At 44.6% G+C, this 72,089-nt stretch overlaps 2 protein-coding genes across 2 annotated transcripts; one reads left to right on the top strand and one right to left on the bottom strand.

The window, feature by feature from the left end:
* Positions 1-41,680: 41,680 nt before the first annotated feature.
* MUC16 (mucin 16, cell surface associated) lies at positions 41,681-64,999 on the top strand (the record flags this gene model as incomplete). Its single annotated transcript, XM_082836420.1, has 14 exons — positions 41,681-41,788; positions 41,882-41,949; positions 45,412-45,584; positions 47,710-47,745; positions 50,465-50,500; positions 52,748-52,878; positions 53,234-53,301; positions 54,127-54,275; positions 55,813-55,973; positions 56,886-56,953; positions 61,272-61,438; positions 63,187-63,228; positions 63,432-63,547; positions 64,877-64,999. 14 exons carry the CDS (start codon positions 41,681-41,683, stop codon positions 64,979-64,981), a joined length of 1,428 nt encoding a protein of 475 aa, XP_082692546.1. The 3' UTR covers positions 64,982-64,999.
* A 1,736-nt stretch (positions 65,000-66,735) lies between these two features.
* MBD3L1 (methyl-CpG binding domain protein 3 like 1) lies at positions 66,736-67,281 on the bottom strand (the record flags this gene model as incomplete). The annotated part of the gene is given in 4 exon segments (XM_082836419.1): positions 66,736-66,823; positions 66,825-67,193; positions 67,195-67,248; positions 67,250-67,281. Coding segments are annotated over 4 exon segments (543 nt in total).
* Between the last annotated feature and the right edge of the window lie 4,808 nt (positions 67,282-72,089).

Here is a 72,089-nt window from a genome sequence, read left to right as displayed (position 1 = left end):
CCGAACGAAGAGGTACTCCTGGCAGCAACCAGCAGTGGGATGGGGAGTCCAAAAAACATAGACCCAGTCATCAGCGTTGCCCTTCATTAGCTACATTACCTTGGAAAGTGTTGCCACTCTGTGCCTCAGTTTGTCCATCTGTAAAATGGAAATAATTTCACTGACTAACAAAGAAGGCATATGGAAAGCACCCAGTGCAGGCCTGTGACCCTCTGGAGCCATTCAGAACCAGTGACTAAAGATAATAACACAAGGAAGCCCCAGGAGACAATAAATTCTGGACCTGCAGGTCGCTGCATCCCTATTGTACTTTCCTTGTATTAATTTTCAAGTGCTAGTTTGCATGTTTGAGTGCTTAGCTCAGTGGGACCTGATAGCAGATGAGTGCTACCTGCATCTTAGAGGTCCCCTCCCCTCTACTGAGCTTTAAGGGCAGAAAGCACCCTAACCTGGACGCTGAGAAAGAAGCAGCCTGCTTAGGATAGGACAGAAGGCCCCAGAGAAGTCGGGTCACAACAGAACTGGATGTGGACCCTCACTCAGAGCCCTTGCCGCTACGGAGCTGAATCCCTGCTCACCCTTGAGGCAAGAGGAGGAGGCAACTTCTTGCTTCTTCTAGTTGAAGTCCCCAAAGGATTCAGACTGTGCATAAGGCCACCTCTCTTTAGGATATGTGCCTTCTTATTAGGGGTTCAGCCAGTCAGTATGAAGGGGGCTGGGATGGCCCTATCTTATATCACAGACTCTTCTCCTCCCTTGGGTTCTAGGAAGCTGGCTCCTTCCAACCCAGAAGCTTATAGGGTGGAAATAATGATAATGAATTATTATATTATGTGGATAACTTAGTTCCATTCAGCAGGGGTGTGTGTGTGTATGCTGGGGTTCTTGGCATTGGTGGCTGTGTGTCCTTGGGAGTAATGTCCCCAATGTTCTCCTTCCATTTGCTTATCTCTCTCAGGGCTTCTGGGAGCATTTACACAGAAATCAATCCAACTCAATCATGGTGTATTATTCTGCCATTTGCAGCAACGTGGGTGGGCCTAGAGAATATTATGCTTAGTGAAATAAGACAGAGAAAGACAAATACTGTATGATATCACTTATATGTGAAATCATATCACTTATATGTGAAATCTAAACAAATATATAAATGAATGTATATGCGAAAGAGAAACACACTTAACGATATGGAAAACAAAAGAGTGGTGACCAAAGGTGAGAGGGAAGGGGGGAGGGGCAGGTTAGGAGTAGGGGGTTAAGAGATACAAACCACTGTGTATTGGGTTGGCCAAAAAGTTCGTTCGGTTAATGAATACGTTCAATAAAGTTCTTGGTGAAACTGAAATGTGTCTTATTTTTGCTTAAAACCAAACGAACTTTTTGGCCAACCCAATATAAAATAGATAAGCAACAAGGATATATTGTATAGCACAGGGAAGTATAGCTGTTATCTTGTAATAATTTTTTTTTTTTTTTTTTTTTTTGCGGTACACGGGCCTCTCACTGTTGTGGCCTCTCCCGTTGCGGAGCACAGGCTCCGGACGCGCAGGCTCAGCGGCCATGGCTCACGGATCTTCCGGGACCGGGGCACGAACCCGCGTTCCCTGCATCAGTAGGCAGACTCTCAACCATGTTGCCACCAGGGAAGCCCTCTTGTAATATTTTTAATGGAGTATATATAAGCTGTAGAAATGCTGAATCACTAGGCTATACATCTGAAACTGATATAATACTGTAAATCAACTATACATCAATTTTAAAAGTCATCTCATTAACATGACAAAAGGCATCTTTATTGCTCTCATCGTGCAGGAAATTCCAAGGGTATTAGGAGCTCTTTGCCAGAAATGGGGACAAAGACCAAATACATATTTCTTATTATAAATTACAATATCACAGCTTTAAAGAACACTTTCCAGAGGAGGAGATACTTGAACTGTGTGGGTTTTTTTTTCATTTATTGAGGTAACATTGGTTTATAACATTATATAAGTTTCATGTGTACAACATTATATTTCGACTTCTATATACACTACAGCATGCTCACCACCAAAAGCTTAGTTTCCTCCATCACCACAGAGTTGATCTTCTTAACCCATTTCATCCTCCACCCATTCCATTTCCCTTCTGGTAACCTGTACTATGTTCTCTGTACCTATGTGTTTGTTTTTGCTTGGTTTGGTTTGTTCACTTATTTTTTTTAATTCGGTTTTATTTATGCAGTATTTTATTTATATGTTTGTTTTTTATATTCCACAACTAAGTGAGATCATATGGTATTTGACTTTCTCTGTCTGACTTATTCCATTTAGCATAATACCCTCTAGATCCACCCATGTTGTCACAAATAGCAAGATTTCATATTTTTTATGACTGAGTAGTAGTCCAGTGTGTGTGTGTGTCACACACATTCTTTATCCTTTCATTCATTGATGGGCATTTAGGTTGTTTCAATATCTTGGCTATTGTAAATAATGCTGCAATCAACAGAGGGGTGCATATATTTTTTTCAGATTAGTGTTTTGATATTCTCTGGATAAATGCTCAGAAGTGAAATAGCTGAATCATACGGTAGTTCTATTATTAATTTTTTGAGGAATCTTTAGACTGTTTTTCATAGTGACTGCACCAATTTACCTGAACACCAACAGTTTACGAGTGTTCAGTGCAATCCCTATCAAAATTCCAATGACATTTTTCACAGAAATAGAATTTTAAAATCCTAAAATTTATATGGAACCACAAAATACCCCGAATAGCCACAGCAGTCAGAGAGGAAAAAGAAATAAAAGGAATCCAAATCGGAAAAGAAGAAGTGAAATTGTCACTGTTTGCAGATGACATGATACTATACATAGAGAATCCTAAAGATGCTACCAGAAAACTATTAGAGTAACCAATGAATTTGGTAAAGTAGCAGGATACAAAATTAGAGCACAGAAATCTCTTGCATTCCTAGACACTAATGATGAAAAATTAGAAAGAGAAATTAAGGAAACACTACCATTTACGATTGCAACAGAAAGAATAAAATACCTAGGAATAAACCTACCTAGGGAGACAAAAGACCTGTAGGTAGGAAACTATAAGACACTGATGAAAGAAATTAAAGATGATCCAAACAGATGGAGAGATATACCATGCTCTTGGATTGGAAGAATCAACATTGTGAAAATGACTATACTACTCAAAGCAATATACAGATTCAATGCAATCTGTATCAAGCTACCAATGCCATTTTTCACAGAACTAGAAATAAGAATTTCACAATTGGTATGGAAACACAAAAGACCCCGAATAGCCAAAGCAATCTTGAGAAAGAAAAATGGAGCTGGAGGAATCATGCTCCCAGACTTCAGACTATACTACAAACCTACAGTCATCAAGATAGTATGGTACTGGCACAAAAACAGAAATATAGATCAATAGAACAGGATAAAAATCCCAGAGATAAACCCACACACACATGGTCACATTGTCTTTGATAAAGGGGGCAAGAATATACAATTGAGAAAAGACAGCCTCTTCAATAAGTGGTGCTGTGAAAACTGGACAGCTACATGTAAAAGAATGAAATTAGAACACTCCCTAACACCATACACAAAAATGAACTCAAAATGGATTAAAGAACTAAATGTAAGGCCAGACACTATAAAACTCTTAGAAAAAAACATAGGCTGAACACTCTATGACATAAATCACAGCAAGATCCTTTTTGAACCACCTCCTAGAGAAATGGAAATAAAAACAAAAATAAACAAATGGGACCTAATGAAACTTAAAAGCTTTTGCACAGCAAAGGAAACCATAACCAAGACAAAAAGATAACCCTCAGAATGGGAGAAAATATTTGCAAACGAAGCAACTGACAAAGGATTAATCTCCAAAATATACAAGCAGTTCATGCAGCTCAATATCAAAAAAACAAACAACCTGGAGATTGGTTCAAGATGGCATAGTAGAAGGACGTGCTCTCACTCCCTCTTGCAAGAGCACTAGAATCACAACTAACTGTTGAACAATCATCGACAGGAAGACACTGGAACTCACCAAAAAAGATACCCCATATCCAAAGACAAAGGAGAAGCCACAATGAGACGGTAGGAGGGGTGCAATCACAATAAAATCAAATTCCATAACTGCTGGGTGGGTGACTCACAAACTGGAGAACACTTATACCACAGAAGACCACCCACTGGAGTGAAGGTTCTGAGCCGCATGTCAGGCTTCCCAACCTGGGGGTCCAGCAACAGGAGGAGGAATTCCTAGAGAATCAGACCTTGAAGCCTAGCTGGATTTGATTGCAGGACTTCGACAGGACTGGGGGAAACACAGACTCCATGTTTGGAGGACACACACAAATTAGTGTGCAGATTGGGACCCAGGGGCAGGAGCAGTGACCCCATGGGAGACTGAACCAGACCTACCTGCTAGTGCTGGAGGGTCTCCTGCAGAGGCAGGGGATGGCTGTGGCTCACTGTGGGGACAAGGACACTGGCAGCAGAGGTTCTGGGACGTACTCCTTGGTGTGAGCCCTCCCAGAGTCTGCCATTAGCCCCACCAAAGAGCTGGGTAAGCTCCAGTGCAGGGTCGCCTCAGACCAAACAACCAACAAGGAGGGAACCCAGCCCCACCCATCAGCCGACAAGTGAATTAAAGTTTTACTGATCTCTGCCCACCAGAGCAACACCCAGCTCTACCCACCAGCAGTTGCTCCCATCAGGAAGCTTGCACAAGCCTATCAGATAGCCTCATCCACCAGAGGGAATAGAGCAGAACCAAGAAGAACTACAATTCTGCAAGCTGTGGAAGAAAAAACACATTCACAGAAAGACAGACACAATGAAAAGGCAGAGGACTTTGTACCAGATGAAGGAAAAAGATAAAACCCCAGAAAAACAACTAAATGAAACGGAGATAGGCAACCTTCCAGAAAAAGAATTCAGAATAATGATAGTGACGATGATCGAGGACCTCGGAAAAAGAATGGAGGCAAAGATTGAGAAGATGCAAGAAATGTTTAACAAAGACCTAGAAGAATTAAAGAGCAAACACCTAGAAGAATTCAAGAGCAAAGAAACAGAGTTGAACAATACAATAACTGAAATGAAAAATACACCAGAAAGACTCAATAGCAGAAAAACTGAGGCAGAAGAACGGATAAGTGACCTGGAAGACAGAATGGTGGAATTTACTGCCACGGAACAGAATAAAGAAAAAAGAATGAAAAGAAATGAAGACAGCCTAAGAGACCTCTGGGACAACATTAAAAGCACCAATATTCGCATTATAGCGGTCCCAGAAGGAGAAGAGAGAGAAAGGACCCGAGAAAATATTTGGAGATTATAGTCGAAAATTTCCCTAACATGGGAAAGGAAATACCCACCCAAGTCCAGGAGGCGCAGAGAGTCCCAGGCAGGATAAACCCAAGGAGAAACATGCTGAGACACATAGTAATCAAACTGACAAAAGTTAAAGAGAAAGAAAAATTACTGAAAGCAACAAGGGAAAAATGACAAATAACATACAAGGGAACTCCCATAAAGTTAACAGCTGATTTCTCAGAGAAACTCTAAAAGCCAGAAGAGATTGGCATGATATATTTAAAGTAATGAAAGGGAAGAACCTACAACCAAGATTACTCTACCTGGCAAGGATCTTACTCAGATTTCATGGAGAAATCAAAAGCTTTACAGACAAGCAAAAGCTAACAGAATTCAGCACCACCAAACCAGCTCTACAACAAATGCTAAAGGAACTTCTTTAGGTGGGAAACACAAGAGAAGAACAGCACCTACAAAAACAAACCCATAAGAATTAAGAAAATGGTAATAGGAACATACATATCGATAACTACCTTAAACGTGAATGGATTAAATGCTCCAACCAAAAGCCACAGGCTTGCTGAATAGATACAAAAACAAGACCCATATATATGCTGTCTACAAGACACCCACTTCAGCCCTATGGACACATACAGACTGAAACTGAGGGGATGGAAAAAGATATTCCATGCAAATGGAAATCAAAAGAAAGCTGGAGTAGCAATACTTATATCAGATAAACTGGACTTTGAAATAAAGAATGTTACAAGAGACAAGGAAGGACACTACATAATGATCAAGGGATCAATCCAAGAAGAAGATATAACTATTATAAATATATATGCACCCAACATAGGAGTACCTCAATACATAAGGCAAATGCTAACAGCTATAAAAGAGGAAATCGACAGTAACACAATAACAGTGGGGGACTTTAACACCTCACTTACACCAGTGGACAGATCACCCAGACAGAAAATTAATAAGGAAACACAGGTTTAAATGACACAATAGAACAGATAGATTTAATTGATATTTATAGGACATGCCATCCAAAAACAGCAGATTACACTTTCTTCTCAACTGCACATGGAACATTCTCCAGGATAGACCACATCTTGGGTCACAAATCAAGCCTCGGTAAATTTAAGAAAATTGAAATCATATCAAGCATCTTCTCCGACCACAATGCTATGAGATTAGAAATCAATTACAGGGAAAACAACGTAAAAAACACAAACACATGGAGGCTAAATAATACATCACTAAATAACCAAGAGATCACTGAAGAAATCAAAGAGGAAATCAAAAAATACCTAGAGACAAATTACAAGGAAAACACGACAATCCAAAACCGATGGGATGCAGCAAAAGAAGTTCTAAGAGGGAAATTTATAGCAATACAAGCCTACCTCAAGAAACAAGAAAAATCTCAAATAAACAATCTAACCTTACACCTATAGGAACTAGAGAAAGAAGAACAAACAAAACCCAAAGTTAGTAGAAGGAAAGAAATCATAAAGATCAGAGCAGAAATAAATGAAATAGAAACAAAGAAAACAATAGCAAAGATCAATAAAACTAAAAACTGGTTCTTTGAGAAGATCAACAAAATTGATAAACCTTTAGCTGGACTCATCAAGAAAAAGAGGGAGAGGACTCAAATCAATAAAATTAGAGGGCTTCCCTGGTGGCGCAGTAGTTGAGAGTCTGCCTGCCAATGCAGGGAACGTGGGTTCGTGCCCTGGTCACGGAAGATCCCACAGGACGTGGAGTGGCTGGGCCCGTGAACCATGGCCACTGAGCCCGCGCGTCCGGAGCCTGTGCTCTGCAACGGGAGAGGCCACAACAGTGACAGGCCTGCATACTGCAAAAATAAATAAATAAATAAAATAAAATAAAATTAGAAATGAAAAAGGAGAAGTTTCAACATACCACAGAAATACAAAGCATCACAAGAGACTACTACAAGCAAGTCTATGCCCCAAAAATGGACAACCTGGAAGAAATGAACAAATTATTAGCAAGGTATAACCTTCCAAGACTGAACCAGGAAGCAAGAGAAAATATGAACACACCAATCACAAGTAATGAAATTGAAACTGTGATTTAAAATTGTCCAACAAACAAAAGTCTAGGACCAGATGGCTTCACAGGTGAACTCTATCAAACCTTTAGAGAAGAGCTAACACCCATCCTTCTCAAACTCTTCCAACAAATTGCAGAGGAAGGAAAACTCCCAAACTCATTCTATGAGGCCATCATCACCCTGATACCAAAACCAGACAAAGATACTACAAAAAATGAAAATTATAGACCAATATCACTGATGAATATAGATGCAAAAATCCTCAACAAAATACTAGCAAACAGAATCCAACAGCACATTAAAAGGATCATACACCATGATCAAGTGGAATTTATCCCAGGGATGCAAGTATTCCTCAATATACGCAAATCAATCAATGTGATACACCGTATTAACAAATTGAAGAATAAAAGGCATATGATCATCTCAATAGATGCAGAAAAAGCTTTTGACAAAATTCAACACCTATTTATGATAAAAACTCTCCAGAAAGTGGGCAGAGAGGGAACATACCTCAACATAATAAAGGCCATATATGACAAACCCACAGTAAACATCATTCTCAATGGTGAAAAACTGAAAGCATTTCCACTAAGATCAGGAACAAGACAAGGATGTTCACTCTTGCCACTATTATTCAACATAGTTTTGGAAGTCCTAGCCATGGCAATCAGAGATGAAAAAGAAATAAAAGGAATACAAATTGGAAAAGAAGAAGTAAAACTGTCTCTGTTTGCAGAAGATATGATTGTATACATAGAGAACCCTAAAGATGCCACCAGAAAACTGCTAGAGCTAATCAATGAATTTGGTAGAGTTGCAGAATACAAAATTAATGCACAGAAATCTCTTGCATTCCTATACACTAACAACGAAAAATCAGAAATAGAAATTAAAGAAATAATCCCATTCACCATTGCAACAAAAAGAATAAAATACCTAGAAATAAACCTACCTAAGAAGGTAAAAGAAATGTATGCAGAAAACTATAAGACACTGATGAAAGAAATCAAAGATGACACAAACAGATGGAGAGGTATACCACGTTCTTGGATTGGAAGAATCAATATTGTGAAAATGACTATACTACCCATAGCAATCTACAGATTCAATGCAATCCCTATCAAATTACCAATGGCATTTTTTACAGAACTATAACAAAAAATCTTAAAATTTGTATGGAGACACAAAAGACCCCGATTAGCCAAAGCAGTGTTGAGGGGGAAAAAATAGAGCTGGAGGAATTAGACTCCCTGACTTCAGACTATACTACAAAGCTACAGTCATCAAGACAATATGGTACTGGCACAAAACCAGAAATACAGATGAATGGAACAGGATGAAAATCCCAGTCATACACCCACGCACCTATGGTCAACTAATCTATGACAAAGGAGGCAAGGATATACAATAGAGAAAAGACAGCCTCTTCAGTAAGTGGTGCTGGGAAAACTGGACAGCTACCTGTAAAAGAATGAAATTAGAACATTCCCTAACACCATACACAAAAATGAACTCAAAATGGATTAGAGACCTAAATGTAAGACTGAACACTATAAAACTCTTAGAGGACAACATAGGAAGAACACTCTTTGACATAAATCACAACAAGATCTTTTTTTTTTTTTTTTTTTATGGTATGCCGGCCTCTCACTGTTGTGGCCTCTCCTGTTGCAGAGCACAGGCTCCAGATGCGCAGGCTCAGCAGCCATGGCTCATGGGCCCAGCTGCTCCACAGCATATGGGATCTTCCCGGACCAGGGCACGAACCTGTGTCCCCTGCATCGGCAGGCGGACTCTCAACCACTGCGCCACCAGGGAAGTCCAACAAGATCTTTTTTGATCCACCTCCTAAAGTAATGGAAATAAAAACAAAAAAAAAACAAATGGGACCTAATGAAACTTAAAAGCTTTTGCAAAGCAAAGAAAACTACAAACAAGACAAAAAGACAACCCTCAGAATGGCAGAAAATATTTGCAAATGAATCAACGGACAAAGGATTAAACTCCAAAATATATAAACAGCTCATGCAGCTCAATATCAAAAACACAAAACAATCCAATCCAAAAATGAGAAGAAGACCTAAATAGTCATTTCTCCAAAGAAGACACACAGATGGCCAAGAAGCGCATGAAAAAAAAGGCCGCTCAACATCACTAATTATTAGAGAAATGCAAATCAAAACTACAATGAGGTATCACCTCACACCAGTTAGGATAGGCATCATCAGAAAATCTACAAACAACAAATGCTGGAGCGGGTGTGGAGAAAAGGGAACCCTTTTGTGCTGTTGGTGGGAATGTAAATTGATACAGCCACTATGGAGTACAGTATGGAGGCTGCTTTAAAATATTAAAAATAGAACTACCATATGACCCAGCAATCCTACTACAGGGCATATACCCTGAGAAAACCATAAATCAAAAAGACACATGCACCCCAATGTTCGTTGCAGCACTGTTTACAATAGCCAGGTCATGGAAGCAACCTAAATGCCCATCGACAGACAAATGGATAAAGATGTGGTACATATATACAATGGATACAATGGAATATTACTCAGCTATAAAAAGGAATGAAATTGGGTCACTTGTAGAGACATGGATGGACCTAGAGACTGTCATACAGAGTGAAGTAAGTCAGAAAGACAAGAACAAATATTGTATATTAACGCATATATGTGGAACTTAGAAAAATGGTACAGATGAACTGGTTTGAAGGGCAGAAATAGAGACAGAGATGTAGAGAACAAACATATGGACACCAAGGGGGGAAAGTGGCGGGGGTGGGGGGGGTGGCGGTGTGATTAATTGGGAGATTGGGATTGACATATATACACTAGTATGTATAAAAGAGATAACTAATAAGAACCTGCTGTATAAAATATAAATTAAATTAAATTAAAAACAAAAAACCAAACAACCCAATCCAAAAATGGGCAGAAGACCTAAATAGACATTTCTCCAAAGAAGATAAACAGATTGCCAACAGATGAAAGGATGCTCAATATCACTAATCATTAGAGAAATGCAAATCAAAACTACAATGAGGTATCACCTCACACACATCAGAATGGCCATCATAAAAAAATCTACAAGGGCTTCCCTGGTGGTGCAGTGGTTGAGAGTCCACCTGCCGATGCAGGGGACATGGGTTCGTGCTCCGGTCCGGGAAGATCCCACATGCTGCGGAGCGGCTGGGCCCGTGAGCCATGGTTGCTGAGCCTGCACGTTTGGAGCCTGTGCTCCGCAATGGGAGAGGCCACAACAGTGAAAGGACTGCGTATCGAAGAAAAAAAAAAAAAAAACTTACAAACAATAAATGCTGGAGAGGGTGTGGTGAAAAGGGAACTCTCTTGCACTGTTGGTGGGAATGTAAAGTGATACAGCCACTATGGAGAACAGTATGGAGGTTCCTTAAAAAACTACAAATAGAACTACCATACAACCCAGCAATCCCACTACTGGACCTGTACCCTGAGAAAACCATAATTCAAAAAGAGTCACGTACCACAACGTTCATTGCAGCTCTATTTACAATAGCCAGGACATAGAAGCAACTAAGTGTCCATCGGCAGATGAATGGATAAAGATGTGGCACGTATATACAATGGAATATTACTCAGCCATTAAAAGAAAGGAAATTGAATTATTTGTAGTGAGATGGATGGACCTAGAGACTGTCATACAGAGTGAAGTAAGTCAGAAAGAGAAAAACAAATACCGTATGCTAACGCATATATATGGAATCTAAAAAAAAAAAAAGGTACTGATGAACCTAGTTGCAGTGCAGGAATAAAGAGGTAGACATAGAAAACGGACATGAAGCTGGGAAGGCAAAGCTAGGGCGAAGTGAGAGTAGCATTGACATATATACACCACCGAATGTAAAATAGTTGGCTGGTGGGAAGCAGCAGCATAGCACAGGGAGATCGGCTTGGTGCTTTTCGATGACCTAGAGGGGTGGGATAGGGAGGATGGGAGGGAGGCTCAAGAGGGAGGGGATATGGGGACATGCATATGCATATGGCTGATTTGCTTCGTTGTACAACAGAAATTAACACAGTATTGTGAAGCAATTATATTCCGATAAAGATCTATTAAAAATAGTAATAAATAGAGAGACCTAGGAATGAAGGCTCCTGGTCTAGGAATGCATAAGAGTATGGCTGGTCAAGAGGGACCCAAGTCCTCGACTGCAACTGTCTAGAGCAACTTCAGTGTATTGGCTGTGCACAAAGTCTGGTGTGGGGAGGACAGATTTCCTATTTGAAGTTAATATCCTTGAGGTAATTGCCTATGGTTGGGCCTGAAAAATCACACACAGCTTTTTACCTAGGAGCCAGACTCCTCAATAACTACAATAATTTTGCTGGATTTAACTCATGTTATATATGAATATTTCAAAATGAATAAAGGTATAATAGAGTGATGAAGACCCTACTTGTTCTAAGGAGACAGATAGTTTTAAAAATTTATATGTTGAGACCAATCAGATCAGAAGTCCCCACAATTAACAAAAAGCTTTCCATCCCTTATGACCATCTTGAGGGTTTGATTTAATGTAAAAAAGACAGTTACTCTTTAAATGCCTTCTCAGAGACAAATGAGGGCATTGCTAAGCCAGTATCTAGTGAGAATGTTCCTTATAGGTCCGTATTCTTAGGGAATGCAAAGGTAACACCTCTATCTTTTACTTCAGGCCCTGATGAGTCTGTGGCAAGCACCAGCAGGGAGCTGAGTCAAGGAGAATATGGAGGTACCACTTCGCCAACCAGTAACCCCTCATCTCTTACGACTATGATCAATGTGGGTAAGTAAGAGCATCATCTCTATTTTCTTCAAGTCTAAGAGGACCCATCTGGGTCCTCTCTCTTCATCCCTGGGGTCAAAAATTGGATTGTTTAAGGAAGTAAAATGACTAGGTTTGAAATCGATTTCTTTGGCTTCCTGTCACTCTAAAGATGTTGGTTATTTTTTTCCTAGAGATTGTATTAACGGAACACTGTTATTGCTTCACCTTAGTAATTTATATGATTAGTAGCCAATCAATTCAGCAGGAGAAAATGCCACAAGGTCAGTTCCCTCCACACTTTCTCTTGCACCAGGGTGAAGGATCTTTCTAAATCGGAGATTCTCACTGGAATTTTGTGTTGACAGGGAGGACACAGACAGACTTGAGGTGATACAGTTTTCTTTTGTTACAGTAGAGGAAGGGATCATGGTCCTTGGCTATGCCAAGCTGGTGAGGATAATGTAAAAAAGAGTGCTCTTAGGTCGAGCTTTCCTTATCCCTGTGGCAGTTACATGCCCTTTACCTCAACGATAGGAAAAGGGTTCAGAGAGGAAGATGAATTTGAAAGAGGATGAAGGTAAAGGAAAAGAATTTTATCACCCTTCTATTCTGTTGCTTCTCAAATATAAATCCTTAAGTGGCTTTTCAGTGAACTAAGATTTGGGGCATCTAGCGGAGGCTGGAAGTTATAAGCTGAAACTGGTTCCGCAAGGGCAGGCTCCAAGGAGAAAAGTAAAATAGGGTAGGGGAAGCCTCGTGCATGGGTAGAGTCCAGGTTCATCACATCCTTCCTTGTACAAAGAGCCCTTCTTTGTAGGGTATGTAGTACACTGAGTTCCAGGTAACAATTTCTTCTGAGTAAACAAGAGGGTCAAAGCCCTCACCCCACTAACCCTAACACTTTGATCCATCTTTGGGGATGGTCAGTATGTTCCCTGGTGTCCAGAGTCTTGAAATGTGGTATGAGAGGGTTAACATTTTCTTTTCTGGAGAAATAGGAAATAGTTTGAGTTGAAATCACAGGAAGGAACAAATGATACTGTCAATCAGGACTCCTGTACCTTTTGCATATCTCCTACCAATTCACTTTCCAATCACAGGTATGTCCACAAGAAGCCCAGAAATGGCTACAGCCTTCAAAATCATAAGCTCCAAGGAGCCCAGCACCAGCCCAGAAATGAAGTACACTCTGGGAAATTCTTGGAATACTTCAACAGCAACTGTCCCTATGAAGACCACAGTGGAACCAGTCACACTTCAGTCCACAGCCATAGAGAGTAGCGGCATCAGCCTCTCTCACCTGCCCACAGGATTCATGACACCAGCCAAGTCACCAACAAAAGGGACAGCAACTACAGAATGGGTCTCACTCTCCCAATCTGAGGTTGGGACCAACCCCCATCTTGGGACTCCAGAAGGGACCAAAAAGTCATTGGGCACAGTGTCCTCTGTCTCCCGGGAGTCAAATCCTAAAGGCAACATAGGGACTGGTCCACAAACAAGCCCAAATCTGATTCCAAGGACAACTGGAATGAATTTATCCATGTGGCTTGGCTCCACTGGAGGAACCACCGTGGACACACATGTCTCTCTGAACACATCTTCCACTGGTCCTGAAGACTCTGTGGCCATCCCGGACTCTGGGACAACCCAGATGGTAACCATGAGCTCAGTGACAGATAAATCTGAATTTATAACCAAGACAAGGGTCAACATCACAGTCATTCCTTCCACTGTTCTGAGTAAAGATACAATGACAGATGAACAACAGGCAAGTGTATCTGTGAGTGAGGCTTATTCATCTGCTAGCCCATGGTCAGAGCAGACAACTGGGAGTAACCTGATTCTTGATAAATCCCCTGAGGCCAAAGACACATTGCATAAAACCTCCGTAAAACAAACCACATTAGCATCTCTGACCTCTGAAAGCCAAGACATTACCAGCATCACCAATGCCTCAGGAGGAAAAATGAGCTCTTCACCATCTGTCACATTCCCCTCTGTGGGGTCTACGACACTGGCAACCATCACAAGTGTAGTAAATAGTGATGTTGCCTCTACTCTTGGGCAACTATCACAGACCTCATATCCTGCAGGAGTGAGCAACATGGAGGTAACCATAGCTCCCACTCCACTTGTCACCACCACGATCACCACTATGGAAACCAATTCAGTCCTGACTACCATGCCCGGCCCAAAAGGAAGTGTGAGTACCATGGACAGCACCCTGGCTACAGAGACCAGCACATCTGCCCTACAGCACCCACCCACCTGGTCATCCACAGCTGCTCCTGCCCCAACATCAGGCCCCAGGACTATCACAGACATGGCTTCAATCTTGGAAGTCACAGGTTCTCCTAAAGCAATTTCTGCAATGAGCACAACTTCATCCATAGCGTCAAGCACTGAATCAGGCTCTGTGTCTACCCCCCATGGCCTTGTGACTGTCAATGGAACCAGCCTAGCCATCCCATCCTCCTTTGCTTCAGCTGAAAAGACAGAGGCCAGCACAAGTGTAAGGACATTGAGTCCTTTAGACACAATTGCATCTATGCCCATCTCAACTTCTGGTGTCGAGAGGATGAGCACCTCAGTTCCTGACATTTTAAGCACAAGTTGGACTCCCAGTAGAAGAGAAACAGAAGGCTTGCATGTTTCAATGGCTTCTATGGACCATCCAAAGACAAAGACTATCCCAAAGATCCTCCCATCCACTCCTCTGCCTGATTCTCTGTCCACTCTTGACTGGGCCACTGGGAGTTCTGTGTCATCACCCATAACCTCTACCTCAGTTCTTCAGGAGGTTACAACTCCTTCAGAACTCCCTTTGGAGAAAATGATCAGCCCAACTACCTCACAGCTGCCCTCCTCCACAGAGGACATTACAAGTGAGGTCACACCTGTTACAACGGTAAATAGCTCTAAAGTCACTTTATCAGGGAGGCCAGATCTTGCCAGCAAAGAAGTAGAGCAGAGTTCTACCCAGCTTCACATCACAGCTTCTGCAGATCCAGGGTATATGTCTAGACCAGAAACAACAACTCTGGACTTAATCCCATATACAGTAAGAACTCCATATCCAACTCCCCGGGTGAATGGGATAAGGACTCCTACAACAGAGGCAAGAGCTACATCTCATTCCTGGATGAGGGAAGAAGAATCAAGCTCAAGCACATCTCTGAACACTGAGGTGATAAATGTCTCTTCTGTCTCAGAAGGGACCATCAAGGAGGTTACTGACTCCCCAGGCTTATTAAAGACCACAGATATACTGGGCATAAGCTTGGAATCTGGGACAACTTCATCTCCAAATTGGAAAAATGGCACATATGAGAGAATAGCCACTTCTGAACCTACCACAGACAAAGAGACAATTTACCCATCTACAAACACAGTAGATACAACAGTATGGCCCTCAAATTCTGAACATGATCTTCATTCCACTGTCCCAGCCCACTCAGAGTCATCCATGGGCACATATCCAATGAATACTACCTCCATCATGCTGAATACCATTGTTTCCACATCAGCAACTACCTGGCCAGAATCCACAAGGGCTGGAAGAGAGCTTGATTACCCCCTGACCACTGAACTGAGGGAGTCCAGTATTTACATGGATACCAACTCAACCGCAGAGATAAGCAGTGTCCATTCCCTAAGTTCTTTTGCTATTACTAGGGTGTCCGGGACAGAAGTCACTACCTCTGACAGAATTTCCAGCCCAGATCTGGCTCAGTCCAAAAGGTCATCAGACATCACCAGGCCCTCTACCTTCCCTGACATAACAGACTCTGAAAGAATGACCATCACCATGCAAACAGGTCCTTCTGGGACTACATTGCTGGGTGCACCTACCATGGACACATTAGCCACAGCCTCCTTGTCAGGGACTTACTTGGCTGTGACTCAGGGATTTCCACAGTCAAAGATAACCACTCAAACGAGCAAAGGTCCTGAAGGTGTGTCATGGACAAACCCTCCCTCTCTGGGAGAAACCACCTCTTCCTCTTCCCTAGCACCTATCCCCGACACAACCTCATCTTCTCATGTTTTGTTGACATCACAAGGGCAAAGTACCTCCTCTACTCTACCTGTGACCTCAGGTCTCTTGCCTGAGAACTTCGGCTTGGGGAAGACCAGAGACATGTTGAGGACGAGTTTGGAAACTGATACCAGTTTACCCCCAAATTTGAGGGGTAGCTCAGATGAGATGTTTGTCACCACAGATATAGAAGCAATTCATCCTTCCACAAACACAGCAATGACACGTGTAGAGACTACCAGTTGTGAACATGAATCACATTCTCCTGTCCTGGCCCCCACACAGCCACCCAAAGCTAAATCTTCAGTGGTTACCTCCTCCACCATGTGGGACACTACTGCCCCCACATCAATGTCTGGCTCATCTGAGACTATAAAGATTGAGAGAGAGTCAGTATCCTCTCTGAATACTGGACTTAGGGAGACAAGTACCTACCAGGAGACCAGCTCTGCTACAGAGACAAGCACTGTCATTTCCAATGTGTCCACAAATGATGCTACTACTAAGGTCACCAGGACACAAGTTACCTCCTCCAGCAGGAAATCTATCCCAAGCCTTGCTCACTTCAAAACTTCTCCAAACACACTTACAGAAAGCAGAACCAGCCCCTCTATATCCATGTTCATGACAGAATCTTCGGGAATGACCATCACCACCCAAACAGGTCCCCCAGGGGTTACATCACAGGACACACTTACCTTGGACATATTGACCAAGGTCTCTGGGGCAGGGACTCATTCGACTGTGACTCAGAGTTCTACACACTCAGAGATGACCACTCTCAGCAGCAGAGGTCCCGAGGATGTGTCTTGGCCAAGCCCTGCCTCTGTGAAAGAAACTGGCTCTCCAACCTCCCCAGTAATTGTACCTGCCATGACAACACCCTCCCCTGAGCCATCCACATTACCAGGGAGGAGCCCCTCCTCTCCTACACCTGTGACCTCACTGCTCACTCGTGGTCTGGGGAAGACCAAAGACACATTGGGTACAAGTGTGGAACCTGTGTCCAGTTCACCTTCAGGTGAGATGAGCACCACCATTGAGATACTGTCCACCTCTGAAGCCTCCACAGGTACAGATGCAATTCAGCCCTCCAAAAACACAGCTGGGACCCACCGGGCCAACACAATTTCTGGACATGAAGCACATTCCTCTGCCCCAGCTGAATCACAGCCATCGAATGTCACGTCCCCAATGGTTACTCCTTCCCCCTCTAGGGACACCAGTGTTTCTACATCAATGCCTCACTCTTTAGAAACTACAATGTTTGAGATACACTCCACATCCTCTCTGACTCCTCCACTGAGACAGCCCAGCACCGTCCAGCAGAACAGCACAGCCACAGAGAAAATCGCCGTCCCTTCCAAAGTACCCACTGATACGACTATTGAAAACTCTAGGACCGAACCGATCTCCCCTAGCAGCACGTCCATCGCTGGCCCTGTTCAGTACACGTTGTCGCCAGACATTCCTGCAGGCATCATCACCAGGCCCTCTGCCTCTCCTGTGCCAACAGAATCTGCAGAAGTGACCATGACCACCCAAACAGGTCCCATTGAGCCGACATCACAGGACCCACTTACCTTGGACACTACAACCAACACCTCAGGGGCAGAGATCCACTCGACTGTGACTCAGAGTTTTACGCACCCAGAGATGTCCACTCTCAGCAGCAGAGGTCCCGAGGATGTGTCTTGGCCAAGCCCTGCCTCTGTGATAGAGACTGGCTCTCCATCTTCCCCAGTGATTGTACCTGCCATGACAACACCCTCCCCTGAGCCACCCAAATTACTAAGGAGAAGCCCCTCCTCTCCTACTCCTGTGACCTCACTTCTCACCCGTGGTCTGCGGAAAACCAGAGACACATTGGGTACAAGTGTGGAACCTGTGCCCAGTTCACCTTCAACTGAGATGAGCACCACCATTGAGATACTGTCCACCTCTGAAGCCTCCACAGGTACAGATGCAATTCAGCCCTCCAAAAACACAGCTGGGATCAATGGGGCCAACGAAAGCTCTGGACATGAAACACATTCGTCTGCCCCAGCTGACTCGGAGCCATCCAATGTCACGTTTCCAATGCTTATTCCTTCCAACTCTAGGGACACCCGTGTTAGCACATCAGTGCCTAACTCTTTAGAAACTACAGTGTTTGAGCTAGACTCCATATCCTCTCTGACTCCTGAACTGAGGAACACAAGCACCGTCCAGCAGACCAGCTCAGCCGCAGAGAAAATTGGCGTCCTTTCCAAAGTACCCACTGATATGACTACTGAGATCTCTAGGACCGAACCCAACTCCTCTAGCAGCACGTCCATCGCTGGCCCTGTTCAGTCCACGATGTCGCCAGACATCCCTGAAGGCCTGATCACCAGGCCCTCTGCCTCTCCTGTGACGACAGAATCTGCAAAAGTGACCATGACCATCCAAACAGGTCCCATTGAGGCTACTTCACACGACCCACTTACCTTGGGCGCTACAACTAATACCACAGGGGCGGACATTCACTCGACTGTGACTCAGAGTTTTATGCAACCAGAGATGACCACTCTCAGCAGCAGAGGTCCCGAGGATGTGTCTTGGCCAAGCCCTGCCACTGTGATAGAGACTGGCTCTCCATCTTCCCCAGTGACTGTACCTACCAGGACAACACCCTCCCCTGAGCCATCCACATTACCAGGGAGAAGCCCCTCCTCTCCTACTCCTGTGACCTCACTTCTCACCCATGGTCTGCGGAAAACCAGAGACACATTGGGTACAAGTGTGGAACCTGTGTCCAGTTCACCTTCAAGTGAGATGAGCACCACCATCGAGATACTGTCCACCTCTGAAGCCTCCACAGGTACAGATGCAATTCAGCCCTCCAAAAACACAGCTGGGACCCACCGGGCCAACACAATTTCTGGACATGAAGCACATTCCTCTGCCCCAGCTGAATCACAGCCATCGAATGTCAAGTCCCCAATGGTTACTCCTCCCCCCTCTAGGGACACCAGTGTTTCTACATCTATGCCTCACGCTTTAGAAACTACAATGTTTGAGATACACTCCACATCCTCTCTGACTCCTCCACTGAGGAAGCCCAGCACCGTCCAGCAGAACAGCACAGCCACAGAGAAAATCGCTGTCCCTTCCAAAGTACCCACTGATACGACTATTGAGAACTCTAGGACCGAACCGATCTCCCCTAGCAGCACGTCCATCGCTGGCCCTGTTCAGTACACGTTGTCGCCAGACATTCCTGCAGGCATCATCACCGGGCCCTCTGCCTCTCCTGTGCCAACAGAATCTGCAGAAGTGACCATGACCACCCAAACAGGTCCCATTGAGCCGACATCACAGGACCCACTTACCTTGGACACTACAACCAACACCTCAGGGGCAGAGATCCACTCGACTGTGACTCAGAGTTTTACGCACCCAGAGATGTCCACTCTCAGCAGCAGAGGTCCCGAGGATGTGTCTTGGCCAAGCCCTGCCTCTGTGATAGAGACTGGCTCTCCATCTTCCCCAGTGACTGTACCTACCAGGACAACACCCTCCCCTGAGCCATCCACATTACCAGGGAGAAGCCCCTCCTCTCCTACTCCTGTGACCTCACTTCTCACCCGTGGTCTGCGGAAAACCAGAGACACATTGGGTACAAGTGTGGAACCTGTGTCCAGTTCACCTTCAAGTGAGATGAGCACCACCATCGAGATACTGTCCACCTCTGAAGCCTCCACAGGTACAGATGCAATTCAGCCCTCCAAAAACACAGCTGGAACCCACCGGGCCAACACAATTTCTGGACATGAAGCACATTCCTCTGCCCCAGCTGAATCACAGCCATCGAATGTCACGTCCCCAATGGTTACTCCTTCCCCCTCTAGGGACACCAGTGTTTCTACATCAATGCCTCACGCTTTAGAAACTACAATGTTTGAGATACACTCCACATCCTCTCTGACTCCTCCACTGAGACAGCCCAGCACCGTCCAGCAGAACAGCACAGCCACAGAGAAAATCGCCGTCCCTTCCAAAGTACCCACTGATACGACTATTGAGAACTCTAGGACTGAACCGATCTCCCCTAGCAGCACGTCCATCGCTGGTCCTGTTCAGTACACGTTGTCGCCAGACATTCCTGCAGGCATCATCACCGGGCCCTCTGCCTCTCCTGTGCCAACAGAATCTGCAGAAGTGACCATGACCACCCAAACAGGTCCCATTGAGCCGACATCACAGGACTCACTTACCTTGGACACTACAACCAACACCTCAGGGGCAGAGATCCACTCGACTGTGACTCAGAGTTTCACGCACACAGAGATGTCCACTCTCAGCAGCAGAGGTCCCGAGGATGTGTCTTGGCCAAGCCCTGCCTCTGTGATAGAGACTGGCTCTCCATCTTCCCCAGTGATTTTACCTGCCATGACAAAACCCTCCCCTGAGCCATCCACATTAGCAGGGAGGAGCCCCTCCGCTCCTACCCCTGAAAACTCACTTCTCACTCGTGGTCTGGGGAAGACCAAAGACACATTGGTTACAAGTGTGGAACCTGTGTCCAGTTCACCTTCAAGTGAGAGTAGCACCACCATTGAGATACTGTCCACCTCTGAAGCCTCCACAGGTACAGATGCAATTCAGTCCTCCAAAAACACAGCTGGGATCAATGGGGCCAACAAAAGCTCTGGACATGAAACACATTCGTCTGCCCCAGCTGACTCGAAGCCATCTAATGTCACGTTTCCAATGCTTATTCCTTCCAACTCTAGGGACACCCGTGTTAGCACATCAGTGCCTCACGCTTTAGAAACTACAGTGTTTGAGCTGGACTCCATATCCTCTCTGACTCCTGAACTGAGGAACACAAGCACCGTCCAGCAGGACCGCTCAGCCACAGAGAAAATCGGCGTCCTTTCCAAAGTACCCACTGATACGACTACTGAGATCTCTAGGAGAGAACTGATCTCCCCTAGCAGCACGTCCATCTCTGGCCCTGTTCAGTCCACGATGTCGCCAGACATCCCTGCAGGCCTGATCACCAGGCCCTCTGCCTCTCCTAACACGACAGAATCTGCAGAAGTGACCATGACCACCCAAACAGGTCCCATTGAGGCTACTTCACACGACCCACTTACCTTGGGCGCTACAACTAATACCACAGGGGCGGACATTCACTCGACTGTGACTCAGAGTTTTATGCAACCAGAGAGGACCACTCTCAGCAGCAGAGGTCCCGAGGATGTGTCTTGGCCAAGCCCTGCCTCTGTGATAGAGACTGGCTCTCCATCTTCCCCAGTGACTGTACCTACCAGGACAACACCCTCCCCTGAGCCATCCAAATTACCAGGGAGAACCCCCTCCTCTCCTACTCCTGTGATCTCACTTCTCACCCGTGGTCTGCGGAAAACCAGAGACACATTGGGTACAAGTGTGGAACCTGTGTCCAGTTCACCTTCAGGTGAGATGAGCCCCAGGATTGAGATACTGTTCACCTCTGAAGCCACCACAGGTACAGATGCAATTCAGCCCTCCAAAAACACAGCTGGGACCCACCGGGCCAACACAATTTCTGGACATGAAGCACATTCCTCTGCCCCAGCTGAATCACAGCCATCGAATGTCACGTCCCCAATGGTTACTCCTTCCCCCTCTAGGGACACCAGTGTTTCTACATCTATGCCTCACGCTTTAGAAACTACAATGTTTGAGATACACTCCACATCCTCTCTGACTCCTCCACTGAGGAAGCCCAGCACCGTCCAGCAGAACAGCACAGCCACAGAGAAAATCGCCGTCCCTTCCAAAGTACCCACTGATACGACTATTGAGAACTCTAGGACCGAACCGATCTCCCCTAGCAGCACATCCATCGCTGGCCCTGTTCAGTACACGTTGTCGCCAGACATTCCTGCAGGCATCATCACCGGGCCCTCTGCCTCTCCTGTGCCAACAGAATCTGCAGAAGTGACCATGACCACCCAAACAGGTCCCATTGAGCCGACATCACAGGACCCACTTACCTTGGACACTACAACCAACACCTCAGGGGCAGAGATCCACTCGACTGTGACTCAGAGTTTTACGCACCCAGAGATGTCCACTCTCAGCAGCAGAGGTCCCAAGGATGTGTCTTGGCCAAGCCCTGCCTCTGTGATAGAGACTGGCTCTCCATCTTCCCCAGTGATGGTACCTGCCATGACAACACCCTCCCCTGAGCCACCCAAATTACTAAGGAGAAGCCCCTCCTCTCCTACTCCTGTGACCTCACTTCTCACCCGTGGTCTGCGGAAAACCAGAGACACATTGGGTACAAGTGTGGAACCTGTGCCCAGTTCACCTTCAACTGAGATGAGCACCACCATTGAGATACTGTCCACCTCTGAAGCCTCCACAGGTACAGATGCAATTCAGCCCTCCAAAAACACAGCTGGGATCAATGGGGCCAACGAAAGCTCTGGACATGAAACACATTCGTCTGCCCCAGCTGACTCGGAGCCATCCAATGTCACGTTTCCAATGCTTATTCCTTCCAACTCTAGGGACACCCGTGTTAGCACATCAGTGCCTAACTCTTTAGAAACTACAGTGTTTGAGCTAGACTCCATATCCTCTCTGACTCCTGAACTGAGGAACACAAGCACCATCCAGCAGACCAGCTCAGCCGCAGAGAAAATCGGCGTCCTTTCCAAAGTACCCACTGATATGACTACTGAGATCTCTAGGACCGAACCCAACTCCTCTAGCAGCTCGTCCATCGCTGGCCCTGTTCAGTCCACGATGTCGCCAGACATCCCTGAAGGCCTGATCACCAGGCCCTCTGCCTCTCCTGTGATGACAGAATCTGCAGAAGTGACCATGACCACCCAAACAGGTCCCATTGAGGCTACTTCACACGACCCACTTACCTTGGGTGCTACAACTAATACCACAGGGGCGGACATTCACTCGACTGTGACTCAGAGTTTCATGCAACCAGAGAGGACCACTCTCAGCAGCAGAGGTCCCGAGGATGTGTCTTGGCCAATCCCTGCCACTGTGATAGAGACTGGCTCTCCATCTTCCCCAGTGACTGTACCTACCAGGACAACACCCTCCCCTGAGCCATCCACATTACCAGGGAGAAGCCCCTCCTCTCCTACTCCTGTGACCTCACTTCTCACCCGTGGTCTGCGGAAAACCAGAGACACATTGGGTACAAGTGTGGAACCTGTGTCCAGTTCACCTTCAAGTGAGATGAGCACCACCATCGAGATACTGTCCACCTCTGAAGCCTTCACAGGTACAGATGCAATTCAGCCCTCCAAAAACACAGCTGGGATCAATGGGGCCAACGAAAGCTCTGGACATGAAACACATTCGTCTGCCCCAGCTGACTCGGAGCCATCCAATGTCACGTTTCCAATGCTTATTCCTTCCAACTCTAGGGACACCCGTGTTAGCACATCAGTGCCTAACTCTTTAGAAACTACAGTGTTTGAGCTAGACTCCATATCCTCTCTGACTCCTGAACTGAGGAACACAAGCACCGTCCAGCAGAACAGCTCAGCCGCAGAGAAAATTGGCGTCCCTTCCAAAGTACCCACTGATATGACTACTGAGATCTCTAGGACCGAACCCAACTCCTCTAGCAGCACGTCCATCGCTGGCCCTGTTCAGTCCACGATGTCGCCAGACATCCTTGAAGGCCTGATCACCAGGCCCTCTGCCTCTCCTGTGACGACAGAATCTGCAGAAGTGACCATGACCACCCAAACAGGTCCCATTGAGGCTACTTCACACGACCCACTTACCTTGGGCGCTACAACTAATACCACAGGGGCGGAGATTCACTCGACTGTGACTCAGAGTTTCATGCAACCAGAGAGGACCACTCTCAGCAGCAGAGGTCCCGAGGATGTGTCTTGGCCAAGCCCTGCCACTGTGATAGAGACTGGCTCTCCATCTTCCCCAGTGACTGTACCTACCAGGACAACACCCTCCCCTGAGCCATCCACATTACCAGGGAGAAGCCCCTCCTCTCCTACTCCTGTGACCTCACTTCTCACCCGTGGTCTGCGGAAAACCAGAGACACATTGGGTACAAGTGTGGAACCTGTGTCCAGTTCACCTTCAAGTGAGATGAGCACCACCATCGAGATACTGTCCACCTCTGAAGCCTCCACAGGTACAGATGCAATTCAGTCCTCCAAAAACACAGCTGGGATCAATGGGGCCAACAAAAGCTCTGGACATGAAACACATTCGTCTGCCCCAGCTGACTCGAAGCCATCTAATGTCACGTTTCCAATGCTTATTCCTTCCAACTCTAGGGACACCCGTGTTAGCACATCAGTGCCTCACGCTTTAGAAACTACAGTGTTTGAGCTAGACTCCATATCCTCTCTGACTCCTGAACTGAGGAACACAAGCACCATCCAGCAGGACCGCTCAGCCACAGAGAAAATCGGCGTCCTTTCCAAAGTACCCACTGATACGACTACTGAGATCTCTAGGAGAGAACTGATCTCCCCTAGCAGCACGTCCATCTCTGGCCCTGTTCAGTCCACGATGTCGCCAGACATCCCTGCAGGCCTGATCACCAGGCCCTCTGCCTCTCCTAACACGACAGAATCTGCAGAAGTGACCATGACCACCCAAACAGGTCCCATTGAGGCTACTTCACACGACCCACTTACCTTGGGCGCTACAACTAATACCACAGGGGCGGAGATTCACTCGACTGTGACTCAGAGTTTCATGCAACCAGAGAGGACCACTCTCAGCAGCAGAGGTCCCGAGGATGTGTCTTGGCCAAGCCCTGCCACTGTGATAGAGACTGGCTCTCCATCTTCCCCAGTGACTGTACCTACCAGGACAACACCCTCCCCTGAGCCATCCACATTACCAGGGAGAAGCCCCTCCTCTCCTACTCCTGTGACCTCACTTCTCACCCGTGGTCTGTGGAAAACCAGAGACACATTGGGTACAAGTGTGGAACCTGTGTCCAGTTCACCTTCAAGTGAGATGAGCACCACCATCGAGATACTGTCCACCTCTGAAGCCTCCACAGGTACAGATGCAATTCAGCCCTCCAAAGACACAGCTGGGACCCACCGGGCCAACACAATTTCTGGACATGAAGCACATTCCTCTGCCCCAGCTGAATCACAGCCATCGAATGTCACGTCCCCAATGGTTACTCCTTCCCCCTCTAGGGACACCAGTGTTTCTACATCTATGCCTCACGCTTTAGAAACTACAATGTTTGAGATACACTCCACATCCTCTCTGACTCCTCCACTGAGGAAGCCCAGCACCGTCCAGCAGAACAGCTCAGCCACAGAGAAAATCGCCGTACTTTCCAAAGTACCCACTGATACGACTATTGAGAACTCTAGGACTGAACCGATCTCCCCTAGCAGCACGTCCATCGCTGGCCCTGTTCAGTACACGATGTCACCAGACATCCCTGAAGGCCTGATCACCAGGCCCTCTGCCTCCCCTGTGACGACAGAATCTGCAGAAGTGACCATGACCACCGAAACAGGTCCCATTGAGGCTACTTCACAGGACCCACTTACCTTGGGCGCTACAACTAATACCACAGGGGCAGAGCCTCACTCGACTCTGACTCAGAGTTTTATGCACCCAGAGATGACCACTCTCAGCAGCAGAGGTCCCGAGGATGTGTCTTGGCCAAGCCCTGCCTCTGTGAAAGAAACTGGCTCTCCAACCTCCCCAGTAATTGTACCTGCCAGGACAAAACCCTCCCCTGAGCCATCCACATTAGCAGGGAGGAGCCCCTCCTCTCCTACCCCTGAGACCTCACTTCTCACTCGTGGTCTGGGGAAGACCAAAGACACATTGGGTACAAGTGTGGAACCTGTGTCCAGTTCACCTTCAAGTGAGATCAGCACGACCAAGGAGATACTGTCCACATCTGAAGCCTCCACAGGTACAGATGCAATTCAGCCCTCCAAAAACAAAGCTGGGACCTACGGGGCCAATATAAATTCTGGGCATGAAGCACATTCCTCTGCCCCAGCTGACTCAGAGCCATCCAATGTCACGTCTCCAATGCTTACTCCTTCCACCCGTACGGAGACCAGTGTTTCCACATCAATGCCTCACTCTTTAGAAACTACAATGTTTGAGCTAGACTCCTCATCCTCTCTGACTCCTGAACTGAGGAACACCAGCACTGTCCAGCAGAACAGCTCAGCCACAGAGAAAATCGCCGTACTTTCCAAAGTACCCACTGATATGACTACTGAGATCTCTAGGAGAGAACTGATCTCCCCTAGCAGCACGTCCATCGCTGGCCCTGTTCAGTCCACGATGTCGCCAGACCTCCTTGAAGGCCTGATCACCAGGCCCTCTGCCTCTCCTGTGACGACAGAATCTGCAGAAGTGACCATGACCACCGAAACAGGTCCCATTGAGGCTACTTCACAGGACCCACTTACCTTGGGCGCTACAACTAATACCACAGGGGCAGAGACTCACTCGACTGTGACTCAGAGTTTTATGCACCCAGAGATGACCACTCTCAGCAGCAGAGGTCCCGAGGATGTGTCTTGGCCAAGCCCTGCCTCTGTGATAGAAACTGGCTCTCCATCTTCCACAGTGATTGTACCTACCATGAGAACACCCTCCCCTGAGCCATCCACATTATCAGGGAGGAGCCCCTCCTCTCCTACACCTGTGACCTCAGTTCTCACCCGTGGTCTGGGGAAGACCGAAGACAGATTGGGTACAACCTTGGTAGCAGTGACCACGTTACCTCCAACTTTGAGTAGTCCCACAGTTGAGATAATTTCCACCTCTGAATTCTCCATAGATACAGCGAAAATTCTTCCTCCCCTATACACAATAATGAGTACTGTGGGTTCCAGCAGTTCTGGACACGAACTAAGTTCCTCTGTCCCAATTTTTCCTGAGTCCTCCAGCACCACATATCCTATGGGTACTGCTTCCTCCGTGTATGAGACCACTCCTTCCTCATCAATGCGTTCCTCCTTTGAGACGAAGACACTTTCCCATCTGACTCCTAGACTGCAGGAGACAAGAATAGCCTTGGATTCCAGCTCAAGCACACTCACAAACACACCTTCATCGCCTCTGTCCACTCATGGTTTGAAGGGTCCCAGGACTGATGCTACATCTTCTGTGAAAGTATCAGCACCAGATCAGCCTCTGTCTACACAGTATACTGACATTCCAGTGGAAACAGTCACACGCTTTTACACTTCTCTCTCCATTACAAGGTCTGCTGGCGTAACTGTCCCAGAATCCAATCTTTCTATGCCTGTATCAGAAAATACACGTTACCTAAGCACAGATATGCTGTCTTCAGCTGAGACCATTTTTGCTAATAACACACTAACACCTTCTTTGTCAGAGGCCATGGCTTCCTTTGCTACATCTGGAGTTCCAGGTGCCATTTCAGTCAGTCCATTTTCTAGAACAGAATCAGGCCCTGGGGATGCTACTATGCCCACCACTGCAGAGAGTCTACCTTCTTCAGCTTCAATACCATTCCCCTCTTTGACCTTCCGTACCACTGATTCTTCAACCAGCCCACTCCCCCATTGGATTACTTCCTCACCAGCTACCCCAAGAATAGTAGACACCAACCTTGAGGCAGAGAGCCAAAGCACTGCTGCATTACCCTTGGTTACAGCCAGTACTTTGCAGACTTGGACGCAGCCAGTCGGGACATCTTTACCACCCATTACGGACACCAGAATGACAGAGAGTGTTGGTTTGGGAACAGTGACAAGTTCTTCTCAAGTTCTTCCACACTCAACCCAGTTGACAAGTAAGGACCCACTGCTCCTACACTCTCATTATTTGGGGCTCATAGAAAATGGCTTCTTTTCCGACAGGTAAAAAGGAGTTAATTAGGAGTTTATTACTGCACCAGAAATTCCTTTAGCAAACGTATATGTTGATCTATTTTCATGTTCAGGCATTGAAATAAGCACTGGGGGAACAAAGCTAAATGAGAAAGTAGTTGAATAATTATAGTACCATGATGGATGTTGTGACATTACAGCTAATGTTGATGATGACAATGATGACAACAAACGTTTACAGAGCACTTATTCCGTGTCAAATGCTGTTCTATTAAATTCCTCATTGGAACACAGTTTGAGAAGGGACTATTATAAGCCCATTCTACAAATGAGTCAACTGATACAGAGAGAGGTTGAGTAATTTGATCAAGACCATTAAAGCTGGTAAGTGATAAGAACTCAGATTATATGGCACTAGGAACCCATGTTCTTAGCCATTAGGCTAGGCAGGAGTGGTCCAAGAGATAGGAGGAAAAGCAAGAGATTCTGGCCTCACAGAAGCCAGAGGAAGAGAGAGTTTTAGGAAGGAGGGATGGTCAGTTCCATCAAATGCTACAGAATAGCCAAATTGAAATGAGGTGAGAAGTTCTCTGACAACATGTGGGTCCTCAGGGATTCTAATGAAGGGAGCATCAACGAGTTTTAGAGGACTGAAACAACAGATAAAACAATACATAGATAAAAGGAGAGATTCCTCCTTTAAACTGAGCATGTTTCTATATTGAGAAGAGAGTCAGCAAGGAGAAGGGAAAGAAAAAGGTGAGTGAATGAAAATCGAGGGAACAAAGTACCTATGGATGTGGGAAGTACTTAGGACCTAGGAGGAGAAACACCACCTCCAAAAGAACAGTAGATGAGGTAGGGAACTTCTTGGGAGGATTCCATTCCTTGGATAAGTTGAATTTGACGCCAGATTTTGTTCTGGACACAAATCCAACAAGGCCCTCCAACTACTCCAGCACCTGTTCACTAGACAATATGTACAGAAGGGTGATTTGATTATTTCCCAAACCAGTTTTAACAATTCACAATCAGGTTAGACACATTGATGGCTATTGACCCATGTCTTAAAACGTGGCTTGATAGTTCAGTGATGGGTGTTCAGTAAGCAAGTGATGAGTGGAATGGAAAGAAGGTAGGACTGTGGTTGGATGGGAGGAAGGAAGAAAGGAAGAATGGAGTGATAGATAAATGAAAGAAGAAAAGATGGATGTATAGAAGAAAGGATGAATGTATAGAGGGAAGGGTGAAAATAAGGAAGATGGATGGAAGAAAGGATTGAAGGAAATAAAGATTGAAGGAAATACTGTAGGGATGAAAAGTTGCAAAGAAAGGAGAGAGGAAATATGAAAGGAAAGATGCATGGTAGGAAGAAAGGATAAAAGGAAGGATGGATGGAATGGGTAGATATAAGGGTAGATGGACAGAAAGATGGATGAATCTCTGTGTGAATGGATGAACACAGCCCTGGTTCCAATCCATACAGATGGTTGAGAAGAAATGCATTGTGTAGTCAAATTAAGTGGATCTATTTAGACCATGTTATCCTTCTGGATGAGATGAGTTACTCTAGGTCTCTTCCCTACCCTCTCCTGCAGGGACTGACGGCATTGTGGAGCATATCACAAAGATACCCAATGAAGCAGCACATGGAGACACCACCGTCCATGTCCCCCTGGCATCCACGTCTGCTAGTCTTAGAGGTAGGTTCAACTTTGCTTACTTCCGAGTAATCCGACTTATGCCTTTATTTCCTGTTCCAGAGGGATGAAATGTTTGTTTCTTTAGAGAAAGAACTATGTGGAGTTGCCATGGGTTTCCCTGTCTCAACTGAATCTTTGTCAAGTTGTTACCAGGTAGATGTTACTTTTCATTCCCTCATAACATGCTGAGTGAGTTTAGTTCAAGGTTGGATATGTCAGCTTCACAAATCCGACCCAGTTTAACTTAACTCTGAAAGTGCTTATTAATAATTTACTGTGTGTTAGAAACTATGACATAAACTAAGGATGCACAGATGAAAATAGATCGGGATTGCATCCATGGAGCTCTCAGTCCAGTACAGGAGACAGCAAAGGAAAAAAATAATTATGATGCAAGTTTTAAAAAAATTTTTATTGGAGTATAGTTGACTTACAATGTTGTGTTAGTTTCAGGTGTACAGAAAAGTGAATCAGTTACACACATATACATATATCCACTCTTTTTTAGATTCTTTTCCCATACAGGCCTTTACAGAGTATTGAGTAGAGTTCCCTGTGCTATAAAGTAGGTCCTTATTAGTTATATGATGCAACTTTAAAGTACTTGAATGGTAGAAGGAAGGCTTCATGGAGGAGGTAACATTTGAGCCGGGTTTGAAACGATGAAGAGGAATTTAGCAGGAAGACAAGGAGAACTGATGAAGACATTCTGGACAGAAGGGAGAGTTGCATGCAAAGGCACAGGGAAGGGTAAAATCTGGACATATTTGGGAGGTACCAATAATTCACCTTTGCTAAACTATGAAATATACAGATGAGATTGTGAGAGATGAGACTGTAGACGGGCAGAAAACAACATTCAGAAAACCTTTTAAGCCCTTGTAATGCTTGGAGGCCCTTTAACAAAAGGACAAAAAGTTTGTGGCCAAAAAAGTCTGACAAACATGTTGCTCCTGGAAATTCCCTGGCGGTCCAATGGTTAGGACTCTGTGCTTCCATTGCAGGGGGCACGGGTTCAATCCCTGGTCAAGGAACTAAGATTCCACAAGCCGCATGGTGTGCCAAACAAACAAACAACAAAAAAAAACATTGCTCCTTCCTAGAGGGTAATAACATGCATAAGCATGTTAAAGGCTCTGAGATATCCTGCTGTAAAGAAACTTGTTTAGCCTTATTCAACACAGGGTTTTACATAATTATTTGACTGTATAATTTTTTTTGCTGAAAAGCACCTACTAACATGTTACAGTATTATTGGTCTGCATGAGTGTTTAAGAGGTGCATGGTGAGGAGAGGGGTTCTCCTCACCACATGGCTAAAAGGTAAAGTTCCCCATACCCATTAAGTTTCTTCCAACATTTTTTAAAATTTTATTTATTTATTTATCTGTTTATTTATTTATTTATTTTTGGCTGCGTTGGGTCTTCGTTGCTGCACGCAGGCTTTCTCTAGTTGCGTCCAGCAGGGGCTACTCTTCATTACGATGTGTGGGCTTCTCATTACAGTGGCTTCTCTTGTTGCAGAGCATGGGCTCTAGGCATGCAGGTTTCAGTAGTTGTGGCACGTGGTCTCAGTAGTTGTGGCTCGGGGGCTCTAGAGTGCAGGCTCAGTAGTTGTGGTGCACAGGCTTAGTTGCTCCACGGCATGTGGGATCTTCACGGACCAGGGGTCGAACCCGTGTCCCCTGCATTGGCAGACAGATCCTTAACCACTGCGCCACCAGGGATGTCCCATTTTCCAACATTTTTAGAGACCAGACTATTTTACCAGTACATTTTGGAAGCTTTTGCCAGATCCAGGCTTTGGACAGAGTCACTACCAGTCAGGTTATTAGTCTTATCCTGTGACCCAGGTATCTTTGGTTGGCTCCCCGCAGAAGCAGACATGAGTTAAGGATGTGGGTAAGTAGTTTATTTTAGGTGGGGGTTGGTCCCAGGAAGCGCTGGAGAAGAGAAGGAAAGGAAGTCAATGCAAGGTGCTTTCCTGAGCAGGTCACAGCTGTGGGCAAAAGAGTGTCAGTTCCACTCGGGACCTCTAGGAGACAGCATAGAACACCTCACCTAGCCAAGTGGCTGGAGTGTTTATCATCCAACTTCCTTCCATTGCTGGCCATGGGCTGCTTGGTCCTGGAGGTAACCCTCAGCACTTCCAGCCTGCCGGACACACAGGCTAAGTGAAAGCCCTTAGGTGCAGAGCTACAGGGGCTGCATTAGGATCCCGTTGTGATTACGTACTACAGCAGTGAGTGCTTGTGGGATATGAGTGAGGCATTGCCAGCTGGCTACACCAGATCACTTGGAAATGGATCACTGAGCTTCAGGTGATAACCAATATTTAGATGGCAAAGTTTATGAGGTATAGCTAACCATATTCATTGGTTTCTTTCAATATAGAGCGGGATTTCTCAACCTCAGTACTATCGATATTTTGGGCAGATAACTACTTGTTGTAGGGGGCTGTAGGATGTTCAACAGCATCCCTGGCCTCTGCTCACAGGATGCCAGTAGCACCCTCCATATACACACAGCTGTGACAACCAAAAATGCCTCCTGACATTGCCAAGTGTCTCCTGGGAGCAAAACTGCCCCAGGCTGAGACCACTAAATTAGAGAATCCTTGAGGACCCCACCCCCATGGTCATTTTCTCCTTACATCCTTCCTTTCCATCCTGGCCCCCACAAGATCCTGAAACTCGGTTAGGGAATTAATAACCTGCAGTGGTTGAGAGCATAGGTCTAGGATTCAGAGAGGACTATGTTCAAATTTCCACACTATCAGTCAGTAGCTGTGTGATCTTGGCAAATGATGATCTCTGAGTTTCTGTCTTTTCCCTGGTCTGTACAATGACAAGAATAATAGGATATACACTCAGTGTTCTTGTGAGGCTCAAAAATACAAGGCATGTTAGGCAATTTGCTCATCATCATCTTCATCATCAAATACATATTAAACACATTAGGATGTGTACTCTTGGAGATGTTTTTTAGGGCATACCCAGCAACACAAGGACATTGTTCCACCATCAGAGTCCAAATCCTCCTCCTTTTGTCCCTCTCCCTGCAGCAACCTCCAGTAGGCTTTGTGGTCTTTATAGAGAAGCCTCCCTGTAGTTCTTCCTCCTTCCTGGGGACCTTTTTCTGAAGGCCTGGTGAGTAGCTGCTGTCTCAGCCAATATCACTCTACTCTTCCTCAGAGACTGAATTCCAGTCACCTTGGCCAGCTAGCATGGTTCCTGGCAAATTCAATTCAGTAAACATTTATTGTATATTAGAAGTCCAAAGAGCAGGAGTAGTAATAATGTGTGGTTGTAGCTACTAACAGTAGCAATAACTCTAGCAATAGTAGGTAATAGCAGGCAGCAGCAGCAGTAGTAGCGATAACAGTAGTAATAGGTGGTAATAGTAGTAGTAGCAGCAGTAATGGTTGGTAGCAGCAGTGGTAGCATTAACAGTATTAATAACAGCAGAAATGGTAGGTAGAGGCAGTGATAGTAGTAACAGTAGTAATAACTCTAGCAGTAGTAGATAATAGTAGACAGTAGTAGTGGTGGTGGTAGTAACAGTAGTAATAGGTGGTAATAGTAGTAGTAACAGCAATAACAGTAGTAATAGGTGATAACAGTAGTAGTAACAGCAGTAATGTTAGGTAGTGGCAGTGGTAGTAGTAACAGTAGTAATAACAGCAGAAATAGTAGGTAGAGGCAGTGAGAGTACTAAGAGTAGTAGTAGTAGGTAGTAGCAAGAGTAGTAATAACAGTGGTAATAGTAGATAAATAGTAGTGGTAGCAGTGGTAACATCTTATTACAAAACAGGAGGCATTGTGCTTGGTGCATTTTTATCAAGACTCTGAGATGACCACTGTACTTATTCCTACTTTATAGATAAGAAAATGGAGGTCTAGCAAGATCTGACAACTTAAAGAGCCACACATCTGTTTAGTGGAGGAGCCAGAACACTAATGTGGCGTAAGAGCCCAAGCTCTTAAGCACAAAGATGCATGATCTCTCTCAAGTCAGAGGAGACCTGCTAATGTGCATATTCATCCATGTATTTGTTCATTCATTCAACAAATATTTGTTGAGCGCCTACAATATGCCAAGCAGTCAGACATTAGTAGATATTACCAGGCAGACTGGGAGGGGTGGTACAGTGCAGGTTCAGACAGTATGATGAGGAAACATTGAGAAGGGACAGATGGATTCCTACATGGATTTGTAAAGGTAGATTTGAGCTAGGGTTTGAAGAAGGGCAGAACATAAAACCTGTGAGAGATGGGCATGGCAGGTAGAGAAAACAGCTTGAACAAAGGCTCAGAGGGAGAGTACAGAGAACATCTGGAAACAGGGGGTGGTCAAGAATTCATGGAGGAGTTTCCACATCTACTTCTCTGACTGATATGCATTGAGGAGACAATAAATATATCAGAGAAATTTATAGAAAGTGACTAGAACTTTGAGGATTTCGTTTTATAAATACAAAAAAAAAACAACCTGAAACCTATTTTCAAAAATCCATTTGTGGGCTTCCCTGGTGGCGCAGTGGTTGAGAGCCCGCCTGCCGATGCAGGGGACACGGGTTCATGCCCTGGTCTGAGAGGATCCCACATGCCGTGGAGCGGCTGGGCCCGTGAGCCATGGCCATTGAGCCTGCGTGTCTGGAGCCTGTGCTCTGCAACGGGAGAGGCCGCAACAGTGAGAGGCCCGCGTACTGCAAAAAAAAAAAAAAAAAAAAAAATCCATTTGTGTGGGACTTCCCTGGTGGCACAGTGGTTAAGAATCCACCTGCTAATGCAGGGGACACGGGTTCAAGCCCTGGTTCAGGAAGATCCCACATGCCGCGGGGCAACTAAGCTCACGCGCCACAACTACTGAGCCCACATGCCGCAACTACTGAAGCCTGCGCACCCTAGGGCCCATGCTCTGCAACGACATGCCACCACAATGAGAAGCCCGCGCACCGCAACGAAGAGTAGCCCCCACTCGCCGCAACTAGAGAAAGTCTGAGCGCAGCAACGAAGACCTAACGCAGCCAAAAAAAATTTTTTTAATCCATTTGTAACCTCATTCCCTAGCGAATGGCAACGTTAACCACAGTCTTGTGGGTTATCCGTGCTTGGCCAAACTTCCCAGGATCTCCTTCTCACTTCCTGAATAGTTTATCGAAAAAGGTAAAGTTCTTAGACTTACATGAACTACAGTTTAAATCCTGGTCTAGACACTCTAGATGTAATTAAATATCAAAAATCTCTGCGGGGGCTTCCCTGGTGGCGCAGTGGTTAAGAATCTGCCTGCCAATGCAGGGGACACGGGTTCGAGCCCCGGTCTGGGAAGATCCCACATGCCGCGGAGCAACTAAGCCCGTGAGATACAACTACTGAGCCTGCGCGCCGGGAGAGGCCGTGACAGTGAGAGGCCCGCGCACGGCGATAAAGAGTGGCCCCCGCTCGCCGCAACTGGAGAAAGCCCTCGCACAGAAACGAAGACCTAACACAGCCAAAAAAAAAATTAATTAATTAAAAAAAAAAATCCCCACGGGGCTTCCCTGGTGGCACAGTGGTTGAGAGTCCGCCTGCCGATGCAGGGGACATGGGTTCGTGCCCCTGTCCAGGAAGATCCCACATGCCGCGGAGCGGCTGGGCCTGCTGAGCCTGCGCGTCCGGAGCCTGTGCTCCGCAATGGGAGAGGCCACAGCAGTGAGAGGCCCGCATACCGCAAAAAAAAAAAAAAAAAAATCTCTGCGTACTGGTTCCAGTAGCTACTTACTTGATGATCTTGGATATATTGCTTAAGCTCCTATCTGTAAAGTGTGGGGAGAAATATCTACATCAAAATAGGTATTGGGTGCATTAAATAAAGTCAAGTCTTCGGATGTACTATCTAAAAATTTTAACCTCCCTGAGGATCGGCTCTTTCATCCATAGAATAAAAGTGATTACTATGTAATCATAATTTTAAAGGTTTAAAATGACAATTAATATAGGATACTTAACAAATGAGAGGTCTCCAGTTATGATATTATTATTTGTAACTGAAAGTGGGGCCCAACTGCTTACCGCTCAAAAGCCAATAAAGAGGCAAGGTTGGTGGAAAGTTTGCTTTATTTTGGATGCCAGCAACTGCAGGGAGAGGGGAGGGCAGACTCCTGTCCAAAGGCCAACTCCCACCCCCACAACCGGTGGGCAAGAGCTTTTATAGACGGAGGGATGGGGCTACATGCAGAAACAGCAGAGTCAGCTCTCACAGTCATCTTGAAATTGGTCATCAGTGGTCTGACCAGCATCATCTTGATTGTTTTAAGTACAGTTTTAGGGCCAGTTTGTTTCCATTTCTTTGAGGCAAATTCTTGGAATCGTGTCAGCTTATGTCATAGCTACGGTCTGGTCATCATGTAGTTAATTTCTTCCACCTGGTAGGGGTTTCAGTCTCTACAAGACAGCTCACAGGATACGGCTCAGAATATTATCTATAGCCCTTGAGAAGGACCTAAAGGTCCTTGACTTTGCTTAATGACTAAACTATCATTTAGTCTTGTTTGACTGCTTTTCTTTGCTTCTGCATTTTCTCACTTCTCTGATTAAACTTATTCTTTGGCTAAAGTGTTTCCACAGACAAAAGGCAGGCTGAGGACATGGGGGTCAGAGACAATAGGGTCCTGCTCCATTTCAGTATCATATTCTCAACTGTCAGTTCCCAACCAGAGATGCTTATGAAGAAAGTGCCTGTGGTTATAGAACACTTGCCCAGATGATAGCCTGACTGACAGACTCAGGATCTCTGTGAGGGTGTGTTCAGAATAGATAGATATTTTTTTCAAAGCTAAACAAATAAATATCATCACAGCTCTGGTTAAAAAATGAGCAGTGGTCTAATTTTCTGGATCAATCTTTTTCTCTCTTCCTTCTCCTACTTTCACTCATTTTAGATTAATGATTATTCCAATATGGTCCTGAGGTATTTATATTCTCTTGAACTTGGGCAATATAGCTGCCACCTGTGTTTATAGTTAATAAAAAGAGCAATTAGATTTATTCGGATTTCAGAGAGCTCTTTCATTTTATGTGCATGGATCTTATTTTTTTTAAGATTTATTTATTTATTTAATTTATTTTTGCCTGCGTTGAGTCTTAGTTGTGGCATGCAGGATCTTCTCTGAGGCATGCAGGATCTTTCTTTGCAGCACACGGGCTTCTCTCTAGCTGTGGCATGCAGATTTTCTCTCTCTAGTTGTGGTGCGCAGGCTCCAGGGAGTGTGGTTTCTGTAGTTGTGGTGCGTGGGGTCCAGAACGCATGGGCTCTGTAGTTTGCGGCATGCAGGCTCTCTTGTTGAGGCCCGCGAGCTCAGTAGTTGCAGCACGCAGGCTTAGTTGCCTCACGGCATGTGGGATCTTAGTTCCCTGACCAGGGATCGAACCCACATCCCCTGCATTGGAAGGTGGATTCTTTACCACTGGAGCACCAGGGTAGTCCCATGCATGGATCTTTTTTAAGGAAAGTTTTACTCCATTATGTTTTTGAGTTTTGTTTCTGTTGTTATTATTCTGATTTCTACCTGAGAAAAAAATAATAAACCTTATGTCGGTTTCCATTTTCAGTTTTTTCACTGTTCTCTTTTTATTTTCATGCTCTTAATGTTTATAATAAACTCATAAACTGATTTTTTAATATATTTTCTTGGCCGCCGCACAGCATGTGGGATCTTAGCTCCCCAACCAGGGATCGAACCAGTGCCCCTTGCATTGGAAGTATGGAGTCTTAACCACAGAACCACCAGGGAAGTCCTATAAACTGATGTTTTAAAATTCTATTCCTGTTCTAAATAAATATTTTTAAACAGAAAAAGAATTCATGGAGGAGTTGCAGCCCAAGATGAGTCAGGTAGGGTGAGGGAGTGCCAATCACAATTCCTTTTCCCATTCCAGAAGCATCACTGGAACACCCCAGGCAGACATTTCTCTCCCTTTCCTGATGTGGAGAAAAAATAAGCGATTGCCAACCCAGTAAGTAGTAATCATGTGTCCCTCCTACAATTCACAGGACTATCAACAGGAGGGAAAGAGAGGGCAGAGACAACTGCCATGGTTCTGAAGACCACTTCCACAGTGACTTTGACTACCAGAGTCTCTACTCCCACTTCAGGTATGCTGTCTCTCCTTAGGACATCAGATAAAACAGCCAGCATAAGCACAACAGGAATGATCATCACAACCCCAGATGTTCCAAAGATGACAGCCTCATTTGTCACCAGACCTGGAGACAAGACCAGCACAGTAGTTCCCATGACAACCCCATCTATTTTCAATAGAGGACCACAGACTACACCCTCACTGGTCCCTAGTTCTGGGGCAGAGACCAGTGCAGCTGTTCCAACTCTGACTGTTTCCTTTGGTGAGCCAGAGACCACAACCTCATGGGTCACCCATCCTGCAGAGACTAGCCCAACTGTTTCCAGGGCAATCCTGAATGTTTCTCATAGTGAATCAGACAGCACACCCCCAACAGCTACAAGTTCTGGGGAAGAAGTCAGTTCAGCTGTTCCAACTCCGACTGTCTCCCCTGATGTACTGGGGGTGGTGACCTCACTGGTTACTAGTTCTGGGACAGAGACCAGCTCAGTTGATCAAACTCTGACTGTTTCCCCTGGTCAGCCAAATGCAACAACCTCATGGCTCCATTCCACAGAGACCAGCACACCTGTTTCCAAAACAACTCTGAATTTTTCCCCTAGTGAATTAGACACCACATCTTCAGCAGCCACCATTCCTGGGGCAGAAGCCATTTCAGCCACTCCAGTGATGACTGGCTCACCTAGCATACCAGCGATGGTGACCTCACTGATCATTAGTTCTGGGACAGACACCAATATAATCTATTCAACTCTGACTGAGTCCCTGCATGAATCAGAGTCAACAGTCTACTTGGTCACCCAACCTGCAGAATCCAGCCCAACTCTTCCCAGAACAACCCCCGATGTTTCCCATAGCACACCCTCAATGGCCACCAGCCTTGGGACAGAAGTCAGTTCAGCTGTTCCAACTACATGTATCTTCTCTGGTGTACCAGATATGGTGACCTCACAGGCCACTAGTTTTGAGATAGATGCTAGTACGGCTATTCCAAGTCTGACACTTCCTCCTGTTGAGCCAGTGACCACAGCCTCACTGGTCACTCAACCTGGGGTGCAGACCAGTCCAGCTGCTCCAACTCCAACTGTCTCCTCTACTGTGCCAGGGCTGGTAACCTCACTGGTCACAAGTTCTGGAGCAGAGACCAGTACAACTTTTCCAATTCCAACTGATTCCCCACACAAACCAGAGACAACAGCCTCTCACATCACCCACTCTGGAACAGAAACAAGTTCAGCTATTCAAACTATGACTGTTTCCCATGGGAAGCCAGATACAACAGTCTTACTGGTCACCCATCCTGAAGAGACCAGCCAAAGTATTCCCAGGACAATCCCCAATGTTTCACATCATTAATCAGACACCACATTCTCAATGGCCACCAGTCCTAGGGCAAAAGCCAGTTCAGCTGTCCCAGCTACGATTGTCGCACCTGGTATGCCAGGGATGGTGACCTCACTGGTTACCAGTTCTGGGGCAGAGACCAGTACAACTTTTCCAACTCTGACTGATTCCATGCACAAACCAGAGACAACAGTCTCATGGGTCACCCATACAGAAACAAGTTCAGCTATTCCAACTATGACTGCTTACCCTGGGAAGCCAAATACAACAGTTTCACTGGTCACCCATCCTGTAGAGACTAGACTGACTGTTCCCAGGACAGCCCCCAATGTTTCCCATAGTGAATCAGACACCACATTCTCAGTGGCCACCAGTCTTGGGGCAGAAGTCAGTTCAGTTGTTCCAACTCCTACTGTCTCAGCCGGTGTACCAGATATCAGGACTTCACAGGTCACTAGCTCTGAGACAGACACCACTATGGCTATTGTACCTCTGACTCTTTCTCCTGGTGAACCAGCAACCACAGTCTTATTGGTCACCCATTCCAGTGCAGAGATAAGCACAAGGTTTCCTGCTTTAACTAAACTATTTTTCCTCATTTACCAGAGATCACAGCCGCACCATCCATCCCACCTGGGTTAGAGACTAGTACAGCTCTTCCAAATCAGACTGTTTCTCTCAGTCCACCAGAAACATCCTCTCTCTTCACCACAACTGTAACCAAGACAGCCAGAGTTAATCTAACTCCAACAGCTTCATTTGGTGTTCCTGCAGAAACAGCCTCACTCTCCACCCATCCTGGGACAGACATCAGTGCAACTACCTCAACTTTAGCTCTTTCCCGTGGTTTACCAGAGACCACAGGCTTACTGGCCACCAGGCCTGCAACAGAGGCCAATACAAGTACCCTAGCTCTGACTGTTTCCCCTGGCATTCTTGGGCCTTCCAGGACCCCTGCAACAAATGTTGGGTTTTATCCTGTACCTTCCTGGAGCACAGAAACCTCACCACCTACAACCTCAGTTGGACTCCCAGAATTTCCCAAGACCGTGACAGGTGACACCGTGACCTTGATAGCATCAGAGACCCCAACACCACCTAAAACCAGTCATGGAGAAGGATTAAGTACAACCACTGTCCTGAAAACCACCACTGCTGAGACCACTCATTTAGCTGCCACAGGTTCAGGTCCCACTGTGGCTGAGACCACAATCACCTTCAATACACTGTCTGGAAGTCCTTTTGCCCCTGTGACCACACCTGGAACCTCTACCTTGGCCTCTGTGAGTGTGACTTCAGGAACAAGTAAGAATAACTTTATTGTGGTCAAATATAATTTATTTATATATATATATATATATATATATATGAAATATTTGTTATTGTAACCATTTAAAATGTACAATTCAGCAGCATTAATGACACTGACAGTATTGTGTAACCATCTCTACTGTTCTCAATCACCCTGAACAGGGTATGTGAACCCATTAAGCAAGAATTCCCCCTTCCCCACTCCCTCTAGCCCCGGGTGACCTCTAATCTACTTACTGTCTCTATGAGTTTGCCTATTATAGATAATTCATATAAGTAGAATCATCCAAAGTATTTTTCCTTTTGTGCCTGGGTTATTTTGCTTAGCATAATGTCTTCAAGGTTCATCCATGTTGTAGTGAATATCAGAACTTCACTCCTGTTTAGGAGGAATAATATTCCATTGTATGGATGTAGCTCATTTTATCTGTCCATTCATCTCTTGATGGACACTCAGGCTGTCTCCACCTTTTGGCTATGGTGAATAATGCTGCTATGAACATGGGTGTACACCTGTCTGAGTTCCTGTTTCCATTCCTTTTGGGTATACACCTAGAATAGAAATTGTTAGGTCATTTGGTGTATTAGTTTGTTAGGGCTGCCTTAACAAAGTACAACATACTGGGTGGCTTAAACAACAGAAATCTATCATCTCACAGTTCTGGAGGCTGGAGAGGGACCCTGAGAGAATGCACAGAACATGTACTTTGGAGTTATCCTATCTTGGTGGTGAGGCAGCTGGGGTATTTATCCACCAACTCCCATCAGTCATTGCTAGGTGGATGATCCCTGGGCCTAAGTCCCCTAAGACAAAGAGATGCAGGTGCTGGTGTGTGCTGAAATGGTAAGAGCCAAGGGGAAGTGGGAGTAGGGTGACCAACTCTGCATCCCAGGAATCCACATAGTCCCAGCAAACTGGGATGGCTGGTCACCTTATGTGAGAGGGGCCTGGACAGGGATTGCTACATGAGGTGTCTCAGGTAGGACAGCCTAGGCCAGACCCCCAACTGGGCAACAGAGTTAAGGTATGTCCTCAGAGCCTTACCTCCTGCCCCCAGACCAGGCTTGACTCAGGACTGGCCTCATTTTACTCTCCCCACCACTGCAGCTGCAATTCCTTTCTTGATGCCTTTTACTGTCAACTTCATCATCACCAACCTGCGCTACACGGAGGACATGGGAAACTCGGACTCTGAGATATTCAATGCCACTGAGAGAGACCTGCAGCACCTGGTAAGAGACCCCCACCAATGCCCATCTTGCCCCAACACTACCACACCCTGCTATTTTGGTCCCTCCTGCTAATCCCCCTCTCATTCTTTCCAGCTCAGTCCTCTGTTCAAAAAGAGCAGCGTTGGTTCCCTGTATACCAGCTGTAGACTGACCTTGCTCAGGTGAGACTTCCTCCAGATCACCTCCAGAAACGCCAATTCTCTCCTTTCTTGGTCCCCCACACCCTGGTCAACCACAGCTACTTGTGTATCATAGAGGATCAAAAGTGCCTGGGTTAAAAAAAAAAAAAAAAGTGCCTGGGTTTAGGGGCTTCCCTGGTGGCACAGTGGTTGGGAGTCCGCCTGCCGGTGCAGGGGACGTGGGTTCGTGCCCCAGTCCGGGAGGATCCCACATGCCGCGGAGCGGCTGGGCCTGTGAGCCATGGCCGCTGAGCCTGCGCGTCCAGAGCCTGTGCTCCACAATGGGAGAGGCCACAGCAGTGAGAGGCCTGTGTACCGCAAAAAATAAATAATAATAAAAATAAATAAAAACACAGTGGAAAGGAAAAAAATATAGAGAGTGGAAAGTTTCCTTCTCTGACTAGGAAGAAAAAGCAGTTTTTTAAAAAAAAAAAAAGTGCCTGGGTTTAAAGCCCTCCTCTCCCACCTGCTAGCTATGTGATCTTGGGCAAGTCACAGAACCTCTCTGTTCTTCAATCACATTATCTATAAAATGGTGATAATAACAGTACCTTACTCTTGGGGTTGTTAATTGTTCATCACAATACCTGACCCACTGTGAGCATTCTATTAATGGGATCTCGTAGTGCCAGCTAGTGTAACATCTTTGCCAACTGCGTTGCCAGAATCCCTGACACTCTCACTGCCCCCAGCTCATCTCTATCCTGCTGGGGACAAACTCTAGACACTGCAGCTCTTCAGTTTATTCCCTGAAAAGAGGTACTGAACCAAAGGGGGACACAAAACAAATATAGATTACCAGTAGGATATACTGCAATTTTAAAACTCTCAAATGGGCCTAAACTCTGCAGAAATGGCCTCTCTTCTCCTCTCTGTCCCCTGAGGTCAGTGTGCTCAGGACCCATTTCTTACACTTCATGATGCTATGGCCTTTCCATGAGGTCCTTCATTCAGCCAATTCAGTCATCCTGCTGAAGAGGTGGGTTCTCTGCCCCCATCTCTCCATAAGATGGGAGAATTAATAATAATAATAATATTGCCCATACTACATACCACACAATAATCCAAGTGGTTTGCATGTTTTCATTCATTTCATCCTCACAAGAACACGATTATTATTCTACCTTGCAGACGGGACACTAAGGCTCAGAGTAGTCAAGTCACTTGCTTGAGAGGAGTCAGGGTTTGAACCCAGGTGTTCTGGTTCTTGAGTCGCTCCTTTTAACCACAATACCAGCAGTGCCCAAGGTTGGGCTGGGCTCAATAGCATTTTACATTCTTAAAAAGTACCCAGGGACTTCCCCGGTGGCAGAGTGGTTAAGAATCCGCCTGCCAATGCAGGGGACATGGGTTCGAGCCCTGGTCCAGGAAGATCCCACATGCCACGGAGCAACTAAGCCCGTGTGCCACAACTACTGAAGCCGGTGCGCCTAGAGCCTGCAAGCCACAACTACTGAAGCCGGCGCGCCTAGAGCCCGTGCTCAACAAGAGAAGCCACCGCAACGAGAAGCCAGTGCACCACAACGAAGAGTAGTCCCTGCTCACCGCAACTAGAGAAAGCCCGCGCACAGCAACAAAGACCCAACGCAGCTAAAAAAAAAAAAAAAAGTACCCAGAACTCCAAAGAGCCTTAAGGGTTATATCTGTCCATATTTACTGTATTAGAAATTTAAATGGAGAAATTTTCATTTACTTCAACCAAAAGAGAGAGAGAGAGAAAACTCAGTAAGTTGTAAGCAAAGATTTTGTCTTTTCTGAAAATTGTATATATTCTTATTTGATACTACACCAAACTGCATCAAACTCAGTAAATGGTAATTATTAAAAGTTGGTTGCAATCTGGAATCTGAAACCATATTAAAGAACTTTATGTGCTTACCAAAAAATGGATAAATTTTATAAAGATTTATTCATTAATTCACTAAAAATGATAATCCCATTACAGGTTAGCATAAATAACATATTTTTATGAATAATAGCCATATTTCTCCTACTGCCCCCCCAAAGAAAGTGTAATGAGAAGAGGGTTATTGCTTATATTTTTCCAAATTTTTTAAATGTCTGGCTTAGTAGAAGACACAGAAGGATATCTGCTTCTGCATTCCATATTTTACAATATTTCACCTGTGGCCTCTGGAAAAAATCTCACTGTATACTCCTGAAAAAGTGAGAGTGAAAATAATGTCTTAGTACTACTAAGAAATATTTTTCACTTGGTGGATGCCCTGTGAGTTTTGGGAACTTCAGGGGTCTTTGGGCCACGCTTTGAGAACCACTGCACTATGCTGTATAGACATATCATGGGAATGTTATGGATAGCATGGATAATAGCAAGTAGAATTCCCAGACAGGGGAGGGATGGGAACTTTCTTCCTACCTGCAAAGCTGGGTGAATCACTGTAGGGTCAGCTTAAATTCAGGACAAAGATATTTTTGAACCATCTTTCCCTTTATTACTTCTTAACTAATTTTCTCTGTTTCTCTCCAAACCTGGTTGCCTACCCAACATGTGTTCCCAAAGAGTTGACCTCAGCCTTTGGACTTTCCAACTTGAAATAAAGTCCCTCCTTTCAGGCTCCACAATAGTTGTCACACAACATCACAACCAGCCATGGGGGTGATTCACTCACATTCTCCAAGGTCTCTGGTCCTCTTGCTTTTCCCTTCCACATACTACCTGGCCCCAGGATTCTCAGGAGTTTCCTCCTGGGAGCTTTACATCCCCAACCCCAGGGCCCAAGCAGGACTCAACTGTTAACTAGAGTGGACACTATCTTTATTTACCTTCGTGAGTGGACAGGGAAGGTACTAGGGGCTGGTAGTGAAACAATGAGCTTGAAGCAATTAGTAAAAAGAACAGGGAGAAAGAAGAAACTGAGCTAAGGAGTAGCCCTAGAGAGTACTGCACTTAAGGAGGTGAGGGGATCTGGATCCCCACATGAGACAGAAAAAGACATGTTCAAGAAAGCAGATAAAACCTAGAGAAGAGTGCCGATCTAAAGAAAAAAAAAGGGTACAAATGAACTTATCTACAAAACAGAACTAGAGTTGCAAATGTAGAAAACAAATACCTCTCAAACCAGGGAGTAAGAGAGGGGGAGAGATAAATTGGGAGATTAGGATTGGCATATACACACTATTATGTATAAAATAGATAACTAATAGGGACCTACTGCATAGCACAGGGAACTCTGCTCAATACTCCATAATGGCCTACATGAGAAAAGAATATAAAAAGGAGTGGATATATGCATACGTATAACTGATTCATTTTGCTGTACACCTGAAACTAACACAACATTGTAAATCAACTATACTCCAATAAAAATAATTTTAATTAAAAAAAATAAAACCCAAGGAGTACAATTGAAGGAAGGTGTTGTCAAGAGTATCTAACCCTCAAGTGTCTTTCATGTTCCTACTCCCATGTCCCTCCTTCCCCAGGGCTGACAAGGATGGAACAAGCACCAGAATGGATGCGGTCTGCACCTACCGCCCAGATCCCACAGGCTTCAGGCTGGACAGAGGACGGCTGTATTGGGAACTAAGCCAACAGACCCATGGTATCACTCAGTTGGGCCGCTACACCCTGGACAGGAACAGTCTCTATGTCAATGGTGAGCAGTTCTGCTGGCTGTAGCTGGGGTCTCCTCTTGCTCCCTAGATGGGGTCTCCTTGCAGTGTAATTTCTCTGTACGCACCTTCATAGTTCTGGACCAACCTAGAATTTCCATGGAGGCTCAGTTCTCTCCCCTGAGAACACCTAAAAAGGAACTTCCCAGGTCTGGAAATAAAGGTTTCCTCCAAAGTTTACTTCATTTCAATGACCTTTCAAAGAAGCCCAAATAGAACATGCAGACATCAAAGAAGAAAAAGGGTAAATAAAGCAAGCCCATGGTGGCCATTGGGGTTAACTCTTCCCCAAGGGGCAATGGGTTCCCAATGCAGTGACTGCACTTCTTTCTCTTCCTTATGGCAGCTTGTGGCCCTTTACTCACTCTCCAAGGGCCAGCTGGAACTACACCCCACCTAAGCAACACACAACAAAGCTGTTAGTAATGCTTTTGGCAACAAATTCCTTTGCCACAATGCTCTTAGCAACAGCACCCGCAATACCACCTGTACTAAAGGCTAATATTTATTGAGGAATTCCTATGTTCTAAAGCATTATATGTATTATGTCTTAGTAATCCTGCCCAGCACTCTATGGGGTATTATGTATATTTTACAGAGGATCAAACAAAGCTCAGGGACGGAAATCCATTTTCCCAAGATCAGACAGCTAATACATGTGGTAGAATCGAGACTCAAACCTAAATTGACTCGAAAATCTAAGCCCACCTAATTACTAGGCTACAGCTCAGACTAACCCAGCTATAACAAACCTCAAATCTCAGGATGGAAAAGTATATTAAGCGGCCCCTAATACAACAATTTAAACTAAGTAATTATGTCCCTACTATATCACCTTGGACAATTTCTTTCTACCTGGATTAAAATCTGTTTTGTATTTCAGCAGTCCTCGGGAATTACCTAAAAGTAGTAGTTAACCACTATGGGTTTTGGTGAATTATAGGTCTTGCTTTAATTTAGCCCTGGTCCTGCCTATTGCTTACTCTGTGGCCCTGGGCAAGTCATGACCTCTCCACACTTTGTCCATTTTTAGAATGGAATTTTTTAAAAAGTCACCTACGAACTTGGACTGGAACTACACCATTGACTCTCCTGGGTCGCCAGCTTACAGAGGGCAGATCTTGGGACTTTTCAGCCTCCATAATTACATAAGCCAATTCATTATTTTAAAAAAAAAAAAGTCACCTAAGTGTGAGTCAAATGAGATGAAACCTGAATAACCCAAGTAAACCACAGGCTCCACTTGGTCAAGTCTCAGAGAAGAGTTTCATTTCAAGAAACCCAATGAGACTATTAAATATAAAATAAGTCTAAGTTTTACTTGCATTTCTTACAGAGCATCAAAGAGGATCCAATCCATTATCCAGAACCATACTTATTCAAATCCTCTTTCCTCCATTTTCTCATATTCTCCAACTTTATATTCTCTGGCTGACCCCCCAAGTCTGTCTCTCTCTCCATCTCCCTCACTATTCTCAGTCCAACATTACAGGAGTCCAAGAACTATGCTGTCAAAGGTCAAACTTTGTCTTTGGAGAGCTGGGTATTGGGAGAAACTCAACGAGCAAGGACAAAATTATGTCATGGATGAAGAGAACACAAATAAGGCTGGAAACACACATAAAATTGCTGTCCTTATTATTTATTTGATGAGGTTGACATTATTCCAGGCACCTAGTAAATCTCCACAATATTGAGGGTGATTTGATCATTATTTTCTTTAAGGTTAATGGTTATGAGGATGAAATTATCAGGAGCATCAGAGTATGAGGCAGTTAACTCATAAAGAATAACCATCTTTATTTACTGATGAATCTCAAAGAAAGCACTCAGTAAGGTCTGTGAGCTTGTGTTTCCAGTTCTACACTTCATTCCTTTTTTTTGTTTTTAAGTCTTTACTGAATTTGTTACAGTATTGCTTCTGCTTTAAGTTTTGGTTTTTTTGGCCGTGAGGCATGTGGGATCTTAGCTCCCTGAACAGGGAATGAACCCGCACCCCCTGCATTGGAAGGTGAAGTCTTAACCACTGGACTGCCAGGGAAGTCCCCCTTCACTCCTTTCTTAACCTTCTCCCATCATCTTACTCTTTCTTTCTGCCTCTCTCTGCAGGTTATAACCATCAGTACTGGATCCCCGCCCCCAGCAGTGAGTAATGAGGGCTCAGATATTCCCATGACCCTGGGACCCTTCCTCCCTCAGCCTGCTCCCTGGGAGGAAAGTATGCCCCATCCCCCAGATACTCAGCCCCACAATAGCCTCAGACCAGCAAAAGTCTCAGGTTAAGCTAAGGTAGAGATGCAAGTTTCCATTAATAACTCTAGCCTCTCGTTGCTTCATGATAGGATCCAACAATTTTATTCTTTCAGCTCCGGTGACCTCTACATTCTCTCCAGGACCTCCAACATCTCTGACCTCCACCCCCAGCTCCACAGGTCTAATCTCTGGGTCATGAAATTTCAAATCCCTTCTAGTGGCTGATGGATTCTTGCATGGTCTGGACCCTGATGCCCACACAGCCTCAGCCTGTCCCACTGTCTACCTTGCTCCCTAATCCAGCCTCACTTCTGTTCCTGCAGGGCCCAGACATCCTTCCATTCTCATGCACTTACTGTTTTTGGAACTCAGCTGTGCTTGGTTCCTCCTTGTCCTCCAAATCTCATCTCAGCACGTTCTTGCTCAGACCATCTCCTAGAAAACAGCTTTTCCCCATAGCTAATCTCTATTCTATTCCTATTGATATGAACATTTCCTTCCTGGAAATTACTGCTATTCTGTGGGCAAGGATGTGGATAAAAGGGAACCCTTGTACACTGTTGGTAGGAATGTAAATTGGTATAGTCATTGCAGAAAACAGTATGGAGGTTTCTCAGAAAACTAGAAATAGAACACTATATGACCCAGCAATTCCACTCTTGAAAAAAACAAACACTAATTTGAAAATATTCCTGTGCCCCAGCGTTCATAGCAGCATTGTTTACAATTGCCAAGATATGGAAGCAACCTAAGTGTCCATCAACAGATGAATGGATAAAAAAAGATGCGTGTGTGTGTGTGTGTGTGTGTGTGTGTGTGTGTGTGTGTACACAATGGAATACTACTCAGTCATAAAAAGGACAAAATTTTGCCATTTGCAGAGACATAGATGGACTTGGAGGGTATGATGTTAAGTGAAATAAGTCAGACAGAGAAAGACAAATACTGTATGATCTCACTTATATGTGGCATCTAAAAAATACAACAAACTAGTGAATATAACAAAAAAGAAGTAGACTCACAGATGTAAAGAACAAAGTAGTGGTTACCAGTGGGGGTGGGGGGAGGGGCAACACAGGGGTTGTGGAGTGGGAGGCATAAGCTACTGGGTGTAAGACAGGCTCAAGGATGTACTGTACAACACGGGGAAAATAGCCAATATTTGTAATAACTGTAAATGGAAAGTAACCTTTAAAATTGTATAAAAGGGACTTCCCTGGTGATCCAGTGGTTAAGACTCCGAGCTCCCAGTGCAGGGGGCACGGGTTTGATCCCTGGTCAGGGAATAAGATCCCACATGCTGTGCAGCGCAGCCAAAAAAATAAAATAAATAAAATTGTATAAAAAATTTAAGAATATTTTTAATAAATGTAAGCTTGTTAATAAAATACATGAGATGCACATTTAAAAAAATTCTATTGGGGTATAGTTGATTTACAGTGTTGTGTCAGTTTCAGGTGTACAGCAAAGTGAATCAGTTATACGTATACATATAGCTAGTCTTTTTTAGATTCTTTTCCCATATAGGCCATTACAGAGTATTGAGTAGAGTTTCCTGTGCTCTACAGCCCCACTTCTCACTTTTGACCAGGATGGGTTTCTCTCTTGGTTGGGGCCCCTATGCCAGGAAAGCAGGCAGGCACTCTGAACACCTAGGGGATCCAAGCTTTGGACACACTGGGCATCAGCCTAGAATCCAGGAAGAAAGAGCATTTGGAAGGGTGACCCTTAACAGGGGCTCTGAGGGTCAATGCACAGCTGTGCTGAGGTTGACTGGAATTACTCATCTTCCCCTCTCTCTGTCCCCAACCTAGGAATAGAGTTTGGCAACTCACACTTTCTTATCACCGTTGCCCCATCAGGCGGGCAGGAGACATCCTGGTCCTTTATGACTCCCATTTTAGCAAAGAGGAAAACAGAATTACAGAGAAGGGAAGGGAACTGTCCACACCCACAGTAGGTTTTTCACCAGTCTAGGTCCTGAGGTTCTTCTGAGTTCACATTTTTCCCCTTCACCTTGGCCACTGCAGGGGCCAGTTTAAGACTCTCCCCAACCCCTTGTAAGCTGCACAACTTATATGCTTCATTGTGTTCACTCATTCAGCATTTACCAAGCATCTAATATAAGCCAGGCCTTGTGCCCGACACCAGAGACAGACAGGCTACATGTACAACCTATCCTAATGTAAGTTCCAGTGGGGCAAAGACTGTTTGATTCGGCAGTATATTCCCCAAATGTAAATGGAACCTGACACATTGTAAGCTTTCCATAAATATTCACTGGATGTAGGGATAGATTGGAGGGAGGCTGGAAGGGCAGATGGCAGGGTGGATGGATATTTGGGGGCAAAAATGTGTGAACATAAATATTATGAGAGTCTCTTGTTGGGGACTTGCTGGTGAGGTGGGTAAGGAAGGGTCATCTCTAATCCAAAGGTCAGGAAAGCCTTTATAGTGGAGATGACATTTGAGTCTGATCCTAGAAGATGCATAGATGCTCACCTGGTACAGAGGGAATGACATCCCGAAAGAAGCCCCACATGGACAAAGCCCATGTATATCTGGGCTTGTTCCTCAGCCTCCCCTTAATGTGTGACTTTTTTGTTTCCAGGTTATAATGAACATGGTCCAGATGAGCCTCTTACAAGTATGTATCTTTTCATCCACTGTCCATTTCAGTCTCCAATGATCTTGAGCCAAACTTTTCTTCTCACTGACAAAGGGAGCTTGCCCCAAACTCAGGCCAGGTCTCCTGAGTGGGGGCAGGGTATCAGTGGGAGGAAGGATGCCGAGTCCTTTGTCTCTTTTTAGACCTGCAGCCATGGTATTGGCTTTCCGAATTTTCCACACCCTTCTGGGCTGGAGGAAGAAATTTGAACGAGCGTTCGCTACAGAAATAAGGGTTCAGGTCAGATAATGACCTTGTAGTCCATACCTCCTGAAAACAAAACCTTTAAATAGGGCCTGCAGAATGGGCCTCAGTGTCAAGTTGCAAACTCTGGTGGCTACTCAGTGCTTTGGCCAAATTTGTCCATTCACTCATCGAATGATCACTTCACCTATCTTTTCACCCATCCATTCTTCCATTCTCCTAGTTATTCCTTCTCTCAGACCTCTTCCTTCCTCCCTCCCTCCTTCCCTCCCTCCTTCCCTCCCTCCCTTCCATCCATCTATCCATCCATCCATCCAACCAACCATCCTTCTGCCTATTCACCTGTTTGTCTTTCTTTCCTTCTGCACTTCCATTCATCTCTCAACTTTTCTTCCTTGTGTTTATTCTTCTTTCCTTCTCTTTGACCCTCCTTGTGTCCATTCTTCCTCTGTCTGCCTGTATTTCTGCCCCTCTATCTGTCTGTCCTCTTTGTTCAGTCTCTCTCTTGTTTACCCACTCACACTCTCTTGGGTTCATTTCATTCACAGGCTTGCTCATTCCTCTACTCATACAATCACTCCTTCGCTCACTCTCATTAATGGTAAACCTATGAATGGTTTCTAGAGCCCAGGTGAGCCTGGGGGCTTCTGGAGCCCAGGTGAACCTGGAGGCTTCTCCCACTCTGTGGGGGGCTCTGTTCCTCCCTAATGACTGCCCTTTCCATAGCTCCTGAACCAGCTACCACATTCCTGCCTACTTCATCATCATCTGTACAACCAGAATCCACCACAGGTATTGGGGGCCCCTTTTCCTTCCCAAGAGAAGCTCTCCAGCCCCACACATCCACCGGCCAATGTAACACAGGAGCTGGGAGGCCAGGGGGTGCAATTCTGATTTTAGGGCGATCATGCTGATCACAAAGATTATACCAATAATTCCGTGACCATTCTGTCCCAAGCCATGTTCTGGCCATGGAGATAGAATATACAGGTTCTGTCTCTGAAAAAGTCATAATCAAGTGAACTAAAGATTACTTAGGAAAAAAAAAAAAAAGATTACTTAGGGACACAAGTGAAGTCAGAAGGAGAAAGACAAACACCATATGATATCACTTATATGTGGAATCTAAAATATGACACAAATGAAACTATCTATGAAACAAACAGACTCAGAGAACAGACTTGTGGTTGCCATGCGGGAGGGGTGAGTTGGGAATTTGGGTTAGCAGATGCAAACTATCAAATATAGAATGGATAAACAAGGTCCTACTGTATAGCACAGGGTACTGTATTCAATATCCTGTGATAAACCATAATGGAAAAGAATATGAAAAAGAATATATATATATATGTATAACTGAATCACTTTGCTATACAGTAGAAATTAACACATTGTAAATTAACTATACTTCAATAAAATAAAAAAATTTTTTTAATATTACAGGGGACTTCCCTGGTGGTCCAGTGTTTAAGACTCTGCGCTTCCACTGCAGGGGGCACGGGTTTGATCCCCCGTTGGGGAACTAAGATCCCACATGCGGCATGGCGTGGCCAAAAAATATATATATTACTTAAGGACACAAAAAAGGCAGAGACACTATTATTAACAGGGTGCCATGGGAGTGCAGAGATGGGGCAAGTCAAGGATTGCCTCCTGAAACTGTACTAGGCACTGGATATGACAAGAACAAGATAGATGAATGTCTGCTCTCATGGAGATCTACCTCAATGGGCTCCTGAAGCAAGAATAGGAGTTTTCCTGGAAAAGAAAAGGGTGGAAGAGCATTCCAGGAAGCGGGAACTGCATAAGCACAAGCAGAAAAGCTCAGCTTAGGAGATTCCTTATAAAATTCCAGTTTTCTCCCTCTACAGGGTGACTTTCCATTTAGGAGCCCTATAGTCCCCAACATGTGGACCTGGTTTTGGTTGATTATGACAGTAGGTAGGGGCCCCCAAGCCACCATGCCTCTGTCCTAAAACCTGAGAGTCTCCATCTGTCTTTTCTTCCTCTTGGTGGCTCCAGGCTATGTACCCCAGAGTTCATCTATCCAGAGCGAGTACCAGCTAAATTTCCACATCATCAACTGGAACCTCAGCAACCCAGACCCCATGTCCTTAGAGTACATTGCCCTGCTGAAGGACATCCAGGACAAGGTAGGGTCTCTCTCCCCTCCCATCTCTCCTTGCCCTGGGTGCCCCTCTCATTCCTCAGTCTGACTTACATCTGTTAAGTGATTGCTTAACTCCTCACTTTACCTACATGTTCTGGGTTCTTGCAGATTCCAGGGGTCATACCCTAGCTGCCTCCCCACTTCTCATATGGGCAAACTGAGGCTCAGAAAGGGGAGCACTGTGCCTAAGGTCACACAGTGAGTTAAGGACAGAGCCAGGATTGGAACTCAGGTCTCCCTTGCTTCAAGACCTATGTTTGTTCTTCCACTGGCTCCAGTGGCCCCCTCCAGCCCCAAGAGACCTCCATCGCACTCACTCTCCCTACCCTTTATTCCAGGTCACAAAACTGTACAGAGGCAGCCAGCTACAAGACATATTCCACTCCTGCCTGGTCACCAACCTGATGTAAGTTGAGATTGGAGGCATTGGCTGAGCTGGCGGCTTGAGGCTCTGACCCCCTGTTGGCACACCCTTGAACTGGAAGGTTCATTGACATGGTGCCCATTCTTCCCCATGTCCCTGACAGCTAATCTTACCATCTCCTTCCGTACGTCTTCGGGGTGCAGGAAAAGGATTAACCTCATGGAGCCACCAACCCCTTGCACCCACCTCCTTCTTGGGAAATACAACTTTCAGCTAATAATAGTCCAATAATAACATTCACCGTGGCCAGGCTCCCTGCTGAGTACTTTCATGCAAGATCATCTCATTTAATTCTCATAACATCCCCCAAGAAGTGAATGCAATGTTCATCCGCAGTGTTCACATGGGAAAACTGAGGCTCAGAGAAGTGAACAGCGCAAGAGCTGTCAAAGTTGGGTTTGAACCCAGGTCTCTGAGGGATGGGTAGAGGAACTAGGACATCTATACTAGAGAGAGGGAGGATCATGGGACACAATGCTGACTTTGAATGTTACCAAACTTCAGTTCCTTTGTCTTTAAAATGGGGATAATTATAATAATAGCTTCCACCAGAGCGATGGGGAGGGAATGTGGAATTCACTTCTTAGAGGTGCACAGTAGACATTCATTATTGTTACTGTTATTGCTTCTATTCCCAACCCCTAGAAGTCTTTCCCTTTTTGGTCAGGGTCTCTTCTCTTGCCTGGGGGAAGAGGCAGTCAGATACCCACAGTGCTTGTCCCTAGGTCTTTGGCTCTATAAAACAGTAACTCAGGAGACACTGCTGGTGTTGGGTGCTGGCTGAGTTCCCATGGCCTCTGTTCCTAGGCTGGATCCCATGTCGGTCAGCATCAAGGTACTGTTCTCCTCCAAACTGGACTCCAGCGTGATGAAGCAAGTGTTTCTAGACGAGACCCTTAATGCCTCATCCCACTGGCTGGGTGCCACCTACCAGTTGACAGATGTGCATGTGACAGGTATGAGATAAGGTGGGGGAATAGGTTCATGGCTGGAAAAGATGGTTTTATGAAGAAGGATAGGGCTTCTGGGTAGCAGTGAAATGGATAGAGGCTGCAGAGGAAAAAGGGGGGCTTTCTGGAAGCCCATGTTGATGATTCATGGCAATGTGTCATCCAACAGGATGCAGGAAGAGAAAATGCAGCGATTGCAACCAAGGAAATGGTTATTTTACATGTCAGTTTTTCTAACCCAGAATGTAAAGGATCCTGTGTTTCCTTCTTAGGCTGCAGTTATGAGTCATGCATTGGTTGATTCATTCATTCATTCAATGTATACACCATGAAAATAAATAGGCACTGATGATACACTGTGAAAACCACTATAACAGGGGAATTTCAAAACTCTGTGGGAACCCCCAAAAGGGATACACAATTCTCTCTTGGAAAGTTTTCTAGAGGAAGTGATGAAGAAACTGAGATCTGAAGGAGAACAGGACCTAGTTGGGGGAAAGAGATGGGCAGCTGTGCTACATGTGTCTATAACCTAGCATATAGAAAGAACATGTCATTGGAGGAGGCTTTAAGAAGTTTGGTGTGGGTGGAGCATACACCTTGACATGAGACATGGGAAAGCTGTAGCTGAAGATGTGGGCAGCAACTTTCCTGGGCACTGGAATGGTTTGTGGAGGAACAGAACACACCCAGAATTCTACTTTAGAAAGCGCATCCTCTCCGTGTTACAAGGACAATGATTGGGGACGGGGAGGAAGAACAGAGGCAAGAAGACACATTAGGAACCTAGGTCAACAAAGGTGTGTGATAGATGCCCACTGAGATGGTCAGCACCTGCACCTGCCAACTCTGCCCCAGAGAAGCTCAAGCTCCTCTTCACCACATCCTAGTGAACTCTCATAATGCTTGGTGGAGAGCTGGACAGGCAGACAGATGAATGGATTCAAGGTGGACAGGTAGATGAACGGTCTTCTGTAGGCCACTTTTTTTTTTTAATTTTATTGAAGTACAGTTGATTTACAATGTTGTGTTAACCTCTTCTGTATAGAAGAATGACTCAGTTATACATATATATATTCTTTTTCATATTCTTTTCCATTATGGTTTGTCACAGGACATTGAATATAGTTCCCTGTGCTACAGAGAAGGACCTTGTTGATTATCCATCCTATATATAATAGCTTGCCTTTGCTAATCCCAAACTCCCATTCCCTCCCTCCCACATCCCCCTCCCCCTTGGCAACCACAAATCTGTTCTCTATGTCTGTGAGTCTGGTTTTGCTTCATAGATATGCTGATTTGTATCGAATTTTAGATTCCACATATAAGTGATATCATACAGTATTTGTCTTTCTCTTTCTGACTTGCTTCGCTTAGTGTGATAATCTCTAGGTCCAATCCATGTTGCTGCAAATGGCATTATTTCATTCTTTTTGAGCGTAGCCCACTTCTAAAATCCCACCTCAGTCCACATTGCCAGGAATAAGTAGACTGGCTGTAATGACTTCTTTGTTAAAAACTTCATACTTTCTTTTTATTCTAGAAGTGGAGCCATCAATTCATATACCAACAGACCAACCAACAATCAGTCCCAGCTTCGAGAACTTCCAGCTGAATTTCACTGTCACCAACTTAATCTATTCCCAGGACATAGCCCCAGGCACCCCCAAACACCAGCGGAACAAGAGAAATATTAAGGATGCGGTGAGAATGGGGTTGTTTGTTCACTCTGTTCCCATGTAGAGACTGACCTATGGACACTGGGTAGTCAGAGGGTGACTTTTTTTTGGTGTGCACATTTATTTTTTTTCAGTTTGGCAATCTGGTCTTTTTTTTTAAACATCTTTATTGGAGTATAATTGCTTTACAATGGTGTGTTAGTTTCTGCTTTATAACAAAGTGAATCAGCTATACACATACATATATCCCCATATCTCTTCCCTCTTGCGTCTCCCTCCCACCCTCCCTATCCCACCCCGCTAGGTGGTCACAAAGCATCGAGCTGATCTCCCTGTGCTATGCAGCTGCTTCCCACTAGCTATCTATTTTACATTTGGTAGTGTATATATGCTGGACATTTTTAAAAACTGAAGTATAGTTGATTTACAATATCATGTTAATTTTGGGTGTACAGCACAGCGATTCAGATACATATGTATCCTTCTTCAGATTCTCTCCCTTAAAGTTAATACAAAATATTGAGTATAGTTCCCTGTGCTATACAGTAGATCCTTGTTGGTTACCTGGAGGGTGACTTTTTTTTAACATTTCATGAAGACAGGTTCTTATTCCCATTTTACAAACTAAGAGACAGCCACAGAGGGGTTCACTTGCTAGCCCAAGTCATACCCTGGAACAGGCCCTGGGCTAGTATTTTCTTTTTCGTTTTCATGTTTATTTGGGTTTTTTTGGCCGTACCACTCAGCATGTGGGATCTTAGTTCCCTGACCAGGGATCAAACCCATGCCCCCTACAGTGGAAGCACAGATTCTTAACCACTGGACCGACAAAAAAAAAAAAAAAAAAGATGGGGAAGTGTGTTCTTTGGTTAATTGGCATTCTCCGATGCCACTGCGCCATGGATTCTGACCAAGGAAATGTTGCCCTGTCTTTCAGCTCAACCAGCTCTTCCGAAACAGCAGCATCAAGAGTTATTTTTCTGACTGTCAAGTTTCAGCATTCAGGTGAGTTCCAACTCAGGACCCAATCATTTTGGAGGTTTGTTCTGTCCTTTGAAAGTGTCCCACTGCCATAGTCTCTCAGTTCCTAGCTGTCATAGAGGAGAGCCCTAGGAATATAGAGCTGTTACCCAAACATCAGCTTGTTCCTGAACCAGTGAGTACAACTGGCTAGAAACTCAGAAGAGCTTGTGTCAACCTAGGTAGGCATGAAGGTGGCTGGTGCTGGGGGCCATGGAATATAGAGTGTAGCATTCATGTCTTAAGAAATCGGCCACTGAAGGCAGAATCCATGGGAGCTAGGGGTTAGAACCAGATGACTTGGAATCCAGCAGTCTAACCGTGCTGTCCAATACTGTAGCTACTAGCCATAAGAGGCAATTAAAAACTTTTATACACCTCTTGGGATATGTTTCACATACCATAAAATTTACCTTTTTGATGTATGTAATTTAGTGGTATATTTATATAGTGCTACAACTATCCCACTACCTAATGGAGGGAGGAACATTTTCATCACACCAAAAAGAAATCTTGTACCCACCCATTAGCAGTCACTCATTTTTCCCTCACCCCCACCCCCTAGCAAACAATTTACTTTCTCCCTCTGTAGATTTGCCTATTCTGAACAATAGGCATTCCATTTATATGAAATGTATATAAATGGAATCATACACTATGTGGTCTTTTGTGACTGATTTCTTTCACTTAGCATAATGTTCTCAGGATCATCCATGCTGTAACATATATCAGTCCTTCATTCCTTTTTAGGACTGAATAATATTCTATTGGATGGCTGTACCACTTTTGTTTATCTGTACATCCACTGATGGACATTGGATTGTCTCCACTTTTTGGCTATTATGAATAATGCTGTTATGATCATTAATATCCAAGTTTTAACATGAACTTATGTTTTCAATGCTTTTGGGCATATAAATAGGAATGGGTATTGTAGGGTCATAGGGTAACTATGTTTAATTTTTGAGGAACTACTGAATTATTTTCTACAGAGGTTCCACCATTTTATATTCCCTTCAGCAATGTATGAAGGTTCCAAATTCTTCACATCCTCACGAACGATTATTATTGCCCTTTTTTTCCCCACTATAGCCATCCTAGTGGGTGTGAAGTGGTAGCTCATTGTAGTTTTGATTTGCATTTCCCTAATGATTAGTGATGTTGAGCATTTTTTCATATATTTATTGGCCATTTTTATATCTTCTTTGGAGAATTGTTTATTCAAGCTCTTTACCCATTTTTAAAATTTTGTCTTTTTAATGTTGGGGTATAATAGTTCTTAATATAGTCTGGATACTAGACTCTTACAAGATACATGATTTGCAAATATTTTCTCCCATTTGAAAGGTTGGATTTTCATGTTCATGATAGTATCTTTTAAAGCACAACAGTTTTTCATTTTGGTGAAATCCAATTTATCTACTTTTTCCTTTGGATTCTTGTGCTTTTAGTACCATATCTAAGTAAGCAATGACTAATCCAAGGTTATGAAGATTTACTCTTATGTTTTCTTCCAAAGGCTATATAATTTTATCTCTTACATTTAGATCTTTAATTTATTTTCAGTTAATTTTTGTATATGCTGAGATAGGGGTCCAACTTCCTTCTTTTGCATGTGAATATCTAGTTGTCCCAGCTCTATTTGTTAAGTAGCCTATCCTTTCCCTGTTGTTTTGGAAACTTTGCTGAAAATCAGTTGTCCATAATTGCATGACTTTGCTTACAGACAGTAAATTTTATTCCATTGATCTGTATGTCTATCTTTTTGCCAGTGGCAGTGTTTTGAGTACTGTAGTTTAGTAGTAAGTTTTGCAATTGGGAAGTGGCGCTGTCCAGTGTTGTTCTTTTTCCATATTGGTTTGGTTATTCGAGTCCCTTGAAATTCCATATTAATTTTAGTATCAGCTATCAATTTCTGCAAAAGAGCCAGCTGGGATTTTGATAGGGATTGAATTTAATCTTTAGGTCAATTTGGGGAGTGTTATCATCTTAATAATACTAAATCTCCAATTCATGAACATAGGATGCCTTTTCATTTATTTAGGTCTTTTTAAAAGTCTTTGAACAAAGTTTTATAGTTTTGAATATACAAATCTTACATTTCTTTTGTTAAATTTATTCCAAAGTGTTTTGTACATTGTTTGATGCTATTGTAAATGGAACTGCTTTCTTAACTTTATTTTCAGAATGTTAATAACTAGTGTATAGAAATACAATATAGATTTTTGCATATTGCTCTTATATCCTACAATCATGCCGAACTAATAGGATTTAGTAGTGTGTGTGTGTGTGTGTGTGTGTGTGTGTGTGTGTGTGTGTGTTTCTTGGGATTTTTCTATATACAGTATCATGTCATCTGCAAATAGAGAGTTTAACATCTTCTTTTCCAACCTAAATGCCTTTTATTTCTTTTTCTTTCCTAATTGGCCCCATAAGAACCTTCAGTATGATGTGAATAACATATAAGAGGAGGGCAGACATACTTGTCTTGTCCTTGGTCTTAAGGGAAAAGTTTTCACTCTTCCACCATTAAGTATGATGTTAGGGGTAGTCTTTGCATGAATGCTCTTTATCAGGTTTGTAAAGTTTCTTTCTATTCCTAGTTTGTTGAGTTTTTTTTAATCATGAAATTATATTTTGTCAGGTTTTTTGTGTCTATTGAAAACATGTGGAAAAAAAAGAAAACATGTGGTATTTGTCCTTTATTCTATTAATATGGTATGTTACATTGATCAATTTTTTTAGATATTAAGCCAACCTTTCAGCTAGAGGTAAGAGTTTAAGACCTTCTCAAGTCTTGCACAGCACTCTTGTGGTCTCCTGGATACCCAGGAATACACTGGAGCTTTTCAAAGCCCCCTGTAGACATCTCATTCCCCAATTTTTTCTTTTAAGTTATTAGCTCACCTCTTGCTTGCCTCAACTGGTATTGCTCCCTTGGGCAGATATAGTGTAAAACAATTACCACTGACTGTGGCAAGTGCCATGGGTTTAGGCTTTCCTCTCTAAACAAGCTCTGAACTACCATTTGACCCAGCAATTCCACTACTGGGCATACACCCTGAGAAAACCATAATTCAAAAAGAGACATGTACCACAATGTTCATTGCAGCACTATTTACAATAGCCAGAACATGGAAGCAACCTGAGTGCCCACTGACAGATGAATGGATAAAGAAGATGTGGCACATATATACAATGGAATATTATTCAGCCATAAAAAGAAATGAAACTGAGTTATTTGTAGTGAGGTGGATGGACCTAGAGTCTGTCATCCAGAGTGAAGTAAGTCAGAAAGAGAAAACCAAATACTGTATGCTAACACATATATATGGAATCTAAAAAAAAAAAAAAAATGGTTCTAAAGAACCTAGGGGCAGAACAGGAATAAAGACGCAGACGTGGAGAATGGACTTGAGGACACAGGGAGGGGGAAGGGGAAGCTGGGACGAAGTGAGAGAGTTGCATTGACATATATACACTACCAAATGTAAAATAGATAGCTAGTGGGAAGCAGCTGCATCACATGGGAGGATCAGCTCGGTGCTCTGTGACCACCTAGAGGGGTGGGATAGGGAGGGTGGGAAGGAGATGCAAGAGGGAGGGGATATGGGGATATATGTATACATATAGCTGATTCACTCTGTTATACAGCAGAAACTAACACAACATTGTAAAGCAATTATACTCCAATAAAACTCTGAGTCAAATAAAGACAAGCTCCAAAAATAAGGCTTTTTCAAGGAGCTGCCAGATAGGTCAAATAATGACAATTCAATGGTGATGGGTCTTTTGGGGAGCTCTAAACCCATTATGGTTTTCAAAGTTACTGAGCCCCTTGTGAGAGCAGGATGAGAACTGTGCAAGTTATAACACCATAACGTTTACTCCATTTACCAAGATTCAAACATTTTTTCTTAACTAAATGCTGTTTGAATTGTTACAAGCCTTCGGTTAATTTCTAGACTTCTGAAAAAGTTGATTTTGACCATGTTTGCCAGTGTTCTCATTGTTTTTACAGATTTTCAGAAGTCCTTACTCCAACATTTCAAAATGTTCTCCCTGCAGCTAATTATTTATAAATTAATTCAATTAAATAAAATGAGACATTCAGCTTCTCACTCACACTAGCCATATTTTAAGTGTTCGATAACAACATGGGGCAAATAATGACTGTATTGGATGGTACAGACACAAATGTTTACATCACTGCAGAAAGTTCTCCTAGACAGGACCAGAAGCAGGGAACCAGGAATCGGGGTAGAATTCTAGATATCCTTGTTCATCCCTTGTGTCCTTCCAGGTCTGAGCCCCGCAGCAACCACACTGGGGTAGATGCTCAGTGTAACTTCTCACCATTGGCTCAGAGACTGGACAGAGTTGCCATCTATGAGGAATTCCTGCGGCTGACCAAGAACGGTACCCAGCTGCAGAATTTTATCCTGGACAGGAATAGTGTCCTTGTGGATGGTAAGTCTCCCTGATCATTGGGGCAGAAGTGGGGGCTTCCAATTTCCTCACCTGGGCACTTTCCTGGGAATCTGGAGACTTTGGGATGAGTCAGCACTGAACTTCCCCAGGCTGGCAGGAGGTGCATACTCCCACAGATTTTACCCACTACTGAGGGAGAGGAAAGGACATTCAGTGGGATATAGGAGACGCTCGCCTTCTCCTAGACTGCACCATGCAATAGAACTCTCTTAGTGAAGGAAATGTTCTATATCTGTGCTATCCAGTGCATAAGCCACATGAGGCTCTTGAGCATATTAAACACGGCTATTGTGACTGGCTTTTATGGTTAATGATTTTTAATAGTACTGACTACCAGATTTTTAAAATTTCACTTAATTAAAATTAATTTTAATTTAAAAAGGCACTTGTTGAAGTAAGTCAGAAAGAGAAAAATACCGTATGCTAACACATATATATGGAATCTAAAAGAATAATGGTTCTAATGAACCCAGGGGTAGGACAGGAATAAAGACGCAGACGTAGAGAATGGACTTAAGGACACGGGGAAGGGGAAGGGGAAGCTGGGACAAAGTGAGAGAGTAGCACTGACATATATACACTACCAAATGTGAAACAGATAGCTGGTGGGAAGCAGCTGCATAGCACAGAGAGATCACCTCGATGCTTTGTGACCACCTAGAGGGGTGGGATAGGAAGGGTGGGAGGGAGACCCAAGAGGGAGGGGATATGGGGATATATAGCTAATTCACTTTGTTATGCAGCAGAAACTAACACAACACTGTAAAGCAATTGTACTCCAATAAAGATGTTAAAAAAAAATTTTAATTTTTAAAAAATTTTTAAAAAGTAAAAAATTAATTAATTAATCACAGCATGTATTTTGTAAACCTGGTTTGAATGGAAGTAAGAATAAACCTCCAAGTAGATGTAGAAAAAAAATAAAAAATAAAATAAAATAAAATAATTAAAAAGCACTTGTTCCCGCTCGTATCAGGCAGCACATCTTAAGAATTTGCCTGGGGTTGTACGAGCAGGGGGACCTGAAACCCTCTCCCATTGCCCAATGGGTGCTATGTGTCCCTACCCTCATAGAGTTTGTGTTGCAGTTGGAAATAACAAGAATAGGCAATTGAAAATTATAAATGATTTGATGTGAACCAATCCATACTTGGGAGTGGTAATCAGAAGGCTTCCTGGAGGAAGTTACAGTATAGGTGAATCCTGGAAAATAAGCATTAAAAACTCAGTAAAGGAGAAGGGAGAGAATGTACTCATAGCCAGAGAAGAGAGTTTTGAGTGGGAATTTATAAATTTAAAGAGATCCCATGGTCTTGTCAACTGTGATGATCCATTCTCCCCTCCACTAGCATAAGAGGGTCCAGCCCATCATCAGTCATCCATTCCCAGAGGTATGATTTGAAATATCACTCTTGTAGTGTGATAATGGCTTTGTTATTATGTAGCAAAATATCCTCATTTTCCAGTGATGCAAACTAAAATGGAGTGAATCATCATTATGGCTACATGACTTTAATATTTCAATGGAATTATGGGATGATGCAAGGGTAGCAAGTGTTACTACTTTATACATTGGGTATGATACTGTTTTAACTGGATAAATTATATATTGTTATTTCTAGATGATGGACGTTTATAATGTGGTTCTATTTTTCTGTGTATTTGAAAAGTTTTATTTAAAAAAGTAAAACACACTCACATGCATTCTCCATTTCATTCACTTTCAGGGTATTCTCCCAATAGAAACGCTGTCTTGACTGAGAATTCAGGTAAGCCTCAAAGACGCTCCAGCCCAGGATGGGGAGGGAATATTTTGATTCTCTGCCTCACTAAAGGGAACCATGTACCCAGGGTATTGGATGATGATGAATGTTGGCCAACCCATGCTAAGGACTTTGAGGCACAGTAGGGGGGAATCAGGAGCCCTAGGGGAATGATAGGAGGTGGCTCACACAAGCACTTGTCTCCCCAGACCTCCCCTTCTGGGCCATCATCCTCATCTGCCTGGCAGGACTCCTGGTGCTCATCACGTGCCTGATGTGCTGTTTCCTGGTTAGCAAGAAAATGCTGTTGTCTTCTTACTATCAGGTTGTAAGAGCCCTTTATATATTACAAATACCTGTCTTCTGCTGGGGATATGTTTTGCAAATATTTTCTCCTAGTCTGAGTGTAGTTTGCCTTTTCCTTTTCTTAACAGCATTAGTCATTAGGGAAATGTAAATGAAAGTCATAATGAGATACCACTACACATGAGAATGGCTAAAATTAAAAAGATAACAAGTGTTGGTGAAGATATGAAGCAACTGGAACTCACATATAGTGCTGGTAAAAAATAACATGGACACATCTTTAAAAGTTATATTGGGGTTAGTAGATGCAAACTATTACATATAGAATGGCTAAACAAGGTCCTACTGTATAGCACAGGGAACTATATCCAATGTCCTGAGATTAAACCATAATAGAAAAGAATATAAAAGAATGTATATATGTGTATAACTGAGTCACTTTGCGGTACAGCAGAAATTAACACAACATTGTAAACCAACTATAGTTCAATTCAAAAATAAATTTTAAAAGAAGTTACATACATCTATGCAACCATCCAGTCCTAGGAATTTATCCAAGAGAAATGAAAACATATGTCTACACAAAGACTCGTACACAGATGTTCATAATAATATCTGTACTAGCCAAAGACTAAAAATAACCCAGAAGTCCATCAACAGGTGAAGGGATAAACAAACTGTGGTATATCCACACAATTCAATACTATTTAGCAATAGTACTGGATTATTAACACATGCAATGATTAATCTCAAAATAATTATGCTGAATGAAAGAAGTCCGATGAAAAAGAGTACTTACTGTATGATTCCATTTATAAACAAACTCTTGAAAATACTAGCTAATCTCTGAGGCCAGAAATCAGATCAGTGGTTGTCTGGGAATAAGAATGTGTTTGTAAATAGCAGGGGAGGAGGAATTGCAAAAGAACATGAGGACGATTGGGGGGATAATGAGCATTCCTTATTTCGATTGTGGGGATGGTTCAATAAGTTTATAATCCAAACTTATCAAATCATTCACTTTAAATGTATGTAGTTTACTGTATGTCAGTTATACATCAGTTAAGCTGGGGTGGGGGGAGGAAAACAGAAGATATGAAGGGGATATCAGAGAGAAAATGGTAGAAAAAAAAGAGAGTTAAAAGGAAAAGAGAAGAAGAGAAAGAGGTGAAAGAGGGAGAAAAGAGACGAAAAGGGCTGGGAGAGAAAATTAAGAGAAAAAGAGAAAAAAGGAAGAGAGACACACAGGAACATCAGGTCTCTGTGGCTGTGGCCATGTCCCTCCCCTGTAACCCCCAATACTTGGCAATAACTGGTCCATTCTGATGCCCTCTGCTCACCCTCACAGGTCACTGTCTCCAGGCAGAAGGAGGAGGAAGACTGTGAGGCTCAGCAACAACGCCTGGGCTATTATTACCTGGGACCTGAGGAAGCTGCAGTGACATCTGCTTGAGTCCCCTTTTCCCAGTCAGGTTCCAAAGGAGCTTGGCCGGAACAGAAATAAACCACATTGGTCAGACACAACCTCTGGGTCTTTCTTGACTTGGCCCCTACCTGGTTCACACTGTACTGAGATAAAATTTTTCCCCTTCATTATGTCCTAAAGACAACTGCAACTTCTGTCTTATGGTTTCACACCATATCAACCCTCAGGGACACAAGGATTGGTGAAACAGGCACAGACGTTGTCAATGAACAAAATCAACATCCCACTTAAGTGTGAGGTTTGCCTACCTAGTCACCCACTACACACGTCTCTCCTTGACTCCTGCGCAGCCATCACCCCATCTCTATTCCTCCATATTCTGCACCCCCTTTCCTGAAGCCCTGACAGTCTCAAGTTCCCCTTGAACTACTTCGTTCTCTGATGTTCAGATTCACCAGGACATCCAGAAAATCTGCCTTGGTGACTCCTTTCCCTCATCACAGGTCCTACAAGGTGGGAAACAGACCAAGAAGGAATGAGTGGGTCTGACATGACTCTGCAATCAGCCCTGGGACTTGGGAGCTGAAATGACTAGGTATCTGGGAAGACTGAATCCCTGAGTAATACCAGACTCTAGAGAGATAGGGTCTGCTTTGGATTTAAAGATTTATAAAACTCAGGGGAAAGGTCTGAGAGAAAAAAAGATAGTCTTTTTTTCTTTTTTTTTTTGCACTGAATCTAACCAAACAGTTAAAGCAGAAACTCTCTAACAGGCAGTGTGAAGCATCCCAGGCATGAAACAAATACTACAGATGCTCTATTATTGTTTTACTACAGATGCTCTATTATTGTTTAACACCTCACTCTCAGAAACTATAAATCCCTCAGACAAAAGTAAGTCATGATAAAGAGGATTTGAATAATACAACATGCTTGATGAGGCAAACAGGCAAATAAATCCCAACAAGCAGTGACTTATTGTTAGATTAATGATGCTGAAAACAGTCTCTTTTGATATCATGATACCCCAAATGGCATGTCAATTTTCATGAATCAAATTTTCAACACATAAACATCTTTAAAAGTAAGGAAAAGTTTGGTATCTCATTATATGCAACTCTGAATTAGCATGCAACAACACAAAAATAGAGACCTAGTAGTAGATATCTTATTTGAGAACATAATTATAACAGCTCTTTAATGAAATATTATTTTGGAATCTACTGGGTATTATACAAAACAGGATAATCTGTTGTGAAAAGGTAGGTTTTATTCTGTGATTGTAAGGGCAAAAAAACTAAATAATCCCATAACTTTGATAACTCTCTATTGACTTTAAAATACAAATAAATAACATACATAGAGAGGAAAATGAGATAACAACATGAAGAGGAAAGATCTCCTCTTCTCACCAGAAACCAAATCACTCACCTCAAAAAGATCACTGTCTAGGGAATTCCTTGGCAGTCCAGTGGTTAGGACTCGGCGCTTTCACTGCCATGGGCCCGGGTTTGATCCCTCAATGGGGAACTAAGATCCTGCAAGCTGAGGGGCCAGCAAAAAACAAACAAACAAATATAAATAGATCACTGTCTACATTTTCTATGCCACACAAAAGAATTTAATGAGAGAAAAGTATTGGTTTATTTTAAAGTTTCAAAAGCTCAAAGCAAGAAAAACTTACAGACACCCCAGAGAGTCATTAATAAAGTGCTGTGGTGTACCATTTCATCTGCACCATTTTCTCTTTTTTTTCAACAGTGTTTGTCAGGACATCCTTCTTAGCCCCTCACTTTTTCTGCCTTGATAGCTAGCCTGTCTGCAATCAATGCTATCCTCAGGCTCTCTCTTGCCATCTTCACTTTCCTGTTTCCTGATATCTTCCTCAGTCACAGGAAATTGTTTGCAGAGGAGCTGTGAGATACCCAGACCAGCTCCTGGAATCATATCTGCCAAATCTGAAGACTGGGCAGGGGTGGGCCTGGGACTGGAGTTCAGACCACCTGTGAGAACTCCTGGCAGAGATTCACCTGTGCAACTAGTTGCAAGTTTTTGCAAGGCTTTGGCAAGATCCAAAGTACTTAAGGGTTCTCTGGTTCCACTGAAGACCTGGAATCCATGCAGTCTCTTCTGCCAGAGCACTTGCTGGGGCTTATCCAAAGTTTCCTCCCATTGATGGCATCTGATCTCATTGCCAGGATAGGATGTGATTCTAGCAACCAGCCTCTTGAATATGTACAGACATTCTCAGAGGGATGGAGGTGCTTAAGCCACGCTTTGGATTGGTTTCTACAATCACGTTGCTTCCTCTGTGAAGTCTTGACCATCATGCTTCTTTTCTTCTTATCCTATAAAATTAATCATGAAATTGTACAGGACAAAATAGTTCTAACGTCTTATTCCTAAGGAGAAACAAATATTATTAAATATATATATATATTTTTAACATCTTTATTGGAGTATAATTGCTTTACAATGGTGTGTTAGTTTCTGTTTTATAACAAAGTGAATCAGCTATACATATACATATATCCCCACATCTCCTCCCTCTTGGGTCTCCCTCCCACCCTCCCTATCCCACCCCTCTAGTTGGTCACAAAGCACTGAGCTGATCTCCCTGTGCTATTGGCTGCTTCCCACTGGCTATCTATTTTACATTTGGTAGTATGTATAAGTCAATGCTTGTCTCTCACTTCGTCCCAGCTTACCCTTCTCCCTCCCCGTGTCCTTATATATATATTTTTAAGTGCCAATGTAGCCATTGCCCGGGCATTAAAAACTCTTATCCACAACACTGCCATTTTCAGGAAAGATCCAACAGTTGATGTGATTCCCTTTTTTGGAACCTTCACTGGTGGGTTGTTGCTTTACTTGAAGCATGATAACCCTAAGAAAACTTCCAACGGAATCACCATTCTGAAGCATAACATATTTCACACTTCTGGTACCCTGTAAAAACGTTTGCATTGCACTGGAAAGCAGTATCTGGAGCAGATCTATTTCCTCTTCTAGTTCATTTTCAAGCCCTATTATCAAAAATCTCTTCTCTAGATGGAGAATGCTACTCTTGGTATGGATTTTACAGGCGTTCTTCCCTCAAATCCAGATTTCTCACAAAGACGATTGTAACAACAGCTGGTCACTGCTATGCCTCAGTGTGATCTGACGTTCACTTTCCATTTGAGGGCAAAGGAGGGAGACAGAGATGAGGGAGTGAAAAAGAGAGCTGGCTTCCCCAGCCCCCAGAGCTGCTAGACAGTGCTGCTCTGTTCTTCCCTACTGCTGCCTGCACATTGGTCATTTCTTTCAACTTTCGCTACTGTGTTAAGCATAAAAGAAAATCCAAATCTGTTAGGTATTGCAGGCTCTCTGTTACATGTCTTTACCCACATTTATCTTGCTCCGTTTCTCCACAACCAGGAGAATATAAACACAGAGCTTATTACTAAACTTTCAAGATTATTAAACACAGGAACTAGATCTACATTTCCAAAAGGAGACTGATATTTCTTCAAAGTCCCAGACCAGGGCTGAGTGTGGTACATCATTAACAGTCAATGATGACAGTGAAATATATATATTTGACCCTGTTTGGCTGCTTCTGTAGTGGATACTTTATGGGGTGACACCAGCCAACGTGTGACCTGGTGGATGAGCAGCCAAACAGGTTTAATTAGATCAGAGACACAAAGGGCTATTCCCTCCTTCGATAACAAATAAAGCAGTTGTAAGCGCCTACAATAGCAGTCGAGAAACAAAGGCAGCAAAACAGAACCAAAATTGGTCCTTCTCCCAGCTGGCCTGTGATTTACCTGTAACCTGGGAAGTGACAGCTGGAGCAGGAGACTCAGCTAGAAGCCAGCTCCAGAAGATGAATTGCTTGGGGATGGGGAGGAGGGAGGTAGCAAAATCTCTGTTTTGTAGCCCAAATTTACTCAACTATTTGTTACACATCATAGAAGGCTGCTAGGTTTTAGCCTGCTGCTCCCAGACCTGGTCCTGATTTCACCAGATTTGCACGCTAGGAATCCCATAAAATAAATCACCCCCTACTCCCGGATCCCACAGACAGCTCCGCGGGGTTAACGCCACCACAAACCGGCTCTGGCCTTAGTACAGGGCATCCTCCAAGCCCAGGGTGGGAGGCGAAGCGGGTAGGAAGCAATGGCAGGCGACGGTACTCCGACTTTTCTCCACCCCCGCGCTCATTAGAAGCATCGATTTTTGGATCCAGGTCTAGCAGGGATTAATTGTCAGGCAAGTCAACAGTTTACCCCACTTCAGAAAGGACGAAAGATTGAGCGGGCGGACAGGAATCTCCCCCTGCCAAAGGGCTCCTACCTGCTCCCTCTTCCTCCTCCGTCCAAGATAACAAGCTCAAGCCAAAGCCTGCGCATTTCGCCAACTCTCCGTTTTCTAAGTGGCCCAGGAGCCCAGACAGGGACCACAAGGTGGTGGAGGAGGGAGTGAAGGAAGGGAGGGGGCAGCAGGTGCTGCAAACAGCTTCGTCTCACAGCTCCGCACTCAGCTCGCGCATCAGCGCACCACCGCCTTTCGGTCCTCCTCCTCCCGGCCTGGCGCAGTCTGCGTGGCGTTGCGTTCGCCCTCCTCCAGCTCCGCGGGGTGCAGGTGCTTGGCGAGCTCCCGCAGCGCCGCTGCACGCTGCACGTCCGAAGTGGTCGTTGTGCCGCTTCTCCATAATCAGGTCCTCCAGGCTCTGGAACTCGAGCTCGTGGCTGCGCTGGGCAAAGAGCTGGATCTGCACCCCATAGGGCTGTTGGCCGAAGCGCGGCTCGTCCCCGATCTTGAACCCGCGCTGGCCTAGGCGGCATCAATCGGGTGAAGCTCTCGGAGTGGCATCTGCTCAGCTCGCGCTGCGCACCGTGGCGCTGGGGCTCCGCGGCTCGTAGCTGTAGACGGTTCACCACACGTCTCGCGTCGGGTGGGAGGCTGTCGCTCACCTCCAGCCGATGCAAATGCACCTGGAAATAGCCCACGTATACAGTCCAGTTGCGGGTACTGCGCCTGCCACACGAACTCCCCCAGGTTGCCAGGTCGGCATTTTTGAGCAGGTTCTTGGGCGTGTAGGTGCTCAGCGCCACGGAGCCTGCGCAAAGCTTTTCTGGTAGATGCAGTCGTGGCGGTAGAACTCAGAGCGCCCCACCTCGCGCAGCTGCGGGTCAGAGGTCCACGGCGCGGGCAGCGGCTGCGGCTCCACGGCCTCATCATCATTGGAGAAGATGTAGGAGATTCCGATGTAGGGCCCGTCGGGTCGGCTGTGGGAACTTCCTAATAACTTAGGCGGGTCATTTTCTCCGCATGCTTTCCCATCACACTGCAGCCGCAAGATCACACCGCCGAGGGAGAAAGCGGAACCGCCACTAGGGTCATTGGCACAGGTCTCCGGACAGGGACTGAGACCACCCGCGAGAGGTGGAGGCCGTGGGGAATTTTGGGGAGGGGGGCGCTGCACCCTGAGACTTCTAGGGGAGTTTGCAAGTGTGGGCTCCGCAGTTCCTCTCCTGGCGCGGTGGCAGCGAGGCTGGGCAGAGGGAAGCGACACACGTCTTGCCCTTACAGCTACATCGCGCCTCAAGACTTGAAGGTAGGAGGGCACTGCCTGTTCACACCATCCCCTCCCTCCTGCTGGGCCTGCTGCTCCCCCTCAACCTGCTCTCGGGGAGGTGGGGCTCCAGAAGGAGAAGGAAGCAGCCTTGCTGCCTGCCATTGGCAGCTCCTGCTCAGCCCTGTGAGCAACAAGCACCAGATCAGGAGAGCTGGGGTGTACGTAGATCCTGCTCCCGGCTCCCCAGGGAAGGGCTATTAATACAGGGAGGTCTGTTGTTCCTCAGCTAACAAACTGCCTAGAAGGTAACAATTGTATAACTTTCCCCCTCAACCAGACTCAAAATGTACTTTCAAAGGCCAAAGCGTTTTTCACTGCCGGCGCTCCTGTCCCGCCTCTTGCACATGTGCCTGAGAGGGCTGGGAGTTCTTGGGTGAGCTACAGACCTCCATCCTCCTGGTAGTTCATGGTGATGCCACTGACTGTCCCCTGTTGTTGCAGGCAAAGATGAATCAACTCTTAAACTAAATGAGGCCTGCAGGATGGGTACCCTCCAGGAAGATACAGTGTAGAAGCCTGTGAAATCCATGGTACCAACCGGGAGAAATGTCTCCTACGTGGCCACATTGCTGTCCACCTACCCCACTTCCAACACCGCCCAACAGGTACTGGACCAGTGGTTCACTAGGTGAGTGTGGCCCCCTCCTCAGCACAGTGGTGACTTGCCCACTGCTAGCTGTGTGTTTGAGAATGTGACCAAATCTCTCTGAGCCTCAGTTTGCTCCTCAAAGTGGGGTGGTAGAGGATAAACCTCATAGAGTCCTCCTTGTAGGGACTACTGGATCACCTATGGCAGGTGCCTGTCTGGTGCCTGGCTCTGCAGAAAGGGCTGCTTGACGTGCCGGGGTTGTTCCTCGTTATTATTTTCCCCTCCCCCATGAAAGGCCATCTGCCACACCCCACTGGTCTGTGGCCTTCCTGAGTTTAGAAAAGCACATGGAAAGCAACCTGCTATTCCAATGCAAAGGTTTGAGATTCCATCTTGCTGATCCTGGTCCTTGTCCTTGGTGAGGCCAGAGTAGGGATCTCTGTGGGCAGGATGAGAGGCCCCAGGCCCACTCAGATACCTGGCATGGTTCTGGTTGAAGTTCATTCATTCCACAGTATATATTAAGCATCTACTACATGCAGGCACTTTCTGAGACACTTAACAAACTCAGTGAATGAAGCAAACACAATACCTAGGCCTCAATATAGCAGAAGAGTCACAGTCATACTAGACATCATTTGCAGGTCCTGCCCACTGTACATCACATGTGATGCCCTCATCTAGATCTGCAAGCACCCTCCCATATTCTAACTGGGATGATGAACCACAGGACCAACTAAAAACCTGAGTGGTGTCTGGGCCCAGAAGAAGGGCCTCCTGTTCCCACAAAACAGATGGGGAGAATATAGGGGCTGTGTGTAGGGAGTGACTGGCAGAACCTTGGATCTCACACAATCTTTTGATTTCCCTGGGAGGGCTGAGGTCTGGAAGCTTCTGCTTCAGAACAGGAGGAAAGAGAA

Source organism: Leucopleurus acutus (genome assembly GCF_964270905.1).
Source record: "Leucopleurus acutus genome assembly, chromosome: 3".
NCBI lineage: Eukaryota > Metazoa > Chordata > Mammalia > Artiodactyla > Delphinidae > Leucopleurus > Leucopleurus acutus.
Note: the sequence above shows the minus strand (reverse complement) of the source record. Positions and strands in the feature narration are given on the sequence as shown.